The sequence below is a fragment of the Micropterus salmoides genome, unplaced genomic scaffold, assembly GCF_014851395.1.
Source record: "Micropterus salmoides isolate LMB-PRFRI ecotype aquatic unplaced genomic scaffold, ASM1485139v1 Ms_hic_scaffold_6, whole genome shotgun sequence".
Taxonomy (NCBI): domain Eukaryota; kingdom Metazoa; phylum Chordata; class Actinopteri; order Centrarchiformes; family Centrarchidae; genus Micropterus; species Micropterus salmoides.
In genome coordinates, this window is record NW_024044348.1 from 15,424,795 (window position 1) to 15,486,614 (window position 61,820).

Here is a 61,820-nt window from a genome sequence, read left to right on the forward strand (position 1 = left end):
CACTCTGGATTTATTAGAGCATGAACACCAGCAGCCCAGACAATGAATCATTAGTCTAGTGTTACATTACTGTTATCAATTTGTATTCAATATAAGCATCATGTAAACAAGAAATTTACATTTTTTGACAAATACCTGGTGGCAAAAGACAGTTTTGGGTCCATTAAACAATATGATTTCAACTGAATGTATAATGTTTTGATTCTTCAACAGACTTCTCTTGAGTTTTTACTGAACACTGCAGTACTTTATTGGAGAAGAAGCCAGAAGAAGGTGTGGTGTTGTGGTTGTGTATAATGGGGTGGGGGGAGCTGAAACCTGAATGTAACTTTGACTGAAAACCACAACTTTAGGGGTGGTTTAGTCCCATAATAGATAATATACTCACCGTCTCCGGGTCGTTTTCAAACACTTCTCTAGCCTCCTCTTTGGTGCACTTTTCCTCCACACACTCCCTCTCCAAGTGTCCTTGCTTCGTCTCCTCGAACACTTGATATGCTCTCCTGCGTCTGCTCAGAAACTGGTTCGCCTCATGGGGAGACAATGAAACTAAAACAAAAATGAAAAAGACAGACATTCACAAAATACATTTATTAAACTACAAGAACAAGAGAAGGTCAAACAACTCTGGAGTTCAGCTTTTTTTTTGGCTCCCAAAAACGAAAACATGTCAAACAGGTTGCGAAACATCTAACGTTAACTGTGAAAGCACTATTAATGTCGTTAATAACTAAGGCATGTATCATCATCAGCCACAACACAAATGTCAAAGGGGACTTAGCGAGCTAGCTAGCCACCTAGCATGTAATTGTTTACTTACTGCTGTCGGACCAGTGGACAACCAGCAGGATTAGCAGGGCTGCCGATGAAAGGGACTTTGTCGGGGTCAGCCGCATTGTTTCACCGCTGTGTCTGCGCAAGGCTAGAGAAACTTTCTCTTGTCCCGTCTTGTAGTCTCTCTACCCCCTCTCTGTCTACCCGTCTCTCAATGTCAATGCTGTCTGCACCGAGTCGAGGCTAACGTTAATGCGAATCACTGCAGGTATTCAGGTAACGTTTGTCCCGACCGTTGGCCGTTAACGTTTTTGACGTGAAATCACTGCCGCGCGGAGCGTCGCAAGCTAAACTGTCGTGCGTTGCTCCCGCATATCGTTCATAACACAGCAAACTAATTAAGCGATCGTCCTCTTCTCTCTGCGGTTCCAGCTCGCCCCCATTGCGGTCTGTGGAATATTTTTGACCCTCCTCTGTTATGTTGACCCCTCTCTCTGGCCGGACTGAGTCCCCACTCTCTGCGGAGAAAGGCTGCTCGCCTCAGCTGCTTCAGGAAAGTGCAGACAGGAGTTTGCAACGATGCAGCCCTCCAGATCTTTTTCTCCCTCATCCCTCCCTCCCTTTCTTTAATGTGTATGTGTGTGTGTGTGTGTGTGTGCACCCACTACAGTGGTGGGAAGTAACTAAGTAAGTTACATGTACTCACAGTAGTACAATTTCGAGATATTTGTGCCTTACTTGACTATTTTTAAATTATGCTACTTTCACTACAGTTCAGACGCAAATTTGTACTTTTCCACTCCACAACACGTTTTCATTACATTTAGTTACTAGATACTTTGCAGATTAATAAAACAAAATATAATCAACAAAATAAAGTATTATGTATTATTAAGGATAAAGAACTTTATTGATCCTTCGATGAAATTCACAACCTACCCAACAGTATATATAAAAATCCCACTTTTACCATCTGCAAAATTAATGTAGGCTACATATTAATGCATCATTATAATCTAATTCTACATAATGAGTACTTTTTGTTCTTTTAAGTGTATTTTGATGTTAATACCTTTGTACTTGTAACACAGTATTTTTACCCTGTGGTATTGCTTTAACTTAAAGAATCTGAGTACTAGTTGCTTTTCAGATTACACTATTTTGATTAACTGAAAGATTAAGTGTTCCTTAATATACTATTTAAATGGGGTTCTCAAAGGACAGGGACACCACAAACATATGATGATCTTATAGAATATTATGAATTTTCATAATTATATGAAATTTCTGTAGATTAAACTACCCAGCAGTATGTACTGTTGTTCAAATTAGCACAAACTTAAACATCTTCAGCAGTAAAATGCAACATACAAATTAATGTAGCAGTAATATTAATCCCAAAACACCATATATAAAAGTCAAACACACTGTAGTCCTATGCACCACTATATTGTTTTGACAACTGGTTATTTTGCATTCCGACTTTAATAAGGCACCCTTAGTGTTTTTAAGTTAATTCTGCTATTAACTATTTACTTTATTAAAACTTTTTCTTTGCTTACATAAATCTGCATTGTTAAAAATCTGCATTTTGGATAATGTGTATTTCTACTTTTGGTACTTAAACAATATTATGCTAACAATACAATACCTACATACCTTTACTTGAGAAAAGTTTGAATGCAGGACTGTGTTCAATGCAGTTTTTTATTACTAACTTAAGTAAAGGATCTGAGAGCTTCTATCCCCACTAACGTGGTAGAATCAGAGTAGTCATTACTTTCAGTTTATTTTATAACCACACCTTTTCCAAGTATTTTTTTGTTTCTGTTTTGTTTCCCCTGAATCTTGTATGACTAAAAATCCATTTTAAGCACCCGTTCCTTTTTTCATTATTTCTCTACAGTTCAGCCTACATTAGTCCCCTTTGCGTTTGACATGTTTTTCCCACATGTATTCCCATTTCTGTATCTAGGTCATTAGGCCATAGTGTGTCAAATGTTGAACTATTCTGTTTTCATCAAACAGTGGGTTACCATAAAATTGCATTTGATAGTTTTATCCAAGTTCTCTTCATCACACAGTCAAAAACCAAGATATTGTGATGTGCCTGAAAGGTTGCAACATTATAATTCCTTTAAATGTTTTGTTTTAATGTTACTGTAAATGTTAAACAGTACAAAAATAGTTTACAAAAATTCACATTTGCAAGCTATACTGATGTATGATGTCTTTTTAAATATGAAACCAAAGTCTAAAATTGACGGATTTATTGGTTCACAGGTGTGATGATGCTAACAATAAAAGTCTGACCAACAATATTATGTATAGTAAATGCTAAAACCTAGTTTAAATGTATGGATGGCGGCAGAAAGGAGCATGATGGTGCAGTGACTTGCATCCATCATCCATCCATCCGTCACTAGAGATTAGAAAAACACACACGAGTCAAACAGTGTTTTGTAAATAAATGCTTTGCAAGTTTGTTGTGTCACTAAAAGCTTAGGACACAAGAAGTGCCAGAAAGACGTCCACAGGAAAGAATAAGAAATTGTTCTCTGGAAATTACTGTGTTGAAGATATACCTGACGCTAAATGCTTTGTCATGTCATTATGAACAACCTACTGTTTTCAGCTACTACACTGCTGCGGATTGACAAACGGACCTAGTATATTGTTTGTTATGTTATGTCAGAACATGCAGCATAATCATTTCTCAAAACTTCATATTTAAAGATTACCAGGATACCTGTAATGCATTTCCTATAGGTGCTTGTCTCTGGCTATGGCAAGATCGTAGATAAATGCAAAAGCTGCTTTGACCAATTTTATTAAAACAAACAAAACAAACACTAGGCAACTATAATTCAAGTTATACAGTATATTGAAGATGGCTTGTTTTATATACAGGGTGAAACCTGATCACAGGACATCGAGGAGAACCCTGAAGATCAGGAGAGAAATAGAAGAACTTGTGGATAGCCTTGCAAGACCAGCCGTAATGAGAGGTGCATCTCCGATAACCATGCCAAATGATAAGCCATGTTTCTAAACATCACTAAACCATCAGGAAGCCAAAGCTCCAATAAAGAATGGTGATTCATGTAAGAATATGCGACAGAATTGGATTGAAAGCCTGTAAGCTCAGCTTTCTCTTCTGTAGTTTTCACTGCCACAACCAACAACCACAATTTCTTCAGTTGTCTCCAGATGTTGTTGTTGTCTCCAGCCTCCACGAGACCATAATTGAAGAAAATTTAGAGATAGTACCATGATTCAAGAGAGCTCAGCTCAAATGTTTCTTGAAAACCATTTAATTCATTTCAACAAATTGCTACAACTACATCATCCAGTTTCAGACTAGCTTAATAAACAACAAGAACAGCAAAAAAAAAAAAAAAGCTCCCACAACAGGAACAATAAAACTGTACGGATGAAAACCGCAGGACAGCGCTTAAAATAAACCCATCAGAGAAAGTCGACAAAAATGACTATAAACGTCTACCTCCATCTCTTCTTCTTGTCACTCCTTTCTCATCTCCTCCCTCCCTCCCTCCCATATCCTCTTCTCTATCTCTCTTTCCAAAATATCCCAAGAAGTGGCCGCTGTGGGATGCATCCTAAGGTGAGGGCTTTTTAAAGTGATCCGCTAGTTAATTAAGGTCACTTTCTGTGCATCAGGGTGACTGTCAAGGGAAGACACAGGAGGACAGGAATGGGACTTAATGCTGTTGTGTTTGCTGAGAGCCTCATCAAAGTCCAGCTGCTGGCCGTTGATGGTGATGTCCATGCAGCCGTGGTAAAAGGCCGTCACAGGGGTGGCAGGAAACGGGACATCATCTGACAAGAGCGAGAGAGAGTGGTACAGTCAGTGAGAACGACAATGAGTCAGTGATGGTGGTAAAATGGCCCTTTTTGTTGCCACAGTTAATAATACACAATTAAAAAACCTGAAATAATATAAACAACAAAATAGCATAAACACACTAGTGTTACTTTTGTCAGACGAAACTAAACAAAGATGCCGACAATGTACTTAAACACTGACTGTGACTATCTTAACGTGCAATATTGTTGACAAAAAAATTACGAAACTAAAATGTAATTCATAAAAAGTTAATAAAATCTCTCTTTCTTTTTATCTCAGACTTCTGGAAACCAGTGAAGAAAGGTGAGAACTGCATTGTTGTTTACTTTTTTGGCCCGGATGGAAATGAGTCACAACTTTTTGACTGAAGTTAAAAAAGCAATTGCAATCTAATAATGTAAACTCATATAGTCAGTCGATCGACCCACCAAATTGGTCCAGACTGAAATATCTCCTTACAACCATTGAATCAATTGCCATGAAATCTCGTACAGACATTCATGGTTCCCAGAAAATGTTCCCCCGGGCTTTCCTTTAGTTCCACCATGAGGTTGACGTTTGGACTATTGAATGGATTGCCATGAATTGTGGTACAGACATTCATGTTCTCTCAGGATGACTTGGAATCACTTTGGTGGTCTCTTAAGCTTTTATCTAGCGCCATCGTCTGGTCAAAAATGTAAGTAAAATATATGAATCCACCATCATCCTCAGCTGTGCTTTTGTGTTTAGTGCTAATTAGCAAACGCTAACATGCAGTGACAATGGTTAGCATTGTCACTGTGAGTATAACAGCACGATGACATTGGCAAAGCAGTCCACAGTTATGCTGTTACAGCACAATCGAGAGGATATTCCCTTAATGTTTGCTTTGTTATTTATAGAAGGGGAGCAGTTGGTATTCATATTGAAATGATTTCAGCCAGGAAGCCATGTTGGCCCTTTCATGGTGATCATATGGCACATTGTGCTCATAGTTATCTCTTTGAAAGAGTTACATTTATACATTTTCTTACTTTATTTTATTACTTTAACTAACCTGGTATCCCACCAATATATGTACTGACGGGGTTCTGCATGGTGGTGTTGAGGCGCAGCAGTGCCTCCTGCAGTGCATCAGGCTTCATGTAGGTAACAAAGGAGGAGTTGGCTGAGATCTGGATTTCTGTGGGAGTCACATTCAGCTGCACTGTTAGCCGGTCGGGGTAGCACAACATGACTGTGTTCAGTGTCGCCACGGAGGTGCCGTACAAGAACACCTGCAGGTTCTGGAGCATGGAGGGCAATAACATTGCAAAGTTTAATTGGTGTGCGTAATTAAAAAATAATTCCTCCTCTATGACAGTAAATTGAATATCTCTGGTTTGTGGACAAAACAAGACATTTGAGGATGTCATCTCAGGCTTTAGGAGACACCGTAATTTTTTACAATTTTCTGACATTTTATAGACCAAACAACTAATTGATTCATTGAGAATATAATCGAAAGATTAATCAACAATGAAAAGAATTGTTAGTTTGCAGCCCCAGTGTAAAGACATGCAGAGGTATACGCAAGCTTATTTCCAACAAAAGTGTGAATGAACTCACAGCATCGTCTTTTCCCTGTGTTACCACAGCGACCGACAGGGGGACTGTGTTGTCGTAGACAAGAGCAAAGAGAACACCTGTGCTGCTGGATGGACGGATATTCATCTTGATATCCACATTCCAGCTCCCAAAATCACCTAGTTACACACATACCCATACACACAAGGACACACACACATATTTCTTTTGTCAGGCTGGAAATTGTTTTCACCTGAACTGAAATGGTTCTGGTTTACCCAACGCTGACTGTGAAAAGTTCTGTGACGATAAGGAATGCACTAAACATACATAGATGTAACAGCTACAATGGAACCAACTATCTATGTACCTGTGCTGGACTATATTACTACATAAAATAGGTCTTTGTTTGAAAACCCACCAGGCCAACTGGGGGTTTTCTGTGCTCTCCTTGTTCATGTGTTTCCTCTGGGTGCTTCACTTTCGTCCCACAGCAGAACACACGCATGTTTGGAAACACTCCTGTTGTTGCTCTCAAGCCAAAGCACCATTCTCAAAACAAACATACATATTTGGCACTGTGCTGTGATTGCTCACTGCTCCTAAATATTTAGGATGGATACAAATTTCCCCATAGGGATTAATAAAGTATAACTTAACTTACTCACTGTAGTCAATGTTGAATTGTGCCAGTCCTGCCCCAGAAAAGAACGATCCTCGTTCCACATGCACAAAGCAATGTTTACTCTTCTTCTCCTGGATGACCTCCTTTACTCCAGATGCCCCCTGGTTCATCAAGTTCCAGGCCCGGATGCAGCCGTCAAGTCGAGGGTTGATCTAATTGTTGGATAAATACATAATATTTAAATAAATGTGTGTGTGTGTGTGTGTGCATGATTTCAGACGACGTGCTTACAGGTTTGATGAGGTTGTCAGTGCGGTTAGGCAGACCAGCGATGTAGACCTTGGTCTCCAGTTTGCCATTAACTGAAGTAAAGAGACTCTCAGGGCTGTTGATGCTCATCACAGCTTCCTTGCTGATCTTCACACTGATGCTGCTCTCCAGTTCATCCACAGAGATCTGCATGTCACATATATATTATCATCATAAGTATTTCTCACTGTACTATTACTCAAAGCAGTTTAGCGCCAGAGCACATGGTTACCCGAACACAATCCACTTTCCATCAGTTTAGTTTATCGATTAGCACTTCAGCTACCAATATGTTAGCCATAGGGGAACAAGCTCAGTATGTATGGGGAATTACTGAACCACAGCTCTTTCTTACCACATGCCACTGTCCATCATTAATGGCTTTTCCTCCGCTGGTGGCCTTGAATGAGTGCTGGTTTTTGAACTGGACTTCAATGCGACCATCTCTTAGCCCCAACATGAACCACGAGTCCTGGGAGGACTCTGCGTACAGCACAACTCCCTCTGGGTCAAATGTACGAAGGTCAAACTCTGCTGCAAACCTGACAGCCAGAAACAGAAATTCAGAAATATGAGTTTACACAGTAACTTTATCGTAATTAAATACTAATGTAATTGTCTATTCCAATGTTTTTGTCCAATCACGAAAAACCAAAGTAGTTTTCACGCCATTAACATTTACTGACATCCATTTAAACATTGATTTGTGCTTGGGCTTTACCAGGCATTTCCAAGCACTGACAGATTTCATCCATATCACTATAATATGAAAATCAATTTCTAGAGGCCTTGAACTTGTTTCAGATAGCTAGGAGTGAAAATCAGGTCTATTTTTATTATTGTTAAAATTAAAAACATTTTTGTTCAACATTCAAAGACAAATTTCCACATTTGTGGAGAATAAAGATGCGTAATTAATTCACATTTATGCACTCCCATCTAGAAAGCTACAGTTTGATTTTGAGTGAAGATTTTTTTTCGATCAAACTACTGTTTCCAAGGTCAAGGATGAACCTTTATGCTCTGACTTGTGGTATAATGCAGTGCAGATGTTGTATGCACTAAATGGGGTAAAACACACAACCTTTAAAAACATAGAAGTACACTAGATTTGTGTGTGTGTGTTTTTGTGGTAGACCCTCACTTTGTGTTCTCCGGCAGCCGGAAGCGCAGAAAGATGACAGGAAGGCCTGCAAACTGCTCCCCCAGGTAAAGTAACGCAGGGTGTTTGGAGTCTTGCAGGTCCACACAGATAGGGATTCTCTCACAGTATCGCTCATTGTCACTCAAATGAAGACCCTGACGACCATCGCAGTGGCACGTATAGCTGCCCACTGTGTTTATACAAGTCCCGTCGCACAGGTTCAACTCACACTCATCTACATCTGCAACAACAGAGAAGAAAAATGTACAGGCAGTGGTCTTTTGCTTTTTGATTAAAAAGGTGTGTGATTGTAATTTGTTCCATGAGTGGGATTCAAACATACTAAAAATCTGGTAATGTACTCAGTTTTGTCACGAGTCACACTACATGACCTGTGGTGGTAAGACAGGAACAATAAATTGAAGTCTCACCATTGCAGGTCTTAGAAGTGAAGTTATATTTGAAACCCAGGGGGCACTTGCACTCATACAGACCCAGCGTGTTGACACACTTAGCCGGCTCTTCACAGATACTGGGGTACAGTAGGCATTCATTGATATCTGGAAAACAGTAAATTAACATTGACAATGGGCAAATTTGTAATATGAACTGTCCTGATTAAAACAATAAAATTGCAGATAAACAATGTGGTCTTAGTTTCAAGAGTAATTTTGTTACCTGGATGAAATAAATAAATGACAGAAACAACTGCAATCTATTGTACTTCCATAGTTCAAATAATTTCATACTATAGATTTTCATATTGATGACCTTCAGTACCTTTCAGGCAGCTTTTAGGCACCTTAATTTATTTAGTAAAAGTTACTTGTTGTGCTATAATGCAGTCCAGCTGCATGCAGAGGCCGTTTTGAAAACTCTTCCCTGGTGGTTGGTTCACAGAAAGAGGCAGCCGTGGAAAATCATTGCTTTCATTTAAAATTAAACATAGCAGGCAAGCTATGAAAAAACTATGGTTGAGGTTCAGCTGCCAAGACTCAAATCGTACATCAGTGTAGAAACAAGTTTTTGTACACAGAAAACAACCAACAACCAGTTTGATAATTATCTAATTGCTTAAGTCATTTATAAAGCACTGGCTCTAGTTTCTCAACTGTGACTATCTGCTGATGTTCTCTGTCAACGATCATTGTAAATTAAACATCTCTGGATTTTACACAGTTTCTTCAACAAAATCAGCAATTTGAAGATATAACTTTGGACTTGCGAGGGTCATTTTTCAATAGTTTCTGACATTTTATGGACTAAACTTAATTATTATTAGAACTTATATGACATTTAATAACAACAAATATTTTATCAAATGTAGGTATGTGCTGACATGGCTCTTACATCTGAAATGAATGGTTTCATTTGAAAATATTTGACAGATGAATTGATCATTCTAAATTGCAGCTCCAACAAGAAACATTTTTTTAGCTGTTTGGTTTCAATTCATGGTATAATTTGGAAAATGTCAACATCAATCACTCAACAACTTGCTATGTGCAATACCATCTGTATGGTCTCTTAAATCTACGTAGCCCATAAAAAAAAAAAAAAACCAACTGACAAATTTACCAAAGAAATCAAGACTCAGCCCATGTTTGTGGAGACTTTGAACTTAACAAGCATTCAACACACTGAAAGATAAACACTGAGTGAACTGCCAACACAAAATAGGACAGAGCCGGGATCCAAGCATCTAAAAACTATGAGCAGGATCTAACAGCTCAGAGAAATGAAACTGGTGGTCTGTTTACAGTGAAATGGAGGGACCATCTTTCAATCAGCTTTTCACAGTCTGTTACATAAGAGGTCACCTCAGGTCAGCTTTAGAAATAACAAACGGTTCTGGCCCAGGGAACAACAGCTGGACAACAGAGTTTTTGTTCTGAAATGCGTAGGGTTCAATTGTCCATAAGAATAAATAAAAAGGAAGTTATCAAAAAGAATACATCACGTAGAAACGTGTGTGTTTGCTCAGCTGCTTAGCACTATATGTTCCTCTTCAATAAGGACAGTAAAACAGCTGGATGTCTTCATATTGGACATTAGCCATTAATACACACACACAGAAAGTACAGTAAACTGTACCTTTGGTGTAATTTAAGTGAAGTAAAGTTTAGCTGCACAAACTGAAACTGACATCTTACCCATGCAGTTGATTTTGCCATTGATGAAGTAGCCATCTTCGCACATGCATTGGAAACCGCCGGGGAAGTTGTAACATTTTTGGTTACATCCCGCAGGAAATTCCGGATCTGAACACTCATCGATGTCTGTCCAGTCAACACATCACATCATCAGCCAGTTCAATCATTTCAAAAGGTTAAAATTATCACTTTTAAGTTGAATTAAGTCTATGCATGTTAGACTTGAGGCATGCGAGTCTTTATTTAAAAGCTGAAGTAAAACATTTAAAATGTCAAATGATGTATCAGAACTCACCGTCCTCACAGCGCAGCCCCTTCCAGCCGGGTTTACACACACACGTGAAGGAGGCCTGGCCGTCCACACAGCGCTCTGTGCCCTCCTTGTAGCATGGAGGAGGCGTGCACTGGTCACTGATCTCTGCCGTGCAACAAACAGTTGTTGATGAAAGCCTTCATAAAAGCATTTCACAGGAGAGGCTAACCTTTACTAGCCTTACAGACTAACTGACATAAAAATGCTAACTAAAAAAAGCCTCTCACCTCTCACGCACGAGCGAAGATCCGATGGGATGACAGAATCCGAGTTCTGGTTACTGATGCCTACACGGTGTGAACCCAGACACGCTGTAAGAAAGAGTGTTCTGCATCAGAATAGGCGAGTAAAGGCTAAACAAAACTGATGATGCAACATATTAAGAAACAAATTAAATTCAGCAAACTTACCAACATATTTGGGGTAGAAATATTCCTGGAGAAAACACAACAAGAGATTTTGTACAATAAGAATGTGCAGAAAGTGAGATTATAGCCAGCTGTGCTCTGAATAAAAAATGCTCTGTTCGAAACTGAAAAATAAATCTGGATGAACCAAGATTGCACATTTCGTTTTTTCTTAATTACACTGGAAGGACATTAAGTCTGTAAAAGACAGTACAGCTTCTGATCTATTGCTGAAATATTTAGTAAATAAATCGAAAGACAATTATTCAATATTGATATTATGTTTTTGCAAAAGTGTCAAAATATTTTTTCTAAAGTGAATGTTTGTTGTTTTCCATAGTACTCTATGATAGTATATTTGTAATATATTTGGATTATGGATGTTAGTGGGACAAAGTAAGACATTTGAAGATGTCACCCTGAGCTCAAGTTGCAATTTTTGCTATTTTCTCACATTTTATAGATCAAATAGATTTTTGATTAGTCAGGAGATTCATCAGTATTGAAAATAATCATTTATTCCTGGTCTGATCTACTGCTTGCGCTTTCTTTCGCTTTCACTGCTTAATTCATCTCAGAATGTTCTTCATCCCCCTTCCCCTGATAATCAGAATTGCAACTGACAGACAAATCTGACACGTGGTTAAGCGATTCAGAGGTCTGAAAACCAGGCTGTCTAGTAAGATGAGGGGGCCGCTGCTCCACTTACCGTCTCTGGCTGGTTCTCAAAGATCTCCCTGGCCTCCTCCTTGTTGCACAGCTCCTCGATGCACTCCCTCTCCAGGTTGCCCTTCTTGCTCTCCTCAAACAGAGAGTTGGCTCTCCTGTGCCTGCTCAGGAACTGGGAGGCCCTGTTCTGGCTCAGGACTAGGAGATACATAAACACATGAACACACACTTATTGAAAGTATATGGAGTAAAATATTTTTCCATTGTCAGTGTTGTGTTTGCTTGTTTTCTATTACAACAATCAGATGTGGACAAGCCTATTACTGTGCACATTACCACTGGAGTGATACTTGTGATACATGCGTGATTACTACAACCAGGCATATGCAGCAACATTACAATAACACATGACTGATCCCAGCTGGAATTTAAGTCCTCATGACAGATGGCTGATGTGGCTGGTGTCTGTTGCATGGACAAAGTGGACAACCTAATTACTCTTCTGTGAATTGGCCTGGAAAAAAAGGTCATTGCGAAACCGTTATTTTCGAGAAATCACCCCTAGTTGTTGTAACAAGCAGCTCACGTTGACCAAGCATTGTTTCACGGTGTTGAAAGGAGTCATGACCCCTCAAGCTTTCGCTTCTCCGTTTGCTGCTCTCACGTTAAACGTTTTTTTTCACCCTGAAGGCATTCCCAACTGTTCACATCCAGGCTGAAAAGCTTCTTTCAATCTCAGGCACTTGAGACTAACATACCGTAACCATAGGCTATTCCGTGAATTACTTTACTACGTGGAGTTAAAAATGTCAACCCTTACATACTTACATCGATAAGCATCGACGAGCGTCACAAGAAATAGGAGACAAGCCAAGGATTCCCCAAGTGCCCGTTTCTTTCTCCACATAGTCGAGCCGTTCTTCCTGCTAGGCCACGGTTTGGCTCTGAGTTCAGACTGACTGGGCACAGGTCCGTGCGAGGGAAAAAAAAAACTTTATTCTTCCCGAAAATGTTTTCGTAGAGGCAGGGGGAGTGTCGGGGTCCGCCAGCAGATGGGGGTATGAGGGGAGGCAGCTAGGGAGCGCTGCTGACACACTCACGCGCACTGCCATTGTTTACTTACATTGTTAGTGCTGGTGCTATGAGTGTCTCTGTCCCCAAACTCACAAGAACAAGTAAAGGGGACAGAACAAGTAACATGAGAAACTGCAGACACACAGGCCTCACATCATGTCTTCTGCCAAATTTTCATCGTTCACTTTAAGTACAAACCATAGAGTATTAAAAAAAGGACAACTTACTTTTGCAACAAATGTCACCTTAACTTACTTGTAAATGGTTTTGTGTTTCTGGAGAAAAATAACTAACCATGCACGAGTACCTTTTTGAGATACTTGTACTTTTGTTATTGTATATCAACATTTTTATTACTTCCATTTTCTGCTACTTGCAAATATGATACTTCTCACTCCACTACATTTGGCCCATTTGTTAACTTTTCGTTTGGCTTGTTATTGTTCTGATTAAGACTAAAACATAAAATATTTACAACTATAAGAATAATAATAAAAAATTGGATTCTGATTTCAATAAGCTAGGCCTTCACTACTCATAAACCAATTTAATATTTAATAGAATTTAACTTGCATATAGGTCGATTGATAAGAGTACAGAGAGTCAACCATACAGTATATCTATAAAATAAAATAAGCTGCTGTACAGGCTGCATGTGAATTCTCAGTGGGTCCGGCACTATTATTATGTACAATGAATGAACCATATTTGTTATTCATATCAAAATGACTTTTTTGGCACACAATTCTGGCTTCATGTTATGATTTGCCTAAATTACTCCTCAACATTTCTCCATACTTGGTGTTCGATTGAAAGACTGAGACAGGATCTTTTTCCTTCATCATTCATGCATAAAAGCTTAAGCATGAGTACATGCAAGAAAGACTAGGACAAGGATCTGAAGAGACACTTGCAAACCGTTTTTGGCGATTTGATTCAACAAGAACATCCAACATCCACACCAAGTTGTTAGGGCAAAAATCAGAATGATTCACTGTACATGATAAAGTAAACTAATGACAAAAACCAATGGACCAATGGGGGAAATAGCGTGAAATCTTTTCAAAGGCTTTAGTCTGAAATTGATTGTAGACCTTTTTACAACAGATGTTTGGTTTTTCATGAAAGGAAAAACCACAGGTAGAAGCAATAACACAAATTACAACTGTGTTCCATTTGTCCCAATAAGCCATGTCATGTCAAAACGTAATGTACACTAACATACAATGGACACATAATCCATCATCATCAAAACAATTTCCTGAGTCACTTTTAACAATTGTATTTAGCAATTGAAAGAAAAGGAAGCTCTTAATGTGAGTTTGTACACTGTAGTTTAGAGGCAGACTAAACTGTTTGATTAACAAATGACACAGACACCACATTTGCATTAATATCGTTTCATTTAGTTATTCAGAGGGAAAAACACATCACATTTTCACCATTCATTCAACTGTTTTATGTACACATATAACAGGCTTACTTTAATACTTTTTAAAATATTTGTACAAAATACACTGTTCTCCCTTTATAATAAGTGTTTATCTGAAGAGGCATCTTACTGCAAAAGGTCAGCAGATGTATGTTGTTAATTTGTGATAATTTGATGGGCTTATTGAGGGGTTGTTAATATTATTGCATGCTGAAACACTATTATTGCATAAGTCATTCCTTTGTGGGCTTCGGGGTGGAGGAGCTGCCATTACTGTAACTGCCATTACCCCACCAACACCGCCGATGTTTCTGGGAAGGTTTCACTGAAAATGAAAAATAATTATGATTTCCAAGTTAGGGATGAGAGACAGAGCTGTTTGGTGGTTTATCACTCCGAGTCTCCTCACTCTTGGCAAAACAACAATAACAAAATGCTGAGTTTCATAAACCTGAGGAGAGTTAGTAACTGGTGGAAACAAACACTCACCAAAGTTCAGAATTAAAGCAATGGTGCTCCCTTAAAGTTTCATCAACATTATTACTGCGTTGCATACATAACATGTTTGGGGAGAATATATTGGCAAAGGTTCCTTGAAATGGAACAGTGGTTCTATACAAGAGGAAAGTGGAGATACACTTGATCAGGCCAGAGTAGTGTTTCCACAGTCCTACTAGTCTTTAGTATAACTACAGGCAGTGATTTTCTCTTTTTTAACAAGTGGGACTCTGCCTTTCCTGACCTGTAACACTATGTGTATTCAATTGGCAATATAACCCGTCATGTCAGTCACTCATGCACATACTGACAAATGCACACACTCACAAACACGCAAATACACATAAAACACACACACACACACACCTCAGTCATTCAACTCATATACACAGCAAGATTTCTGTATGACAAGACAAAGATAGAAAACAGAGTCAAATTGTTGAGAAACCTTCCTTATAGATCAACATATCAACAAAGAAAAGATGTCATCTGAATAATTGCTTATCTGTTTTTTAAAACAGTTTTCATATGTAAAAAAAAATATCCAAACAATTTTTTTTGTTTTCTTTTTCAAAAAGATAATTTTATAAAAGTGATGACTGGCACTGTTTGGGATCCTGTGATCATGGGAACACCCATGAGGCTACATAACCAGGTACTTCATTTTGGAAAATACAAAAATTTGTTGTGATTTGTGACTACAACCATACTTCACATGCAGTGGTTTGGTGAGGGTGAGTGCTGATGGATATTAATGCTAATGAGAGTGGTTGCCTTTGGGAAGCATAGAACAAATCAACCTGTTAACAACAATAAAACCTGTACCTTCAACAGATTCTGGGTCGCTGACCGGTAAGATTCACAGCAGGCATTTTATCAAAGGAATGCATATAAATAGGTTTTAAAATACAGGAGGGGGGGTGGAGGGTAGCTTTTCCAAAGTAAGACTCACAAAACAGAAGAATTACATCATTAACAGGGTAACACAACCAGTAACAAACTATCCATTTCACAATCATAACTTGAGACAAGACTGGTTAAAATGTTAGTATATCGATTAATTAGAAGTTAAGCTAAAAACCATCCTTGTTAATTTCTGCTTTGGCTTTAACTATTTTTCTACTCACACAGAGAGAAACAAACATGCTTTTAAAAATGCTTGCATGCAGTTTGACGGTATGTTGAATGTTGATCTTAGCCTAGACATCAGGAACAAGTACCAACACCTCTTAAAAGACACTGTTTTCCATGCAAATGCACCTGGAACAGTTAGTTAATGTTACTTATCTGGAACTACTAATGTTTATTCACCTTGGATGTGTGTGCATGTCAACTAAGATTGGATTACCAACTGGGCAAAACGGGAAACTACCCAAGGTTCTATGTTCAGCATGTGGTATAACAATTAGTTATTGTAATTTAATTAATTAATTACAAATCTGTTTATTAATTCTGCACACTATATACTATATACACTCAGTGGCCACTTTATTAGGTGCACCTGTACAATATAATTAAATCCAATACAACTGTTCTACCATAAAGTCAACCTTTAGGATTCCTATGATGTTCATTTTTTTGATGTTCATTTTTTTCATATATTGTACAGGTGTCCCCAATTAAGTGGCCACTGAGTGTATATTGTAAAGACATTACAATTTCAGTTTATAGCACAAATTATTTTATTTTTTTTGACATAATCTAATTTCTTTATTAATAGATTGAGATCATGATGGAGTTCAGCTAATCAGGCATCCAGTGTAATTTGTATTACTTAAAAGAGAAGCTAGAACTTGACATCCATAAACTCACCCATGCTGTGCAGTTCAACATACTTTCAAACAGCATACACAGATACAATAAAAGCATCTGTGGGTTTGTCTGACTCAGTGTGAGCATAAAAAAGAAAAGAAAAACTATCCTGTAACTTAGGTACTGGTTACACAGGTGCATGATATCCAGCCACAACAGAACAAGGTTTTAAATGAAATGTGAAAAACTTCAACCTATACATCAACACATTGATGATAAGGATTAAAAACGTGGGATAAAATTGTCCGTGGAGTTTTTTTTGATAGCTAACATCAAGTTGCTCTTGGCGGTGCTTGGTCCCGACAATGCCTTCCTCTGTGCCCTCGTCCTTCACAGACCTTCCTGAGGAGGTTGGGGACAAAACAAAAACAACACTAAAACACTAATTTTTTTAAAAGCAGGTTCACGGGGACACCACCACCCAAGGGGCAAAAAAATCACAGTCCTTCCTTCCTTCCAGAGAAAAATACAATGCAACATTTCAACAACCATTAAAATAACTAAATACAAATCAAACAGATAAAATAAGCTTTTTGAAAGTGTGCTGCGAGGCTTGTTCATCCATAGATTTTGAGGCCACTAAAGTGCGTGTTGGTCACTGTCAAAACTGTCCAGTGAAAACGTTTGTTCTCTTATCACATCACAGAAAGGAGACCCAAATAGATGTATGGTATGATTATCTCTTCGTTCGTATCCCTCCTTTCCTCTGCTCCTTTTTTTCTTGCCGATCTGAGGTCTGTTCTCCAAATTTGGAGTGATGCACCTTGAGACACTGCAAAAACAGTCCATCTGCACAGCTCATTCAGTCTGGTATTGACTCTTAAAACTCATATTTTCCTTAGAACAAAACAAATAAGCCAGTCAGGTGAAACTTGTTTCTAAACCAGCATCACCTGCTTCCAGAAATATCTTTTTTTAGTGAAAGTGAAATTTTCACAGACACGTTGCATTGGAAATGTATTTCTTTGCAATTAAGAAAAATATGCTGGTTCTGGGCATCATAGAAACAGTACACAGGGTCGTGGTTAGATGGAGTAGGTAGAGCTCTCAGACTGCTGGCGGATGTAGCACTGAAAACTCTTGTCTCCAATCGGATGCTCTCTGAGGAAACAAAGACAAAGCAGGTGTTTATGTGTTGCCAGGAGAAAAAAAAAACAGAACATAAATAACAAAGTTTCTATCAAGATCATTAGGCGATGAGCAAAGCTGGAGGCCAAAATATCTCCAAAAGTCTGAACCAAATGTGAATTGGTGAAAGGGAAAATCCAGGAAACACACCACCTTTTAAAGTTACGACATTGGAGTAATTTAAAACGTTAAAAGTACCATATTTTATCTCCAACATACTTTGTACATGTTAAATTAATAACAGGCAACTGTGGACTGTACGACTGCACCACCTGCTGGCCCAAAAAAGGAAATAGCTCAGTATTGAATTAAATTTTTCTCCACAGTTCTCAGCCTCCATTGCATTATACATACAATTACTATAGTTTTATAGCAAAACATAATCTGAGCTACAAGCATAAATGAACAACAAACCACATACTGGCTGCCTATCTTTGTCTTCTTGAACTTGTCACGTTTGTACTTGGTGTGCTGCTGCTCCAAGGTCTGCACCGCTGAAACAATCAGTTTCAGGGTTTTGTAGGTCTCTTGGGGGTCATCGATAACAAAGCTGGAGTACTCCTCCTGTTCGGGCCCGTCATACACAGACTTACTGCCACAGGCCTCTGCGGGGGAAGACATGCAGCAGAGTGAGAGACGGAATAAAAGGGACAATATGTAATTATACACATGCGTTCTCACAAAAACATTCATATCTGACCTTGCATCTTGATCAGTTTGGTCATGTATGTGCTGAACAGGGAATAAATCCTCTCGGTCTCTCTGTCGCCATCTACGTCCAGCTGGATGTTTGCTGGGAGACCGCTGAAAACAGATGCACACAGGAAAATGAGGGAGTGGAAACAAAGAGAAAGGGACCTGATGCTCTACAGTTTTGGACAACTTTACATACCCAGTGCAGGGTGTACACCCAGAGGCCGTGTCTGCTGAGAGCTTGCAGCAGAGCCAGTGGCCATTGAGGTAGGCTGAAGGATGGTAGGTGCTCAGGCGTTTGCGGTTGCACTGGCTGACTTTGGTCAGGATGTCGATCCAGTCGCGCGCCTCAACACAGTTGTTGGCCTGGATGTAGAGTGCCCGCTCCGGCTGAATAACCTGGAACATCTGGAGCAGGGGAAAAGAGAAGAATCTAAATACCTGCTGGAGGGATTTTGGTCAAATGGTCAAAGCTCCAGAGATTTTATAGGTGTTGCTGCATGTGGTTCTTACATTTTTCATCTTGAAAGACTCTTCCTCTAGCCTCTCTACAGCCAGAATGTTCTCTATGGGAATGCTGCACAGAGCGCCCTCACCTGGAGGTAAAAGGAAACACATCAGACATGAGAAATGACAAAAAAGAATGGAGGAATATGTAAAATATTTATCAGCATGAGTTACACACACACACACACACACACACACACACACACACATCTCTTCATCCCGTATTGATTGAAAATTTTGAGTTTTAGTATTAAGAAATATATACATGGTACAACATTAAAAATATTAATTGGTTATATCACTCCTTTTATTATACTTCTATTTGGGGGGAAATCATGTTGAGGAAATACAGTTCTTGTCATTCATTTTGGGCCTTTGGGGATGTAAACAGGAAGCATACTGTTGCCATGGATTCAGTAAGTTACATTTTGCTAACCTGGCACCATTGAAAGCATGTTAGAAGCAGTTCCTGTTTCCAGCGTACCCATGGATGTACAGAAAACGATCACTGGGTTACTTTGATACTGAAGACTTTAAAAACATGATAATTGTCAGGCAAGTTCTGAAGTTATAGGGAGTGACTTTATTGTATGATTTTTATGCAGATTTATGGATGTCTATTCACGATGATTATCATCATTAAAATGTGTATAATGTCTGTGTGTTCCGATTTGACTGAGTTACAACTCCAGTCTGAGTACGAATTTTGAGGCTCTGTCCATGTTGGTTAGTGGGACATATTATAATAATGAATTTCCAGTATTTTTAGAACACCGGCATGCACCTGTCCCTTTCATCTCATGCAGTATCTTTGTCTCACATTTGAGAACTTAAGAATGACAATAAAATTTCAAAAAAGCTAATTATTTTCCTAAGATTTACAACCTAATTAAACATCTCCCTGAAATGTTTTCAATCTTTTATGCAGTTTACTTTAAGTTTTAGTAGCAGTGAGCAGCTCCTCTCTTTCCTTTGTGCTATAAAATTAAAATGTATTTTGGTCTGCATACAGACTAATTTGAGTGTATTTGATTTAGTCCAGTATGTAGTGTGGAATTTAGAAACAGCTCATGTGTATGTTTTGGCCTGAGCTTGTTTTGATGTAGCAAAAAATGTGTTGCCTGCTCAGTAACTTAATCTCCACCATATGTGTTGAACATGTGTTCAGGCTAAATGTACATTCTGCAGATTCTCTCCCTCCTGCGGATTCTTACATAAGCACACATGATGCCCTAAAACAGATGAGGAAACAATGCAACCGTAAGAAGATCCTGAGAAACCCTTGACCTCACCTTTCGTTTTGTGGTAGGTAAACTCGTGGTTGGTGAGGCGAAACCATCTCTTCTTAAAGTTCTTCATTCCAAACCGGTTTCTCCCTTGTGCTCTCTTGATCATAAATCTGAGGACAAATGGGTGAGAGATATTCCACTGAAAACCTTGACAAATGAGCTCATGTTTCACAGAAATGTTTATTTCTCTGGCACTATGCATCCCTTACACACGTATAAAGTGTTAAAATAGTGCAGCACCTAAATGTAAAAGGGTATTAATGAGTTTCTTTACATAAAACTACCGGTAATCGCCATTTCATTCATGTAAAAAAAACTTCAGTACAGCACTCATAGATCTAACATCTGAGTCAAAAAGGAGATGGGTCAGCTGATCAAAGGTGCCCGTATTATTGCATGTTTTGCCCCATGACGTAAAAATTGTGTATAAATCACTAGTTACTTTTTGCCAAATCATAACACAAGATTTTAGATTAATTTCTTTCAGCACATTATGAAAAATCAACTTGCAGACACTCAAGTCTTGAGATAGCTCATCCATGACTATGAATAATTCATGTCATGTTTATTTTTACATCAAGGTTGTATCATCATGTCATGTGGTAACACCATGGACAGGGAGTATTTTGCAATACTGTTGTTGGTGTGTTCAAGCATGTTCTGACCCCTCTGAGTGTTGGCTGCTGAACAACGACACTTTTTTAATGCAAGAAATTAGAGCCGAAACATATCGATAAATCAGTGAGTTGTTCAACAGAAAAATAACTGCTATTTGTTTAGGTCATTTTTTTACACTGTCTCCTTTGGGCTTCTCCAATGTGAGGATTTGCTGCTTGTCTGAGTTTTATATCACTGAAAAGTGAATTTCTTAGATTTTTGGACTTTTGGTCATTCACAACAACACATTTGAAGACGTCACACTGGACTCCGGGAAACTTGGATGGACGTGTGACACTACTGGAATTTTAAGATCATTGATTGATTAAGAAAATAATCAACAGATTAGTCGACAATGAAAATAATTGTCAGTTGCAGCCCTACAAGAAATTTACATTAAATGTTTAGCAATGATGTTCATATTTGCTTACTTTTCAAATTCAGATTTTCTGCTCAAGAGCTTCTAACTTATTAACCAATAAATAAATAAATGCTAGTCCACTATGATGGATTAGCAATCTCAAGGAAGTTTCCAATCTTTGTAAATCCATTTTCACACTGTAATAAAATAAATATGACCAGCCCGTAACTTGAAAATCAATCAAAAAAAAACTTATGCATGCTTTGGGAAATGTTTCACTGATGTGTTGGTAATGGGCTAAAACATGTGAAACCACTGGTATGGTCCTTTAAGGGAGAATAAACATCACAATGTATTTGTTTTACAGTGTGAGGGCCATAGGATACATGGAATATGAAGCACCAGGGTTATAAACACCAAAGTTGCTACGTTCCCACAGGAAGACTTGTCATACTACTGAGCCAAGAATGTGCTGGTTTCACATCTGCCATAACGCGTGGAGCTACGCTGGAAAGTCTAATGTGTATAGTGGTGATATGGTCACAGTCTGGACAAAGGGTGTAAAGGTTCAGGGTGCGGGCAGATATGAGATCCCAGAAATGTTTGTACAGTAACCAACCCCTGCTGCCACTGTCACACCAAGCATGTCTGGCATGGCGAGGAACGAGAAGGGCTATCAGCACTAGTGAAGCCTCCTACATGTAGGTAAGCAGACTCAAAAGTTAACACTTTAATTTATACCATTAAAGGCACTGTACGCATCAGTCTACTGCCACGTAAATGCAGAAGGACTCAAAACCATCATACAGTGTAACAGTCGCTTGATAGGTTGCTTATATATATGTAGGATAGATATAAAGTAAAGTACAGCAGCATCTATAGTAGCGCATGATGTTGGCGGGAGAGAAAATGGCTGGCTTGGTTTGGGGGGGTGGGTTAAAGTGCACACACAGGGGGTTACAAGGGCAAAGCCTTTATATAGAGAAGCTCTTACCTGCCCTTCGTGCCTTTTGAACCCTTCCCATCAACCCTCTTTATAGTGAGTTTTACACTCCTATGCCCGGTAGCAGAAACAAAAGAGGGTGGGGATGTTGATAAGCGAGGCGATGACACAACTACCGTCAACTGGAAACTCTCCTCCACTTTAAAGCCTCACTAGAAATATCAACGGCCACTGTGTTGTCAGAAAGCCTCAGTTTACAGCCTCAGGTGTATCTTTGCTGTTCACTTTGGAAATGAATCAGACCATGAGGGGTCAACCATGTCAAGGCTAAGCTCCACTTTTTAAATTTAAAGGACTACATTTTTGGAAATACACTTTCTGTCAGAGAGAGAGAGTTGGAAATAGAAGACTGATAATACTTGTGTCTGTATAATAAATATGAAGCAACCGCTCTGTCCAGCAGTAACAAAATCTGTCTGTCAGCACCTCTCAAGGTCACAAATTAACATGTTATATCTCATTTGTTTAAATCCCACAGAAACAGAAGTGAGCTGGACTATTTGCCTCTGAACCAGCCAAGAAATAGTCCGGCATAGAGCCCCTTGCAAAACGCTACCTTTATACTTCAGTTTAACAAAGTATCCAATACATTACATGTTAATTAGTGAGTGATTCTGGTTGGCGGATTGTGTTACCCTTGTACAGAGGCAGGATAGCTGTTTCCCTTTGTTTCTAGTTATGCTAACCAGCTGCTCACTGTAGCATCATATTTACTTTTGAGTGAGTGGGATCAGTCTTCTCATCTACTCAACTCCCCGCCAGAAATTATTCCGTTAAGTTATTTCTCTCAGTCTGGATGGATCAGCCTTGGTAGTCAACCCAACTGTCTTGTCTAAAGATAGGAACAACTGCAGAGACAACCCTAATAAGGTAAAAAGACAAACATTGAAGCTGCTTCATTAGGAGGGAAAACGTGACTGACACAGTACACAAGATGATTATAAAAATCTCAAATTACCAGTCCATAAATTCTCTAAATTAATCTCATATCACATATTTTGGTTTCTATCCATGAATATCAGTTTAACCCATTAGTTGGCTCCTCACCCCTCTTTGAGCATGATTGGTGTTTCAATACTCTTCTGATCCCATTTGCCAGAAGTGGAGATCAGGTCCAGGAACTGTTGAGGGAAGCAAAGGATGTCACATATCAACATAATTACTTTTGTTAACTAAAACCACGCTTTGACGTCCCTCTACCCACTCTACTTTTTCAGTTCTCATCAAATGTCTCCACTCTTAAAAACACATTTCAATGCCAATTTATTTAGTTTATCTTTATCTGACATACAAGACAAAAACGATACTTGATCACGGATCTACAAAATGGCAGAGATTTATTGCACAAACAAAGCAAGAAGTTGAACACTCACATTCTTCACAGCATCCGCATATTTCTGCTCATTGAAGTAGTCATAAAATGCAGCCATGTAAGACTCTTTGAAATTGGCCTGGAAATGAATAAAAGTTTTGAAAGAAAATGTGACAGTGAGAAAGCGAATTGTGTTTTGAATTAAACTTTTTACACTGAAATAGAAATGAAATCTAGTTTAGTAAAAGGAATGAAAATAGAAAAATACACTTTAATCAGAGAAACTCACAGATTTCGACTTGGCAAGACTTCCCAGGGTCTGTATCGTCTTTGAGATGAGGGTGAGGGTTCGAGAGGTGGCGGGATCCTAGGGAGACAAAGAGACATGAAATCAAATCAGCAATCCCACTTGACCACATCTTATAAGCACTGTTAAAGTAATGTTAAACACACGGTTGGGCCATATAAACAAATTATTATACATTTACGAACAACTAAACAAACTCTGCTGAGGAAAATCATGTGATTATAATGGAAAGCTACTGTGTCTGAGGTCTGAGGTGTGTAAATATATATATATAGATTGCATGTGTGTGTTTGTTCTAAAAATTAGACTCACTGGATGGTGTGGCCGTAGATGGAACAAGTTGGGGGAGAGAATGGCTGGAGCAAAGAAACGCAGGAAAATGAAACTGCTTACTGCGGTGTATCGGACATCTTGGTCAACTAGAGAGCAGAAAAAAACAGGGATTCATCACACACAATTGCTTTCAATTTATTTGCTTAAATTACATGCAAGACATTGGATATAGTGTCAGTGTGTTTAATATGCTTTCTGAATAATATAGAAAATGTGTTTTGTTCTGTTTTATATTGCCCTTTTAAATAGGAACTGCTTAAGGCTTTGTATTTGTATTTAGATAAACTGTAGGCTTGCTTTGTAGCAGGTTTTTTGCTGTACAGTTGGATTTTTTGTTATTTTGTTGTTATATATATTTAAAATAAATATATTACTACATTATTAGATGTTTTGTAAATCCATGTGGGATGATCCAGATATTTGGCATGACACAGATTTAAAACTAACCCACTATCCATTTTTAATCATGTATAACAGCTTGTTCTCCTGTTAGTGCAGTGCCAGTGATGGCCATCAGGGTGTAGTGCAGTATATGACCATGGGTGTGCAAAATCCACACATACCCTTAATGAGTGTGTGTGAGGCTTAAGTGTTTTCAGGTTTGACAAACATAGCAGAACACAAAAAGAAGAAAGTGTCCTTTTTTGCGCATGATGTTCTTTACTGTCTATTTCCTCTTCCCTATTAGCTGCTTGCTTTCTTTCTTCCATCTCTTGTAAGTAATTCAGGAGGTGAGTTACCTTGGAACCGGGTGGCAGCAGACTCTCTCAAAGAGAAGAAAATATCACACATGACGGTGGGACAGCGAACGCCAGAAGTGGTGATGACAGTGAAAATACGGTCTACATACTGACGAAGGTTTTCCTGAGGGGGGAGGGCACATATGTCAGATGACACAGTGACCACACACAAATACAAATACACAAACAAACACACTCATCTCTGTACCCTGTTCGTGTCCAGGTTCTCAGACTCTTTGAGCTTGACCGGGTCGATTTCACAGGGTTTGTGTTCTGTGCAGATCTGTGACAATATTTTAAAAAGTATACAAATAGCCATTATTAACGGATTTAGCAACAGAGACATGTGACATGAATCAAGTCTGATATCTGGTAAAACAAAGTGACAGATACTCTGAATAAAGGAAAACAAGCATGGAAGTATCATATGCCATACCTCATCTATGATGGGTTTGAGTGTGACTTGCAGATAGTGCATCCCGGCCAACTTCATGGTCTCATCAATGCACTTGGAAGTCAGTGAGTTTCCCCGGAAAATGGTGTTAGGATCCCTACACAGAGAGGAGGATGAGGTTTTTTTTGTACAAACTAAAAAAAACCAAAATACAACATTCAAATGTACTCATATTATTGCTAACAAAGCTAATAATGCTACAGTATATATCTAACAAATACAAAACAATAACAAAATTATTTTCTAAATAAGGAAATCCTCCAACATCTGATGCGCTGTGATAAATACACTTTATAGAATGCCCACAAAATGGGCAGTGAATTATTAGTTGTCGAACTGTGGTTTCAGGTGTTATTCCAAGGGTAAAGATGCGACAAGACACTCACTGCGTGCGGTTGACTTCAGCATGAGCGATGGCACTGATGAAAGGCACAATCTTGCCGTAGTGGAGAAACAGGCGCACGAGGGGAATGGCGGCTTCTTGTTTCTCGCGACATACCTCCCCCAGGATGTGAGCCGTGGACGCCGACACAGGCTGAAGAGTAGAGAAGAGTAAACATGTAGCAATCAAACAGCAGTTAACCGTGTGAGATGCTGGTCAAGATCAGAGACACATTCATATACACATACCCCTACGTTAGCAGAGTGCAACAGTAGATCTCTGAGGGGAGTGTAGTGTTCGGAGGGGAAGACGTGGTCTTCGGTGTAAACGATGTTCAGACGCAGAGAGCCGAGCTCTTCTACTTTCACTGACTTCCCTCCATTCTCTCTAGGCTGGAGAAAGTACCTGAACAAGAAAAAAGTATATAAGATCTTAAATCAGATCTTCTCACTGACTGAATTTTAATGAAACCTGAAGGGATGATGCGTGACAACTGTCTAAATGTAAACCTCATTTCAGGCAGCTATTTTCAATGTGAAAGCTCTAAAAACCCACCATTCACTACCTGCTCAGCAACAAACAGCAGGCAGGCACAGTTAGAGACTAGCTGGAGAACATAGTGGAGCATTTAGCAGCTAAAGAGCCAGATATTTCAGGAGTTGGTGGACACCAAAAACAGAGGTAAAAACAGATGAATATTGGACTTACATACCTGGGGTGGCCACAAACATGACTCCAAATGAATGCTAACATTGCTCTGTGTACTAATTCAGTGGAAAAACCCTAAAACAGACCCAAGATGATGTGATGTGTGAGTGATGTTCCTCTAACCATGCGTCGTGGACCCCAGCCTGACCCAAGACCCGAAGAGGAACACGCACACCTCCCAGGAACTCGTCCCCGAACTTCAGGTTGCTGGCGTTCCACAGATCCACCCTGAACACAAACCAAAATGCCAGAGTTCAAAAATGTGAGAAGCTTTTAAACGTTAGAGGTTGAGCACTGATACTAAGACAACCACTGGCTCACCTCAGGGCCAGCTTGTCAACATCCTCCTCTTCAACATCAAAGTGCCGCTTTGTGTAACTTAATGGCCGTGTCACCTGGAAGTGGAGACAGAGTAAACATTTAGCAAACACAATGTGGACGTTGTTTTTTCCTCCTGGTAAGTTGCATCATCATCTACACCCTGAAAAACAGCAAACACAGACTGTTGCTCCAATAAAACAAGCAATTTATCGAGAAAATAATCAGCAGATTAATAAATAATGAAAATAATTGTAAGTAGCACCTCTAATTGAGACTTCACTCAGAGGCTTCACTATTACATTGCAAAGCATATAGTGTGGAAAAACTAATTTTGTTCCATTGCACATTAAGAAACTCTAAGCTCACTATTTGGCAGCTTTGGATCCAGATGGGCGCTAACAGAGACCAGAATATAGCAGGGTCCAAGTAAGTTCGAAGCAATAAGAAAATAAAATTCCAAACAATATAAAAGGACAACCATCTGACAGAAACATGACAGATAGCCTGTGTTTGCATGTTTGCATGTGGATCTGTTCGTGACTCAGAGGGGGGCTGCAGACCGAAAGCACCACAGGGTCCTGCTCATGTGGTGGTGGGGAATAAATGAGATGGTCTTGTCGGATAGAAATCAATGGGCCAGATTGTTTGGTAGTTTGTGCGAATCAATCATACTCTTGTCCTGCTGTCATCTAGTGCTGCAGCGGCGAAGGCCAGTGGGAGGAGCGACACAAAAATGTTAGAGCAGTGCTGCTGGTGAGCGAGGGTTAATGGGGGCAGTGTGAAAGGGAGTTTGTGTGTGTATGTGTGTGAAAGTATCTATAAATATAAACTCATGACTATAAATAAATTAAATAAACAGTAATTTTTCTGAACTTTCAACACATGAATCTCAACAGTTACAAAAGTAATGGTATGAAAGTGAGTTTGTGAGCGTGTGTGTACAAAAAAATTTCTAGTCAGACAAACATAATATACAGCAAACAATTACACAGTGTTTCCAGTTGGTTCTGTTAATTTCTGCATAACAGTTACACAAAAAACTAGTGATAACTGGACTGACTGTAACAATAAGCTAGCGCTATTAGTGCTAGACAGCTAGCTCCAACAGAGAAACATCTTTAATTTTGTTTATGGTTTTATGTTAAACTAAATTATATTGTCAATGTTTGTCAATGAAAATCTTTAATATGACCAAATAATATGGTCCCCAAATTTTAAATATGTCCAAATATCTTACTAAACTCCATGTGGTAATGAATACATTATATGAGTGCATTAAAACAAAGTAAGAATAAACTGACTACTTTTTTAAAACGAGAAAGCTCTCAGTATAAGAAGGTAAACATCTGTTCTTAAAAATATCTTGAACCTACCTGGAACCAGTTTTGGTATATAACTTTGAGCCTTAATTTCTCAAAACCACTCAGATTACATATATAACTTTATAATCCCAAACTCACAACATGGGAAAAAATAGAAGCAGTAGATATAATTACATTCAGAAGAAATCAGAGTTATATTAGTCACTTTGGTTCTACGTCTGTTATTAAAGGCCCTGTACATCCACAGAGGCGTTTCCACATATTCTGTTTAATTAGACCTCTGCTAAGGTTAAAGTTGGGTGGAGCTGTGCTGGAATTACATTGTTCCAAAATCTCAGAAACCAATAAGAAAGATAAAGGTGTAACTTCACCCTCCCAAACAGGTGCATCAAAAACAATATTATAGTCAGAGAGTTGACAATCAAGCCCAGTCTGACCACACTCTCACCTGTGTGTAAGATACTTACACAAAAAAAATATACACAAATTATTTATTTAACAATTTTAAAATGTACAAACAAAAAACTCTGTGATCAGAAACATAGCCAAATGTATGTGGACACTACTGTCCAATTAAGGAAAATGCTAATGCTATAAAGTACAATGACAAGGATTTTAAACAGTGTGCCTACAACTTTGTGGCAACAGTTTAGGGAAAGGCGACATGACAATGTCCCTTTCAACAAAGCCATGATGTCCTTAAAAGTACAATTTGTAATTTCTGGTCACATGCTCTAAACAAACTGGGGGCAGAATTGTGCAAGAACTGCATGATTTACTTAATGCAGCAACAACACTGTTCAAGACTGTATACAGTTGGTTATGTGTAATAAACCTTGTAATGTCCTCAAAAATGTATTGCAACTTTTGAAACTGCCTATCTTGCCTCATCTCATACAAGTAATGCTAAGCGGTTACAATATGACAAAGTGATCTACATTTTTTGAGTTGGTCTATTACTAGGTCCATAGAATCTTAATTTAAAGTAACAAAAAACTACTAATAATTAGCAGCAGGGCAAAAATCCCCATCTTTGACCATACTGCTGAATATCTGAGAGCTGGTCAAAACAACACTGCTATCTTAAAACCTAGATTTGGGGAATCGGTCTATAGTTTATGTTATAGCTTAGCTTAGTTTTGGCAAGAACATAGTAGCAAGAAAACGGCCACATCCAAATCATTTATTGACGCCATTTGGAGTGTTTAGTTGCACCAAAAATCTACTTCTCTAAATACCTCAAGTTAGATGTTACTTATCAGTCTAAAAGAAACCACATCTCTTACTCGCCAAGAGCTGTCTCCAGCAGTGGAAAGCCACGGCAATATTTTACTGATACGTTTTGCTTCTTTTTATGTTGCTTCTTTTCTTTACCATCTTTGTTTCTGTGACACTAACCAGGGCCTGTACGTTACCTTCAAATTCAAGTCTCACATAGCCAGACCTATTATGACAACCCCTCGGGGCAGACTAGATGCTACGGTGACTAATTTTTGTCTCTTGAGGCACAATTGGTATTACTCAGGATGAGCCGGAGCTAGCAGGTTAGCATGCTAATTTCAGTAGATATCTCTGCAACAAATTACATAGACGTCTTTGACATGACGTCAGAATGGTTACGTCTTCACATTCTGTTGATAAGGTTAGTTAATTATATGGATGTTTTAAAATAACTTATGGTCAAATCTTACACATTGTACCTTTAGAGAAATGTTTTTTCTCACTGAGGAGGAACTTGATTGTCCTGCATAGACATCCTTCCCACCAAACACCTTAATGTACTACAATGCAGATTTGCGAGCCAGGCCTCATAGCCCAAACATCTGTGGTCAACCTAACTAATGCTCTTGTGGCTGATGGGAGCAAATCCCTCCATCCAGGTGCCAAAAGTGTATAGGTTGTTATACCAGGATAATAATGGGCTAGTTTTGGAATAAATCAACAACTAGGTATGATTATACTGTTCAGGTGTCCGCATACTTTTGGTCATGTACTGTATTTATGAACCCCCACTATCTCTCTGGCGTTGACTGATACCCAACATGAAAACACATCTTTACAATGACAGACAAGTTAATGTAAAACAAATCACACACAGAAATATTTACCTCAAAATAGAAAACCTCATCAAACTGTGGATTGTTGGTTTTCCTCTTCACCTTGGTCTTCTTGGCCTCTGACCTATTAGAAGCAGACATGCAGAAGGAGATTAAAAAACACATCTATTCAAAGTTAAACATGTGATAAACAGAGTTGTGTATGGTGATTAGTAAAATCATGTCTAATCGTGAGAGATCTGACCTTGAAGGACCTAGTAAGGAGACAGCAGCGTAAGGATCACATTGGCCGTTGACGATTGGAAGACCTTGGCACTCCAGCACTCTGTAGAAACATACACAAACCATTAATGAATATGCACACTGCTGCACTAGCATAGACTTACACACGCACACACCTGTAACACATTAACGTAGTGCTAATTTTAATGCACCATTAGCCCTGTGTGATCTTATCCAATGCCTTACTCTGACTGCCTCCCCTTATCGCCCAAATGTCAGGGATCATAGTATTAAAAGTTGAAGGATAAAAAAACAATTTCAAAACCTAATATACGAAAAAAAGGTCTCCGAATGCTAAATGGCAGCACAAAACAATTTTCTCTCAGAGGACTACTGAAGCTCTTTTAAGCTCTATATTATCACATAATCAAATGACTAATGGGTCACCACCACTGCTAAGACCACTGAGAATAGACACCCAATCCCACACTCCCACACACAGAGACGGTATGAGTCTCACGGCTCTCCTCCTAAACAGTCTAAAACAATATAACGCTATTTCCAGTATACAAGAGGATAAGCTGAGTCTATGCTACCTGCCCAGCATGAGACAGGAAATAAGAAATGTGAGCATCTAGCAACTTAAGAAAGATATTCTCCACCGAAGTTGGTGGAGACCAAAGTAAAGATTAACAGGTGATCAGAAATACAACTTCACCGTGATGATAATTCTGCAGTTGTGATTCTGTTAGTTTTGGAGGATTTCTGCTCCCTAATGGTAAAAAATGCCTTAATGCAACTTTAACATCACTTCAACATTTCTTGTTTGAAGTAAGTCTCAGCTCTGAAGTGACTAAATAAAGAAAGAAATAACATAAAACATCCATGCTAGTGAAGAGGTGCGGATGAGATGCTTTTGTGTGGATACAAGAAACATGTCGCTGCTATCCATTAGTTCCTTTTCACAGCAGCAGTTCTGACTGCTGGAAAAGCACAGGTGTAATTAATAACATTAATGATGACGCTGCACCATTAAGTGTCCCAGTAAGCAAAGCACACGTAATACCAATGCTCTGAAACTTGCACACCTAAATGGAATGCATCCATGATTAATGTTGTTTATTACAAATGTGCTTTTCCTGCTATGCTTTACCAGATACAAAACGAATCCAAAAACAATTAGCATCTACAAATTTCCAAGCTGCCTGTTTTTCAGATATGAAAAAAAAAATCTCTTGTTCATCAGAACTGTAAAAGCATTTATTAAAAATAAACTTTTATTTTAAGTAATGCACATGAACCCCCAAATTTACTTTGGTGACGTGGTGCACAACAATAAACCTATACAAATATAAAAATATGAAATATACAAGATATACCAATTTAAAAGAATAATAAAAACTATGTGCAATATGGTAGTTACTAATGATCTATATAAGTGTTTGGGTGAAAGATGTTAGACAATATCTAAAGAGAGCATCATATCAAGCAATCCAGTCCACTGCCCCCTTTACACTAACATAAAACATCTGGTCCATTTCTACTGTAGCTCACTCCTACGCTGGGAGTCCTTGCCAATGAAATTTGGACCAAGTTAAGAGCTCTCTGAGAGTTTTCTCAGCATGTGAAAATGGCCCGTGGTGTCAATGTTAGGTGTGTCTGTATGTAAGAAGGGCAGACACAGAGAACGGGGCAGATGAAAAGAGATGGGGGGAAGTAATTCCATTTGAGCTGTTGGCAAAGAGTTGTGCCAATTGTAAATACTTGTGTGATCTAGCAACAACATACACGCCATAGGCCACTTGAGAGAAGCTAGGGGGAAATAAAATAAGATGCTGAAGAGAGCACATCTTGAGGAAAATGGACAGACCAGAGTATATGAGAGAAATAGGAATAGAAAACAAAGCATAGACAGGATTTATAATCAAATGTGGGTCCAGAGTAGGACAAGAAAACAGCAGAATGAAATAAAAATTTTCTTTCAAGTTCTGCAGAAATTCCATTTTCCAAATCACATCGCATACATTCATGTATGTAAAGATTTATACACAGCCATATAGAGGAAAAACTATAACTATTTAAAAAATTTAACTATTAAACTAATATGTACTAAAACATACAATTTGTATAATTTATATTCAATTTAATTTAACGTTATTATTATTATTATTATTATGGCATACAATGAAACAGTCTTGTCATGCCAAGACAGTGCAACCAGTCTGGAAACCAGTCTGAAAAAATGATGTACACAATTATGTGAGGTAATTTTAAGTGTTTGCTCTTTTATACACAAACATGAGTACAAGCAGACATTTTGTTTCAACAATTTATGTCACCACACTATATTGTACTTATGCTTTTAACTGTATGTGCAGTACAAAGTATACATACAATATCTGTATGTGAATAGAACTTTTGAATATATATTTTCATTGATTATAGATTTATTATCTATTTAGAGTTATTATTTTGAGTTATTTCCTTAAATATGGTAGTAAAGGTATAAAGGGGTAGGAGTACATAAGTTTTACTTCTTCCTACTCCTTTTTGCACATGTAAATAGAGGTTTTTAGAATAAGAATAGAGTTTTTCTTTGTTGTTCATTTGTTTTTTACCACTATTTTTTGTTTAATTGATTTTTTTTTTATTTTCATGTTCAAAATAAAGATATCAATTCAAATCAAAAAGAAAACATAAGGTTCTAGTATACTCAGTACTCAATCAACATTATGTCACAGATAATGGCAATAACATACATATGAAAATATCTTGTCAATGTTCTATCTGCATGAAAGTGAGTTCAGGTCCATATTGACGGGTGACAGGTTCATATTGACCTTCTGATATAAAAACCATCATCTTTAAAGAAAGTATGTCGGTGTTGTTTGGGGAGCAGAAGCTTAGAATTGGTTTCACCACTGTATTTATCTATCTCTCTATCTATCTCTCCCTCTCTCTCTCTCTCTCTCTCTGTTCCTGTGTCACGGCTGTCTGATGACATCATGCTGTGAAGGGATTAACACCCAAACAGGACAAGACACCCAGTAGGACGTATCACTTCCTGTGTGTCACGGTGATGCACCACTACTCACACTGCATGATAGATTACACAGCAAATCACAGCACTGCCCACAACTGATGTGACACACGCATGCAACAGCTTGCACCATCCTGCTGACACACATACACACAGGTTCTTGAAAGGGAATAAGGAGTGGGCTGGGTTAAGCATCACTAATGCCAGAGCACTTCCTATCCAATAAGCTTGTTTATATAACCCCTGCTTGGCCTACAATCCAGCCGCCTCTCTCTCTCTCTCTCATCACCGCTGTGAGCTCTGACGTGCCAGACAGTGGTGGTGAAGCAGACTTGTTTGTTTTAGTCGACGTTACTCATATTAGGTTAATGTGCCTCTTTTCTGCGCCCACGTTTTCCTGTCAAAAACTATTTCACTCATTCACAATTAAGAGGGAAAAGAATTACATCATAGTGCCACAACTGTGCATACAAAAAAGCGGATGTGATTATCAGTCCGTGTCATTGATGGGTGCACCATGCCAAGTAAGTGAGATGAAATCTTAAATTAAATGAGAACAGGGACTTGAGTATCTTCCAACAATGTGTTTGGCTATGACATGCTTCCTGTCCTCAGATGTCACTTATGGTCATGGCAAAGCCAACTACATTTCTGTCTGTGAGCATTTTCCAGTGAAGAAGTATTACCGCTGTTGCGGAGTACAGCATACGTTAAAAAAAATCCGTTTGTGGCTCCAGGGGAAGCTGTGTGATATCTGATAAATTGCCTCAAGTGATGTCAGCATCAGTTGGGACTGAAGACTACAAGATTAAACATTTTCAAAAAGCTGGTGGTGTGAAGTTAGAAAGAAGAGCGCTTACCAGACCTGTGTCCTTATCTCTGCTTGAGGCTAGCTGCTAGAGGCTACATTAGTTGAACTGTTGGCAGTGGAGTTGCATTATTGATAATGTAGGTGCTGGGTTTTGACAAGGAACAAGAATGTGTGGAATAAAAAAGACAATTTCTGTAGTTTTGATTTTGATACTTTTTATTTTAAACTGTCCATTGAGAGTCTGACAATATTATAGGAGTGAAATGCTAAATCAGCGGAGTCCTCTTGTAAGTAAAAATGATTCTTTAAGTAAAAGTATTGGTAGAAATATGCACTTACAGTATTAAAAGTGTAATTATTATTCAAAAACTGACCACAGAGAGTGTTATATTATTACACACTATGTTATTGGGTTACTATTAATGATGCATTAATGTGTAAGCTGTATTTTACAATTGTAGTTGTTGGAAGTAGTGCTGATTTGAACTTTATATACAGATGGGTGGTTTAATCTACAACACCGCATCATATTTTATGAGATGATCAATTTATTTACTGGTAAAATCTTCATCTTCAAAGTAAAAGGTACAGTATTTCCCTCTAAAATGTTGTGGAGTATTGGTAAAAAGTAGCAATATGTGTTTTCATTTTTGTACTTTTTTGTTGCTGTCACACTTCATGTCAGTTTATTTAAGAACATTTCTCACAAAATCCCTTTAAGTGAAATAATGTGCTTTCTTTCAATTAGTTTGATGCGTAGAGCTGAATGAATGCAGCTCTCTCTCCGTCTCCCTCATGCACGTGTCTTTCTAGAGAAATCTGACTAGATGACCTCCTGCTCTAAGCTCCTTACCCACAGTGTGCTCTGGGAATGGAGCCATGCTGGCTCATCATCAGACTTTACTGCTGCATGTTACAGAAGAAGAGCTGGAGAGCAAACAAGCACACACACATTCAAGCACAGAATAATCCATCTATAAGCATATCAGTTGATCCCCACTGCAAACACTGAAGTTCACACATCACACGCACATACAATCACATTTTACACACACACCAACACACAGAAACAAAGTATTGAGAGCAGATTTATGAGTTCATGGCTTCCACATCCACAACGTATCCATTCACACAGCTGTTTCCATGCAACAAGCCATGCACCTTGGAACTAGGGAGAAGCAATTTGCATGGGGTAAATGTATCCATTCTATTGTGGTGCCCTTCAAAATTCCAGTTGCGTGACTCAACAGCCGCAAGTATCCGAAATCTAAATTTACAGCTCACTAGGAAGTGGTGAATGAGTTAACTAAAAAGGGATTTCTGACACAGCCCAAAGTTTTCTCCCACGCATTATGTAAAACAACTGCAAACTGTATTAAAAACAGGTCGAAAGGTGTAGACTACTTGTGACCACATGTAGCGTCAAGCCAACCACGGTGTTGATTTACATCTATGAGGCTGCACAGCACTGATTCAAGCAGAATGCTAATGTCAGAATGCTAACATGCTCACAATGACAATGCAGACATGCTGATGTTGAGCTCTTTTTTTTTTTACCATGTTAACCATCTTAAATTTGTGGTCATAAACAAGGTGAAATTTTGACCTGATGGTGGCTAAAGTCAGGGGACCACCAAAGGCATCAGGAGGAATCCTCTGGGGACATGAATTTCTGTACTAAATGTTAAGGCTCTCATGGATTTTGAATGCATTACAAAGCTGTGTTTTCAGAAAATTTCTTTACAGTAAAGAATCAATTTTTGTGACTACAGGATGTTGTCAGGAAGATCTTTCTAAATTTCTCTTAAAATATATGGAAATGATTTTTATAAAACTGCAAGTCAAATAAAACTGCAAGGTGTAGAATTGGTTATTATGAACAACACAATCCATGTGAAATAAATCTAGAAAGGACTGTGCATGTGTGTGTGTGTGTGTGTGTGTGTGTGTGTGTGTGTGTGTGTACAGTCTCACCGTGTGGCTAGTTTATGGTTGATGACTCCACTGTCTGTGATGACTTCACTCAGACGCAGCTCCAGGTGCACTTTTCCCTACAGAACACAAACACACAAATAAATACTTTTTTTTTTCAATGACAGTAAAGAATTTAAATGTTCAAAATTCTGCAAAAGTACCTATGAACACCTGAGCGTCTAGTAACACCGGTGTGTCCACGACACAGCCAGGTGCCCGATGGCAAACCCTGCATTTCCAGTTTGATTGTGTGTATGTGAAATTGAGTTGACTTGTGACGCAAGACACATTTCTGCTGAATCTGACAACAATATGCAACTTAATCCACTCTAAAAAATTGTCAGATTTTAAAACCTGTTTTAGGCTTGGTGAAAATCCCCCTTTCACACTGAATAATCCAACGGGTCTCAACTTATAAAAGCACATAATCCTTCATATCTGAAAACACATTACTTACCAAACATGGAGATCCGTGTTATATTGGACAGTGTAGAGTCTACCTGCCTCGCTTTTAGATCTAATTGCCAGTTTATCAACTCTCCCAGTACTCAAAAATCTAAATCCCCAATTTAAAGTAACATACAGTATATCATGTCCTACATCTTATGCACAGTCTATATAGTATTAAAGACAGAAATGGTTGAAACATAAAACACCTGATCCATAGAAGCTATGAGCCAATAATACACTGATTAAAACAAATAAGCCTTCTTTGATAATTTCCCCGCACAAAAGAAAAACACACACAAAAGTGGCATTCCTCATCCAACAGAGACACTGAGTGAAAATAGCTGCGAGCCTGAACATCATGCTGAAGTTATTTTCCCTCTGAAGTGATTGGATTAATGACATAATGACAGTGTAGTGCTGCAGCTGTCTAGAAAAGCTCCACTAATTAACAGAATCAGTATGCAAACTCACAGGCGTTGCTCTTTCTGGCTGATTCAAGCGGAGGGAACAAACACACGCACTTACACATGTGCGCACAGGCCAAACAATGTGTCCTCTATTGAAAAGAGAAGAGAGACACTCTATCTTCCTACTTCATTTGATCCATCTCCCTCGCTTTGTCTCTTCTCGCTCATTCTCTCACACATCCTTCCTCTCCCCGGCTCCTCAAATGAATGTGTCTCTGTTTCAGATCCCTGCTCCAGGGCTACACGTACCATCTGTCTGCAGATGTTACTGTTCACTGTGTATCTGACTGTCAGTGTGTGTGTGTGTGTGTGTGTGTGTGTGTGTGTGTGTGTGTGTGTGTGTGTGTGTGTGTGTGTGGTACTATGTGCTGTCTGTGCATGCATGTGTGTAACCATGCGTGTGGGTGAGCTGCACTGCTGAATACTGAATAGTAGAAAATGTTGCACATGTAATAAATAAGCATGTGGGTAGGCAAGTGAGCGAAGATGCAACAGCTGATTCCTACAAACTACAGATGGCAGTAAAACTGTAAAAAATAAAATAAAGCTAGTTGTCTCTGTCTTACCCCAAGAGAGGTCAAGGTCAAATGTCTTAGGTCAAATATTCACATGTGTGCATGTTTTTTTTAAAACTTGCCGAGAATATCTCATCAAAAGGGTGCTAATATAGATAAACAGCTATCAAACAGAAAAGGCTACTAAATTCACTTTTACCCATTAATTGTGCTTAATTTTCTCCACTGTCACAAACAGTGGCAGACTGAAAACTTCACACTCCAGCATTTGAGTAGTTCCTAATGTTTGGATTAGTGTTTGACTGTGCATTTGATTTACATAACATGACAGAGAGTGCCATCTTGCTATCTTGATCTCTGTATTTCAGTAACACGTGAACATGTGTAACAATGTTAATTAATTGACCTCAGGCAGACACATTCGTATTGCCTTAATAAAAAGTTCATGACAAAATGAACATTTGAGATCAATGTGAACATTTCAGTCAGGACTGTCTCTCAGTATTCCCCAAAACAACAGGAATGATCTGCTTTTACCTCCATCATACAAGAAGTATGAACATACAGTATTTCTTCACATTCAGTAATATCCTGTTATTATTCTCAACAGCAAATCAAAACCACAACCTGCAACACAAGCACATATTTTACCATCTATCACGGCCAGCAGTCATTCATTCATGACATGCGAGAATAAGGAAAATATAGTGATTTTGATAAAAACGGCGTGTTGGCTCTTTGACCTGTGATGGAGGTGAACCAATGGGATATACAGTATACATGGAAAGCAAGATGACTTTGACCCTGCAGGCTCAGATGTTTCAGGTGGAAACATGCTGCGTTTGTTTGACTTCCGCCATGCTTTAAACATTAACATGCAGACACACTATCACAAATCTACGCACATACTGTATGCAGGGTAAGTGTCTAAGGCTGAGTGTTTAGTACATTTACAATACATCAATTTCCATCAAAAATTCTTTATATCTTTTAACAGAAGACAAACTTCTCAAATGTTCAAGCAAGTTTAGGAAACGTTTGCTAAACAGCACCTCCTGTGGCCACACATGACAATTACAAGATAATTGCAAATACTAAAATGTCACATAACTGTTGAATAAATAGTCATAAAGTAACTGAACTGACTGAGTAACAATTCTATATATTAAACAATATCTATCTAACATTCTAACTAACTGACATCCAACATTCGTCACCGGGAGCTATTGGTCATACCAGACCAAGTAAGGTTGGTGCAGCTGAAGGCCATGAGTTGATGAATTCAGTAACGGTGTGAACAGAACTCCCCATGCACAGCCAGTATTTGTGACCAGGTGCTGATCAGTCGCAGGAACATCTTAGATGAAGATCACCTGTAGCTTCTTCAGTTTTGCTCAACAAATTTACTCACATGTGTGTTCAATACAAATGGGTCACATGACTAATTTTCACAGTCTTCACGTGTTTCAACATATTTTCAAAGGTCACCATGTATTATAAAACGTGACAATAATATTACACAAAATTACATCTTTCAAAAACCATGCTATGTTTTTTTAAAATGTTGTACACGTGTTGTTCACTTGTGATAGTCACAGTAAAGTAATTTCAGTAAGGCTGTGTTCGACTGCTTATGACTGCACATTTCAGTTTCAGTTTCAGTGTGTTGTTTTTCTTTTAAAATCATACTGTAAATTCTCATATAAAGCCAGTATTCAAATAATGTGAAGGATGAACAAATAAAGGCAAAAAACATCATGGGGGTTGCTCACATGGTAAATTCAGTATGATGTACATTTCCACAGCACTAACTCCATCAGTACAAGAACAGTCATGCTATACTCACCACTCTGCTGCTCTGGGTTTCTTTTTAAACAGAAATTATGTTTTAATTCATTCCAGTTGTTTTTTCGTTCTCCAATCAATGTTATGTTTACGTCAACAAAAGTCATATAAAGCAAGGCTATAAGACTTTTAACATGGAAATTCAAGCTTCAAGCTGGAGCACAGGACTTTTGCATATAAATGAAGGTCTGTTACATTCAAACCCTTGCCAAACGAATTTACACAATGCTGATTAAGCCTATTACCGCCAGGTAAATGGCACCAAATTCTGCATACAGCCTCGGTGGGGCATGGGATCATACTAGCCCAAATTTCGTGTCAATCTGACAGACCTATGCAGAGATATGACCTTGCTTCCTGTTTTAACATCAATCACAGGAAGCTGCATTTTTTTGTATTTTTTAAAAATAACTTAATATAGGTTATTTATATAGGATAGGTTGATATTTGTAAAATATCTGGAGTAGGCTATGTAGCTATCACATTTACTCTAGCTTAATAATGGATATTTGCCTTGGAACTGTGGACATTTATCTGTATTTTGTAACTATTTCTGAAAACAAGCCTGGTGTGAGCTCACCTGTAGGCATACGTCATGCGCACACATCAACAGAGTTTGTGTAATTACTCTCACTGCCAGAAGTGGCAGTGAGAGTGTTCTGCACTGCAGGATTAACGTCGTTTGTGGGAACACCTAACATGATCTGTGTCTGTTGTTGTACTGATGGAATTAGTACAGTGGAAGTGCTATGTGGTCTCTGTGGAGAAGCTGAGAAACAAAACAAGTGTATATTCTACAAGAAAAGAAGAAGAAGAGATCAAGATAGAGTGCTTTGTTGTGAAAATGTGTGAACGTGTGTGTGTTTGCTCTCTGTACTGACCTGCACCTCTGAGTCAGCGCTGACGGGTTGTAGCTGAAACCAGGTGTCTTTGCCGTGATATTTCTGCAGGTCCTCTTTCTTTACTGCAACCTTGCCTACACACACATTAACACACAAAGACAAATGAGCACAACACATAACTCACTTTACCCTTCCTAAAAAGCCTACGTGTTCAGATGCGAGCTACAAAGAAAACACACGCTCACATACTTGCTGTACTGTAAAATCCACATGCCAATCAATTTTTTTAATGCACGTAGGCACCAGGTGCAGAAATACTCACAAAGTCCACTGTCAGTGGCCTGGAAATGACCCTGTCATTTCAACACTGAAACTAACAAGTTACATTTTCTGTTTACAACACCCACAATCACCCACACATAAACAGGAGCTGTGATAGTGTTGCAGATACAAATCACGCCCTGAGAAAGGTTTTTCAGTTTGTGGTTGGTGGTCATAGACACACATATACAAACCCTGCAACATGCACATTGACACACCCAATAACACAGATAAAAACATCCGGCCCACACACAAAGAGATACAACACTTTGTACTGCTAAAAATCATCGGATAGTACTAGATCTCATTAAATATTTTGCCAATTTTAGACTAGGTTTCATTTTAGGGACAGTTACTCTCCCTTAAAAGGTACATTGTGTAAGAATTGAGACTACTCTTCACCTGTTGAATTCATAATCATACAAAAAAGGGGCAGCATATCACATATCAGGTGATAACTGGTGCTAACTGCTGTTAGCTAGTTAACTAGCTCAGTTAGTTAGGGGACCTATTATCTGCCGAGTCCAGAATGGCCACCAGAAACAGAGTATGGCGAGGGAGCAACGGAACCTGGCTCAGCAGCCTCCCAGTGATCACGGCAGGATCGGGTCGAACATAGCCTCTGACACTGATGGAGGCCAGTTTGATGACAAGGAATACAGAACTGAGGTGATTTATAGCCGCTCCAACCAGGACTGTGACACCGGGGATGACAAAGACATAGCGGGTTCAGGAGAGGCCCCAAGCGGGAGAAGAGTGAGAGGGTGATCAGAGAGGCAGCCAGAATATTTTCACATATAACTCTGTGTATTAAAGATATATTTCAACCAAAACAGAGTTGGTGATTGTTGAAACAGCAGAAAGACTAACCAAGACAGTTTTGGTGAATTTTATTGTGTTTCTGTCGTTTGATAGTGTGTTTTGCAATGAGTTAACAAGACAATCAGGTTTGAATGGAGAAAGTGTACGGTTGTATTTTTCTGTTTAATAAGGAAAATGAGAATATTTTCTTTCTTGACATTTTGTGAGGGTTTTTTTGTTTATTTATGAGATAAAAAAAGCTTAGAGAGCATGGGTAACATAGTGAACTCGCCGCACACAGGACAGGCCGGGGCTAGCTGGTTAGCATGCTAACTTCAGTGTACATCTCTACAACACAATACACAGACTTTGACTTAATGTCAGAACTGTTGAAAATATTAGTTCATTTTTTAAACTAAAATTCTGGCAATATCTGACCCATTGCACCTTTAAAGGAATAACCTGAAATATGCTTATTAGCTTTCAGCAGCAGTTTACTCACCGATACTGGAGTCCCTCCTGAAGACGTCCCTGTCGAAGATGTAGAAGGAGAGGTGTCTGAAGCTACGTGGGATCTCGCAGTAGAAGTCCTCCCCATAGAATGGACTGGAGGTAACACGAGACACAAAGCAAACAGTGATTCGAGACTCCGCTCATCTGATGTGTGTTTTACCACAAACGCAAGTGTGGTTTGTGTTTTGTTATCAAAAGATGAGAAGAAAGCATGTTGTGATTTGGCAGAATTATCAAACATAAAATACAAAATGCTTTAAAGTCACGTCTCTGTACCATGTTCTGTGTTAACTCTTACTTCTTTCCGTAGGTATTTACCGCAGTTATGTTGTACGCGCTATATAGCTCTTACTAGTATTTATTGCTGCTCTTACCAGTATGTATTGTCACTTCTCATCTCATACTTTATTGATGCTTGTATGTTGTTCCTCAAATGTAAGTCTACAGATCTGAAATGTCAAACCACTTTAATTATATGACCAAAAATCACACATTTACAGTGAACCAAACTTATCTCATAATTGTGAGAAAAGGTCTGTAATTTCTTTGGTCAATGCAATGTGCTTCCATACAAATTTTTAATATAATATTTTACAAACATGCTGTAGTTGATTGCTTACCTTGCAATACTTAATGAGCACTGGGCCTCACTGTATTTAAAAGTAGGCAGTCATGGAACCAATAGGCTATTACAGTAATTTGCTGAAAAACATATTTTAATCAATACTTGTCTTTTTCTTCCTTAGTTGGTTAGTTAATATAAAGTAATTTAATGTGGTATGTCATAAAAAGAGCGGCCTTCTGAAAGAATCCTATGAATTAGAGAAAAGTTATAACTATTTTACCCCATATATCAGATCACCTGCTGCCTTGTGCCGTCTTTTAATGACTAGATTATGCACAGAATCTATTTCGTGTAAAAACAATCAGTTGTGTGAGCGCCCTCTTGTTCTTGTGCTCTCACGCATTCTTTAAAATATCCATTAACTGACTAATTGAATGACTGGTTAATCTGTAAACGATTCCTGCTTCTGTAATATTTTTCAGTGTTGTCTGACTAGGTGTCTTTCATCATTCTTGCGAAAAGATGATTGATTTTGTCGATTAATTACATTAGACATAAATTAAAGAGCACATGTATTTGCACGTTGTCATGAGTCGTGTGGAAACCACAGCTTGTTTGCATGACAGCAACATATATAATGTGAACACACTCTACAGTCACAGAAATCAGGGCAATGGGAATCTCGTGAGGTGAGCCCTCAGGGTCACGGCTAACAATTACTGACTTAACGATAGGTGGATGGATAGGCAGGCAGAGGCATGACTGCATTTATAAACAATCCTACAAATACAGGATCCTTAAGTAAATGCAAGTCATATCTGTCAGTTGCAACTCTGTGTGTGCACAGGAAGGATCGCCCTTGTTTCCTCACCAGCCCAGCCAAAATCTCTAGGTTGGGTGTAATCAAAGTGGAAGGGAATCACAATCTATTCAGCCATTTATAATCTTAAGGTAACACTCTTAATCCTACATTCCTAAAAAAAACATGTGATACATTTACATTTATGTCCTTCATCTAATCCTAATATTTTCTCTTAAGTTTGGCTTGATATATGTGATATTTCCACTATTTATAGAGAAGTTGGCTGTGTAACAACACACTTTGATACAGAGCTCTTACATGGCCAACTAAATGTAAGAAATGTGCATATATCAAAAATATTTTCATGAGCCTAGCCCAAGCTATTAAAGGGGCAATTCTGTATTTCCAAAGTGTATTTGTAAAGTGTGAGCCTATGTGAACTGCTCAGTGCTCGTTGAAACTGATTTTAATGTACTAACCGATGAAAAGGTTAATCCATCAACAAATGTGACACGTATAATGAAATTACTACTACTACGACAGTGAAAACCCGACAGGAAATGAAAGGAGAAAGACAGATGGTGGATGACATGTAATAAAGGTCACTGGCCCGACTTGAACTGGCAACATTGAGATGATATGATCAGCATCTTGAATAAGACTGTGACCTTGTAACACCAGCTTAAAAAGGCAGGGAGTTACATGCTGACCTGTGAGAAAGCAAAGAGGATGAGAAACAAAAAGCTGCGTAGAGGACGTAGAAAAAGGGTCAAGGGGGGGCCCTCAACGTACCAGAGTGACTTCTCGATGATCTTGGTCCTGAAGACCTCTTCTTGGTCCAGGTTGACAGTGCAGTAGCAGTCCCTCATCCTGTTTGGCCCCGGGTACGGAGGGATGTTTTTTGCTTCCCCTGCACAAAGAAAAAGGGAGGAGAAAAAGCAGGAAGGAGAGAGTGAGCAGTTATTATTCAGGAACGCTGTTGTAGGCAATAACAATGTGTTCACTCAGGCACACTGCTATAAGTGATTACTTATTTAAGAACACTGAAAGCACGCAAAGTTTAAAAGAAAATAGCGTTATGTAAGTCCACACCTGTTTTAGCTTCAAATAACCTGACAGCACATATAATGAGCTTAGCTATGTCAAGGTGACTACTTTTACACTGGATAAGCAAATATTAAGCCATGCTGACTGAAACAGACATACAAAAAAACTATTTTTTCTTTCCAAACAACATGTGAAAACTGGGAGTGTGAGTATTGTCAGATCTGTGAATGAAAGAATCTGTGTGGAACATTTTCTGAATCCTGCTGAGGTTCAATCTGTTCATCAAACACGTGTGACAGATAGCACTCCCTTTCACAAGAATGTGGTCCAACCACCCACCAAGACACACGCATACACACACAAATGCACACACAAATACACAGGTGGTGCTTCAGTCCCTCAGGATCAATACATTCTCTTTTATGGATCCATAATAGTCAGTATTTGTTTCCTTATTGTGTTTCTCTTGGCCATGGGGACCCACAGGACTCTGTAGTCTATAGTTACATGTGTGTTAGTCCAACATTGTCATTGTTTGCTCCAATAACTTTCCAGCATCTCCATGGAAATCTGATGCTGCCATTCAGCCAACAAGCTGAGCTGCAGCATCACCTCTCACACTTTTTCTTGCTTTGAAAAAGTAACTTCTTCACAATGACAGCATGCGTCTGTGGCTGTCTACAAATGTACACCTTTAAAAGGTGATCCTCTAGAAGCCAACAGTTTTGGCTTGAGAAATTTAAAAATATGATTATTTTTTACTTCTTATATTGTTTAATTTGAAGGCTTTTTACCGGCCTGTAGAGGTAAAGTGTCCAGTATTTCACAAAAAATTGAGCAAGAATCGCAGGGGGAAAAACACTGTAACAAGCAAATGAATAACAATAGCCTGTAACATATAACTATACTAATATACTATTGGTAGCTTTTAGTCAACTTTTAGTCAACTATACCAATCATCATTTCTACAGTCTGTTCAAAGACAAACATTTCTGTTGCTACATAATGGCAGAACAACACTGTAGGGGAGAAAGAGGAGAAAGTTGACATTTGACACTGGATAACTGACTGTAAATCTGTAAAACAGATAGCTACCTTAATATTAATGAAGTCATTTTTAATGTCAATACATCTGCACATAAATGCAGCAGTCCCATTGGACTTTTCAATCAATTTACGCTCTCAACTCCTATAAATAGTAAAATGTCCACCTCAACTAAACTATGTATGGGAAACACTACACTGCACCCATTCACTTCTGACAGGATTTCCCAAAGAACTGCATCTAATCACAGAACCAGTTTAATACTATAAAAGGAAGAGGTGGTGCTGCGACAATGAAAACGTATCATGTGCCATCACACGGAGGAATGAAGCACCCACTAACTTGCGATCACACCGTTTGGATACACACTGGTAGGCTTATTCTGCAGCCATGAGACCAACCAGTTAAGAAAATGTCCTGCAAAAAATGGCACTATTTTAAAGGATATGTGTGGTGGTATTCTGGCCAGTTATGAAAGAGAACCTAACTGGTACATCTCTACCTTTGGTCCATAATTCTACACAGAGGATAAATATAAAACCATGCTGAGACAAGGCGAGGTGATTAAGTGCCCTCTGTGGGGTTTGTAATACAACAAGGTGTTATGGCTGATTCACACAGTGTGAGTGGATCATTACACAACAATTCACACTTATAGCATTCATTCACAAATTAAGACACCTGAGCTGTAAAAGGTGACACACACCCCACTACATCAATTTGTTGTTAAAGGCTGCAACTCTGTCTGTGTTTACATGTTGGAGCAAAGAGATGACGCAAGTCTCTCTTATCTCTGTCTTTATCTCTTTACTTCCCACTGTTATTAGATCTCCCTCCTGTCTCCTCTCTCTCTCATTTGTTCACCCACATTTATTTTATCTCCGTCCTGTAATCCTCCTCAGTCACCCTGCACTCCTGAATTCCCTCTAGTCTCTGTTTTCCAACTGCTCTCATTCATTATCTGTGCGTTCCCTTGATTGGACTGCACCATCCGGGTCATCCTAGTAACCAAAACATCATGGGATTACCACAGCTTTCTCAGCTCTGTGTGGGTGCATGTGTATGTGTTTAATGATGCAACATGCAATGTTAAAACAAATCCGAGCTACTGGAGAGCAGAAAACTTCTAAATAAGAATTTGTATAAAGTTTATCTTCATATTTTAAGGAAACTATGTACATCACATACGCATCTTTTACTCCAAATATTGTATTTTTTTAACATTCCTGCTGACCTTTCTCCAAAATTTCTGATGTGCATTTTTCCAGCAGGCAGATGTTTCAGCCCATGCAGGTGCAGGTGAAACATTTTCTGCATAGGTGGCTTTAAGTGCAGATGTGAAGCCTCAACATTAACATTTTTATTATTGGCCTCATCACAGATATATCACAGACTTACTACTTACGTACTTTTTATTTTCTTTTACTATGTTTACTGTACCAACACCAAGATAAATTTCTTGTTTGTAAAACCCAACTTGGCAATAGTTTAAAAAAAACATATGTTGGTCGAGTTAGTTTATCGATAAAAGTAAAATGCAACAAAATCCAATGGAAACAGACTTAGCGACTCAATCATGATGGTTATACAGCTGCTCTTTTAATCACGTCATCTTGTTGCACCCTCAATGGACCTAGGTTTGCATGCACCTGGAGAATTAGCGCCAGGAGCTGTTTATCTCCATGTGTTCAACTTCAAATTTTTGTATTTATAACAGTAGTAGTGGAAAAACACTTTATTTTGCATTTTCTCTTGCCGATTGTCTGTAAATTTGGTTAACATTTACGCTATGTTTGGAAGGAAACTTGGCTAATGCTTGAGGATGCTTACAAAAAAGTCATCAGTAATATAAATTTGCAATTTGTAGTTATTAAGCTAAAAGATGCAACAACAAAAAACACCAAGGAGGTCCCTTAAGCAGCATCAGCCCAGTCATTAGCACAGTTACAGTTACAGACATTGGTGGCATCTTTAAGCCTCCTGTTTAGGGAGAAGGAAGCCCTGGACAGATGAGTTGATAAGCAGCAGCCTTGGGAAGTTTACTACGACAGTGAGGGTGTGAACTATACAAGTTTCGGTTTAGTATAATTTTATGTTTGTGTTTGATGGAGAGTGAGTCTGTTACAAAAGAAAGGATAAGCCTCTCTAGTAGCCTACCACTCAACACGTTAGATTAAAGTCTTTATTATAAAACCAGAGTCTGTAATCCGCTGTCTCAGGCTGCCTATCATTCTCTCTAACTTTCTTTTTATCACGGTCCATTTGATAAAGTTTCTTCTTTTCCTTTTTGTATGAACCCCCTTTCGGTTTTGTCATAGTCGCCTCCATTTTCCTTTTCAACATTAGCTTTAACCTGATTTCACTTTCCTCTATTTCTGGTCGCTTCCCCTTTTTCATCTCTCTCTCTCTCTCTTTTACTTTCTCCAGAGGAGTGCGTTTGCTCTCCTCAAGATTCAAATAAGCAAAAAAAAAAAACAACAACAACAACAACAACAAGAGCAGCAGCTTTCTCTTTCATCAAGCATCACTGCTGCTGCCCTTGGAGAATATCTTGCCTTGGTATCTGAGCAAAACACACTAAATGTGTGTGTGTGTGTGTGTGTGTGTGTGTGTGTGTGTGTGTGCGCGCATACTCTGTGTTGTTCACGCAAAAACACGGGGGCGCTGAACAGAAGTGCACAGAAATAATGATGACAGGAACACCCCCAAGAGGGCGAGAGTGAAAAGGAGCGGATTGACACATCAAAAAAATGTTGACTCCCCACGTCATTCCTGTGGAGGAAAGTGACGAAAAGGAGGCAAAAGACGGAAGAAATGAGAAAGCACAAGTGATTGAGCCAATGCAATGGACGCAGTGAATGTGCAGCTTTGTTCCTCTTCCTCCTCTGTTGACTAGTCGGCCACACTCACGCATACAGTTACAGAGACGCCGCTCCACTCGTTATTCTAATCTTCTCTGACATGAACACATTCGAGGATACACAGGCGTGAATGCTTTCGGAGGCTGTGCGCTCGACTAGCAGGCCTGGGAAACACAGGCTTTAAGGAAAGGAATAAGGGGGCGGGGGAGGGGTGTTACTGAGAAAAATACAAGCAGTGTACTCAATCAAGGGTGAGAGAGGAGGAAGACTGAGAGAGAGAGACAGAGAGAGAGAGAAGTCAGATAGAAAACTGGAGAGCAGTTAGCTTTGGAGAAAGCTACAACAGGAAATGAGATGAGGAGAAAGGAATTTCAACTGAATCCAAGATGTAGTTTAAAAACAGTGAACAACCCATTTACCCCTGAGTGTGTGTGTGTGTGTGTGTGTGTGTGTGTGTGTGTGTGTGTGTGTGTGTGTGTGTGTGTGTGTGTGTAATGTGAAAGACTGAGAGACACCGTGAGAATGGAAAGAAGGACTGAAACTTGCACAAGCACAATTTATTATCCCACTTAGTTCCTTTGATGCTCCTAAGCAGAGAATCAAAACAAGAACCGAAACAAAACTGTTTTGTCATTAGTGTCTGTCTGAAAATGACAAGGCATTACACCCACAGACGCCTACTCTGTGGATATTCACTGTAGTCACTTTCACAGTAAAATATTCTTCTATCATTGAAACTAGGGGCTGTAACTTGCATTTATTTTCATTATCAATTTACATTTTGATTACTTTCTCTATTAACTGATTTACTCCATAAAATATCACAACAACACTGATTAACACTGGTGTTCAGATCTCAAAGTCATGTCTTACAGGGTTTGTCCTGCAATTTAGTTTTGCACTTTTATAACGTTGGTGCACTTGTGAGAGACTGATTAATACAAGAATGAGACATCCTGACTTTAAGTCCCTACTATGGGACACTCTCCCAAACATCGGACTCCGACACTTCCCATAATGCAACTTGACAGTGCGTATTGTTCGGTCTCCACTGCCCGGTAAATACCCATGTCTTTCGAACTCAGACCCAAATTAGCGTTGGGCTGTGAGGTAATTCTGACATAGGTTCACAGACTGAACTGCAGATGATGTGACACCCAGTGGCCCAAAAAGACCTTTTCTTAAGGACACTTAAAGACACGGCTGTAAACACTGAATACACAGAAAACATGTTGACAGAAGTCAAATCTGAGCTATGTCCAATAAAAATGTGCACAGGGTTGCCGGCGCACGGGGCTCCGGCGTCTGATAAACCTTTAAATGCATTAATTTGTTACTCAAACTGGACTTCCTGGATCACATTTCATGTCTCACCGGTACCAAACAATACGCCCCCACCACCACAGCCCCCTCTGTCTTTATGTGTAAAAATGTTGGAAAGCCCCTTTAAGGTAGCTTAAAACTGCTAAATAATGAGTTCTAAAACAGTGTGAAAATGTGCAGGTGGAAGCAAATGTTTGTGCATTAAATGCAATAATCCAGAGAGCACTCGTCAAGACGCCCAACTCAAAGAATAAATGGGACACCAGTGAAATGACTGATACCAACAGGTAGCCACATTTACCACTTTGAACTTGCTTTAGCTCATCTTGAAACCCACTGTCACCCAAAGCCTGTTTCACCCTTAAATTTCCACTCCACCTGTGTCTTTTCAGTATGAAATCCTCTCCCACTTGAAGCCCTTAAAGGTGATAGTTTCGGTCCTTTGTAAGAAAAGCTGTGGTCCCGTTGCACGTCAGTTACAGAGACGTCCCACAGTGACAGTGTTTCAAAATTACAGCAGCCAAATCCACTTCTCCACTGTCCAAATATGTTTCTAACAATCCCAGTTTGACCAAAAGCAGCTGAAGACGCAGCACCTGGCAGTGCTTCGGAGCTTTGAGGAGGGCAACAGGACGATATGGCTAAAACAACAAACTTTTTATAGCCACCTTTCAAGCCTACATGGGCTAAATGTTTGATGCAGTGTTTGGGTGGAGTATCACTATAAATAGCCTAAAAGTCAGATTAAAAAAATGTGACACATATAGTACACACTGAATCTATTTGTTTCATACTGAACTGAGGCTACATACATAGGTCTCTGATGAAACACATGTATTTTATATGGCTACACCATAAAAATTAAATGGTACTAATTATCTGTGCATCATTAAGACTCTATTCTTCGAAATTGATCCTGATGTATTTAGTATCCTTAGAACATTGACTGCAATTCAGAATAGTTTTCTGCTTCTGACTGTACCAACCTAACACCTTTAAATGCAAACCACAACAGTTGCTAGAGCACCATGAAGAGAGTCAGTGTAGGGAAATGTGGGGAGTTTACAGTTAAATACTGACTGTGCTGCACACCACAATCTCTGTGATAAACCACTGTTCAGTTACTGATCAAACTCACTCTGTATCTAGCGCAGCCTGGAGCTAATGTTCAAACTGATTTGTTAGTCTCAATGGAAAACTTGAGTAAAACCAAAATAGACGACCACAAAAGGCACACCAACAGACACACACACACACACACACACACGCACACACACGCAGTGAAGTTACACTGTGCTGGGAGAAGTCTGCTCGCATCATTCAAGATGCGAGTCTAATCTTTTAAACCAGTGTGGTGTCATGGTGGAGCGTAGTTAGAAGTACATGGAGAGGACACAGTTTAGCCTCAACACTCTCTCCAGATCGCTTACCCTTACACAATTCTCAGAATACTCTGTGTTTGTTTGTTTTTATACTTCTAGAAAAAGATGTAAAAGGAGACCTACCTCTCCCCTACATACATAAACACTCACAAACCTAGCATACACAATGGTGAGAAGATATATCTTTTGCAAGCACAGGAAAGGGAGAGTGAGTTGGGTGTAAGTCCCTGTATGTGGCAAGCTGACATTGCTTGTGTTGCCAGAGGAGAGGAACGCTGTTGCAAAACCTGATTTTATCAGTGTGTGAAGCCATTTGCCACAGACGTTTTTTTAACAGCTTGAAGCTTTTTCACAACAGAGAACCGACATGGTTACTGCTCCTGACACTTCTGGAAACTCGGATTTCTCTCTCTACTGTACAGCATGGTGACTGTTTTCATGCTTATGTCATTGTCAGAAGGTAGAGGTCATCCTCGGGAGGGATTGAGACTTTTCCCATGGGGCAACTGAAGGACATCCTGAAGGAGCGCTACTCTGGGTGAGCTCTCCAGCCCTTTATTTACCCCCTCTGACCCTGCATGCTGGGCCTACGGCGATACTTCCCCACTATTCCTAGTACTGTGTTCTTGTGGAGGAGTGCGGGGGAGAGTTGCTGTACCCAACCCGGATTATTCCACCAGCCTAAACCTGGACCGAAACGCAGTCTCCATCTAAACAGTCAACACATATGTTTACCTCAAAGGACTTCCCAGAGAGCTAGTCTTCTAGGACAAAATACAGACATACATATATGCATGCATATAAACTCCTGAATGTATATATACATTCGGGGTGATATGCAAGCTATTTCCCCCTTACACACACAACTTCTTATGAACATAACGTCATCATAGCCTCACGTGAAACTTGTTATTTTGCTTAACAAAATACATGAGCCCTTCATCTAAACAAGAGCGGGAGTCCTCCATGCAGATAGAGCATTTCTAAAACATTCACCCCTCCCCGTCACTCCATGTCTCCTATTCAGTCTGGACAGGAAGAAGTTTGGGAACCTCTGCTGGCCATCTGTCAAGGGAAGGAGGGGGGCTCTGTCACTACAGACCAGCGTTTCGCTCCCAGGCTCACCCAGCCTGAATCATCCAGCCTGAGGTGCCTGAATTCAGCAGCCCGCTCCTGTTTCTTAGACCTCTGACTATTTGTGCCCTCTACACAGTATGTGATCTAGTGTTCCTTCCTATTAAATAGTAACACAGTTTTGCAGTAACACTACAAAGCCTCAGCAGTGCAGGTCAAGTATGAGGAGAACTATCGACAACAAGGTCCACTCTCAGGCCTATCCAATAACTTATCCATGGCCACCTCACCTGGTAACTTTATCTAGCAAACTATGAATATAAAGAGACCATGCAGCAAATGCACCAACGATAACAAATTTTTGTGTTTGATTATTGCACAGAGGTATCTGGTGTGTCATCTTGAATACAAAATACACTTCCTTTAACCCCTGAATGTCCAGTTACCCCTTTTAATTTAGCTCTTGATGTAGCATTAGAGCTGCTGTAATCAATATTATTATATTAACAATAGATCAAAATGACTGTGTAATGTGAAAAAGGGGTCAGGGTTTAAACTGATTGTTGCTCAATAAGCCACTGTATGGAACCAACCCAGCACCAAAAACACAGTGGAGCATTTAGCAGCTAACGAGCTCGATATTTTTCTTAGATGTTGAAAATAAGCAACTGTTTGCTAACAAGTTCACCACATCAATTTAAAAGGTGCCAAAGTTGCCTTTAAAGCTTACACAAAATCTATTATTGCAGGTTTAAGGTTGCAAAAATAATTTTATTCCATATTGTATGACAGAATCATACTGTCTATACTGTATTTTCAGCTTCTTCCACTATTTAATCTATATGTTCAAAGCAAAGTTTGGCTGCACAGAATGAGATTGTAATCATTCCCCTACTGGCAGGTGGGTTTAAGATGTAATTTATTTTTACACATTTCAGTGCAGGTTTATACAGTCATTTGCACCATGATACAGTTTAAAGTCTTTTCCAGTGTTCTGAATCTGTCGGAGTTTGTCAAACTATGTTTCTAGCAGTGACAGAGAAGTCGAATAAACATATGTTGTTGTTAATTAGAGCAAAGTCCCGACTCCAGCTGTGCCACTGAGAATTCTCGTCTCTCTGAGCGCTGACAGAGACACAATCGCAGACAGATGAAGCACAGGCTGCTCCTGTATGTGAGACACCACCTCTGTCCCTCGCTCAGTGTCTCGCTACATCTGCTTTGCATTAGCTTGTTGCCATGCAGGAAAAAACACAATTCTTTTGTAGTCTATTCCAGCCAATCAGGAAGTGAATTGGGGGTAGTTTCCTGTTTCCTGTGTTCCCCCAGACAGTATGGACTCGGGCCCAGTAGCCCTGTTCGGTTTCCAAAAATCATGTGTTCCTCCAGGAAACGGAAAACAGTCATCCCCATAATGTCATTGCTCCCTCTCTCTCTCTCCTACACATATGTGGCAGATTTTCAGCTCTGAGTCATCATCCAACTGCAGTCTCATGCCAAAGGACAAGACTTTGATGAAAACAATGTGACGCAAGGGTTACATAGACATTACCGGGAGAGGAGCTCAGTGGGGATCTGACTGACAGCGAGTATGACTGCTGCTAGGTAACTACAAAGTGTAAACTCTACTGTCTCCACTGTGGGACATAACAGTCGAACAAGGACTGATGAAACTCAATAGTCCAAGCTCCACAACATAAATATTCTTCAGGAACATCAGTAAACTGTAAAGACATACTAATAATGCTTGTTTCCAAATAACGAGACGTCATTTTGCTGGTGGAGGAATGTAACAAAGTACATACACTCAAGTACTGTACTTAAGTACTTGTACTTTTGTTAAGTATTTCCATTTGATGCGACTTTACACTGCTAGTCCACTACATTGACTGAAAATAGTGTACATAGAGTCCACGTCTTCTAATGTCTTGTTTTGTCCAGGCAACAATCCAAAAACCACAGATATTCAATTTACGATAATATGAAACAAAGAAATGCTTAAAATCTTTACAACAGCAGAAAACAGCATTTTTTTAGCATATTTGCTTGAAAAACGACTTTAGCTATGATGCATTAGTAATAATTAAGTAATATTATAATATAATAGCATATAACACATGGCATTTTTCTGCATTAAGTAGTTTTGATAGTATATTCAGTACATTTTGGTCATGTACTTTCAATTGTAACAGAGTACTTTACAGTGTGGTATTGCTACTTTTAGTAAAGGATCTGAATGCTTCCGTGTTTAGTAAGCAGGCTTGTGTATAGGAAAGGCGTTAGTGATGTGGCAAGAGGTCATCCACTCATTCAGTTTTCATTCACAGGAAGTCAACGCTGCTGGCTGACTGAACATTCATTCAGAAAGTGCAGCAATCTAACAAGACCTTTGTGATTTAACATTACAACTCTCACTCTCAGGTCTGAGCATATTATCTCAATGGGGCTGGATTAGATGATAAACTCAAGGCAAGGTGGTTCTCCCTCCAGCTGATTCGCAAGGGCGCAGCAGCCAACTTCAACAGCAGGTAGCTTAAAAATACATTATACACACAATAAAAATACAGCCTAACTTTGTACATGAGCTCCAGTGAAAAAAGGGGCCACAGGAGTGTTTTTGTCTACTGCTAACTGGTATCATCACACAGCCCCACAGCTTGTATGTTTGTTGTCATTCTTTTCCTCTGCTCATCCCTTCTGTCGCATGTTTGGAGTCAAAACAAACTGGACAGCGCAGCCAGGATGAACCGGGTGCCAGATGTCCATGAAAACCGAGAGCAGACGGTCCCAAATGTCATGTATGTCCCGTATTGACCCGAGATAACACAGAGGAAGTGATTGTTTATTTTGTATGTTTTGATATTAAAAAGAAAAAAAAACGAGTCATAGAACTGGTCCAATTGCAGCATTTTAAATGTCTACCCCAAACAAAATAAACACTAAAATGTTTATTATAATTACAGCTGAAACAATTAGTCTAATAATTGATTTATACTTTCCCAAGCAACGTTACAACAAATGATCTGATTCCAGCTTCTAAAGATTTGCAGCTTTTGTTGGTTTTGTATCACAATACATTTAAAATTGTTGGCTTTATGACTGTTGGATGGACAAAACAAACTATTTGAAGACATTACCTTGTACCCTGGGAACTTATGATTAGTACTTGTTTACTTTTTCTTACATTTTGTAGACCAAAACTAACCAAGAAAATAATCTTCAGATTAATCGATTATGTACATGGCAAAAGTGTCTGTGTAATGTAAAGTAAGCTTAGACATTGTTTTTCTCTACTGTTTTAATATTATTTCTTTCCCCATATTCTCATTATAGTTATTATCTATCGTAATTCAGGATTTACATGTGTATAGGAAAACGTTCCATTATGTAATTACTAGTTTTACTCACAATCAGGGAAATCAACTTCTTGTTGTCTGCAATTTCTGAATTGCATAAAAACACTAAAGCCTCCATTGCAAGCTCAACTCAGCCTCCCCATGGCTCCATTCACAAGATATGCATGCACCACATGCCTCCTACAAACCAAGGGTACCCACTGGAAGCCAGTTAGATATCTAAATATAGAAATCTGGCCTACCAATCAATAGCTAGACAGTTAAGCATGAAGCTCTGGGGGGGAGGCGGGGGGTGCAATAACATAAATGTGTGGCTGCAGTTAAGCTGTGATAAAGGTTTATTTGATCTGAAATGTCCATAAAAAGCATCTGGATCTGTGCAGTTGTTAAGCCTTATTTTCGCATTGCCTGCTAAATATCACCCAGCGTGTTCAGATCAGTTCCAAGTCTCCATATGTACACATCTAACACTGGTTTCTTATGGCAGCTGCCAAATTTCCAGAAGGCATTAATTCTCTCATTTTTTTTCCCTTTTACATGTTCAGTTTTACAATTTGCGGTTCACAGACCGTGCGCTGAGGGTAAAGGGTGTGATTTGAATCGCAATAACAGAAGGAACAAGACAAATCTGTCCCACTCCAGTCTCCAGCCCGCACTGCCTGCCCGCTTGGCCCGTTAATATGGAGCCATCCATTGAGGCGCTCAGACTGGGGGTAGGGATTTTTCTTCTTACCTATTTTTATTTTAACGCTCTGGAAAACCCGGAGACCTTCCTCTTCTACCGCCATGCTTCAACCGTGGCTCTTTTCCTTTTGACGACTACAAAAAGACAGTCCTCCACGGTGGTCGGTTCTGGCCTCTCCAGCGCACGGATATTCCAGGGGTTTTGCACATCTATGCTCTCCGAACAGCGATCATACTCAAGCCCGACCGCTGCTGGTGCTGCTGGCTGGTTGAGAACAAGCGAGCAGATTCAGCAGCAGCAGCAGCAGCAGCGGCGCCAGTGGAGGTGTGGCTCCGCACAACACCGCCCACACATAGGTATGGAAGGGGATCCGTGCCACAAAGAGAATTGAACCTTCGCTAAGCTATGCTCATTTTCAGGTTCATATTCATATTTTTGATTTATTTATTTTATTTAACCTTTATTTAACCAGATGATCTCATTGAGATTTAAAACCTCTTTTCCAAGAGAGACCTGGCCAAAATAGCAGCATATTGACAAAGCACAGTAAAAATTATTGTTTGTATTTAGGAGTTGTACCAGAATAGATTTAGTTTACATGGTTTCATTTTCAAAAAACACCATATTTTGGTAAAAGCACGTCTCTTTTCACCCTGTGTGTTGTATGCTTAATTTTAGCGTGAAGCAGGTAGTTGATCCAAAACAAAGCCATTTAGCAGGTAACTGTGGCTTCAGTTCAGCTGTAAATGATCCCGAAATACAGGCAGAACAACCCAAACCAGCTGTAAATGTAAATGCTCTGTATTTGTATAGCGCCTTTCTAGTCTTTGTGACCACTCAAAGTGCTTTAACACTACATCACATTTACCATTCACACAGGCAACCTGCTCTACCTCTTCAGCCACCGCCGCTCCATTTAACTGTGCACTGGTAACATTGGGTAAGGAGGGTGGGGTTGAGTGGAGGCAGCGGGCAGACGTCTTGATACTGTGTGTGCTGCAACTTAGTGTGTTTCTCCACCAGTGTAAGGGGGTGCCACACTAGCTGCTAGGCAAGCATTATGACGCGTGTTACATAATGACACAGACAGGCCTAGGTTACTGGACTACAATCAAGCTATTTTCAGGCAGTTCAGAAACAGTGAAGGCTACGAGAGATGGTAACTCCTTTTGGGGTGGACTTGGGGTTTTTTCATTTTACAAATCTTTACTATCACATGAACAAAAAATATATATAACTCAATAGAGGAAGAGGGAACGTCCAAAAGCATAACATGACCTCTTTAAAGGGAAAATAAAGTTTCTATATTTGTTCATGTCTTCCACTATTTAATCAATCATTTGTGACAAAATGTTTTTTTCTCTCTTTTTGTTTTTCATATGACCATCATTACTGTGTAACTGAGAATTACATCCAGTATCTTGTTTCTCAGCACAAGTGCCAAATGGCCACAGTATGTGTAGTTATGAATGTATGTACTCGTGTAATATTTAATTTGTAATTAAAAGTGAATATCCTAACTAAATAGCAAGAGCAATATGCTAACAAGCAAACTTTGGCAGCAGCTACCAACACATCAACACACCCTGTGCCAAGTACCATCCACTACCAAAACCAGTGGCCAACAGACATCTCTATATGACCTACTTGATCCCCTTAAAACATAGCAGCATTAGTGTTGTGGATGACACTGCTTCCACTTATCCTGCTCTTCCTTGGCGCTAATAACCCCTCATATATCTGCTTCGATGTTCCTACTCCTCTCTGGCGTTAATCACCCCTCATAATGGCTACAGCGTCATATCGATGGCTAGACTCTGAATTGACAAAAACTAGCTCATAATGTTGAATGGTTTAGAAAATATAATTGTAGCCGCTGGCAAAGCTAGCTCACCATGCTCCAATACATCAGATCTTGTATTTGTTTCTATCTGAGAATTGGCAGTGCATCATCGGTGGCTGTTCAGAGAGTGTGACTTTTTTTACTCCCCCTTTACGGGCCCCACATGCAGCAGCATGGGCCTGACTCTGCTGGATCTCCCCAGATTGTTTCCTACATCAAATAGACTGCAAAAAGCAACATAACAGTTTTATTTCTGTGGAGCAAATAATCTGTTGCTATCCTCATGATCTGATCTTTGTAGGCTGAACTTAAACTGAATTGACACAAAATGTAAATTTATGTTGAGTCTTACAGTATGGCCTCAAAGTGACTGAAAAATTAGACAAAATGTACAAAGGAAATAACAATGCCCCTCATCGCTTAAACTTAAACATCGACCTGATGATTGTTGGTGATTTTGTCTGGTGTTGTTTTATGTTTCAACCTAAATTTACTCACTTTACTTTACAAATTTTGCATTCACTATCTTTGTTATCTATTCAAATTATTCTGTTCAAGAGGATACTTCAGGTGTGCAAATCTCCACTAACTGAAGGGAGGAATCATCATAAATCTCTTGAGAGCGAGATTATCTAATTGTTATGGTCAATACATATTTCTTGAATGGTGAGGATTAGGAATCAAGTCTGTGTCTCTCAGAGATCCACAGTTGTAATTAAAAATGCTATTAGCCTAATGTATTTGACTCACCACCAAACTATTGTCGAACTATCTTGGTGACAGACAAACAGAAAAAAAGGAGGTAATGGAAACACAATCTCTATGGCTGAAGTGGCTATACAGCTAAAAGAGAAGTGTTCTTAATAAAACACGACAGCAATAACCCGGAAAGAATAAGTGGTCCCTGTTTGTCCTGTTGACACTGATCTTGGGCCAAATTTAACAGATGGAAGAATGGACAAGGTGCTGTCCTGCCCGATAGAAGGTGTGTCTGGACAGGATTTAAGATCCATTCAAGTGAAAGGCGCAGGGTCATCATCAGCCCACATTTGAGCCTTCTGGGCCACGCCTCTGAGATCACTATGACCACATTCCTCAAAATAGCCGGAGTCTTGTCTGGAACGCTCTACAAACCCAGCTGGCTGAGCCCAACCCAGTAGAGATGTGGGGCTAAAGAACAGTCATACAGTATGTCTACAAGGAACGACAGTTAGCTGCAGGGCGTCTGCTGCCGGCCAAGGTGTTGGGATTAGCTGTGACTCCTTTAGAACAGCTCTAAATCTAATTAGGCTATATGTCTCATCGCTACTGTTAGCCTGTTAGAGTCTCCACTAGAAGAGAAAATACAGCCTCCACACAGCAACAATCCTGCCATGCATTACAGCTAACTTTATGCAGTAGAGGGGAGTTATTAAGTACATTTAAATGCAATTTAGAGGTACCTGTACATTACTTGAGTATTTCTACTTTATGCTACTTCTAATCAAGTACATTTTCAGAGGGAAATGTCGTACTTTTTACTCCACTACATTATTTGACAGGTTTAGTTTCTAATTACTTTACCAGTCAATCCATATTTTGTCAATCATTTTGGCTTTTGACCCCTTACAAAAAGCAGGAGGCTATCCAGTTGGGACTTTTGTGTGCCTTTGACTATCTCTTCTCAAATGTAAATGCTGCATATATAACCTCTCACAACAAGTTTATTTTGAAGAAAGTCTTTGTGATAGCATGATGGAACAGTAATAATGTAGGTCCTTTATGTTGGCCACATCCTGTCAGCTGCATGTTTGTGCAGCTAGTCGCAAGATGGGAGAGCGATTTGGGCTCTAACTTCATTCAAAGTTGATTTAGCCCAGCAGCTATATTGAAAAGTCTCATCTTGACTATACCTTTGCATGCACAGGTGTAACACCAGTCAAATCACCATAATATAAGAATACAATGCAAGAGTCAAGGATTGCCACTATCATGACACACCAACCAAAGTAGCATCATATCTGCAAGCAAAAATGGGAGGAGAAGAATACAGTTTTTCTTAGCTATTTGCACAGCGTCACATAGGGAAATAATGCTTTAAAGACAGGCATTTATTTCAGTTTAGCTAAAGTGGCTACGCCCTGTGGTAAACCACAAGCCTGTGTGCATGTGTGTGAGAGTGTTAATGGTGTAAAGCAGAGAAGCCCCTCATACTGTGGAGGTCTAAATTATCTTGAGCGAAAAAGTGAATAAGGATATCAAAATATGTGTAAGTGTTAGCGAGGCATCAACCACTATCAGTGCAAGTGTGTGTATATGTTTGTATGTGTATGTGTGTCAATGCAAAGCCAGTGACAGAAAGAGGAAGAGAAGGCAGATGCTGGTTCTAAGCAGATTAGTGAAAGGATGCTCATTGTTATTTTATTATGCACAAGCCAGCCACCAGAGCAGTGTTTGAGGGCGTTGCCACACTTAAAATAACTGTACACTTACAACTAACCCTCTGTACTATAGCTTGTGTTGGGTTTTTTTGTAATACAAGCATACACTGTAACGTACATTGTACACATGTGTATGGATATAATATATGTGAGAGAGACAGAAAGTGCTGAGTTGAACAGATGGTGACTGACGTGTGCAAAGTTAATCCTGGTATTATGAAAAAATGATATATACGTATGGATCACATCTTAGAAGAATGCATGTGATCTGATTTGTGGAAAAAACACAGAAATAAGTTTAATTTAATGTCTCTGGGTGCATAGTTTTCTATAATATATCCAACTCACATAAGCAGAATCTCCATGTTGATCAGATTTGTTGTTTTTGATTTTATTGTTCCCACCCTCATCCATTCTCAACATTGCATCTGTAGGAAATAAAAGGACAAAACGCAGAAATCATGCTGCAGGCTAGAAGTGTGGTTACAGAAAAACTAATGAGCAATATGTGCAGATAAGCCGATAGTCCTTTCTTCCATCCTCAGTTAACCCAGCGATCCAAACATTTATCCAAACACAACCTTTTGTTTGACATCAATGTCCATTATGATGTCCTTAACTATGGGAAAAAAAACAATTTATTTTGAATAGTAGCAACAGTACTGCCAAACATTATTATGAATAACTTCAGTGTTATCAACCCTAAAGAGCAAAGAGCACCAAGTGTTACTGCAGCAATCATACAACTATCAATGTTACAGCACCACCTAGTGTCCGATTCAATCCAATTGCAAGATTTACATAATGGAAGCAGTAGTTCCAAGGCCAGTTTCATTAAGAAATTTTAGACTAGTCTTTTATGCCAGTCCTAATTTTTTTCCTTAGATTGGTTTAATGCAAGTTTGACAGTTTCGTATAAATAAAGACTGACGTCAGACCCCCAGGCTAACTCTGAACTAAGAGCCATGTTTCCATGACAACAACCACTGATAGCTGCTGTTCAGTAGCATCAAATGTGGAAAACATTCATCATAATTTGTGGTTTTCTAACAATGTTGCAGGGTGAGCAATAAGAAGGAAGTTTTTTAAAAAGCGCAGTAACTGGTTGGAAATACACAGCAGTGTCAGTTGTGTTTGTTTGCCTGAGGAAACTTTTCTGTAGCAGAGTCAGCAGAAGTACTGAGCTCTGCCACATGAAGAAGCCACAGCATCTGAGCTCGGCCACAGGTCTGCTCTGAGTTGACATTTTATGCCGTTGAAAGTGTTTTCTATTTTCGCGCTATTGGCAAAAACTTAACAGTAAAATTTCCTTGTCACTGTTGCATTTTTCCAGAAAGCTGCAGGAGTAAAATAAGCTGAGTGTGTGTCCTATTTAAATTATTCAAGAACTACACAGTTTTGCACAAAAGATTAATT

At 39.1% G+C, this 61,820-nt stretch overlaps 3 protein-coding genes across 3 annotated transcripts in view; all 3 read right to left on the bottom strand.

Annotated features, from left to right (window-relative positions):
• The window catches only part of gas6 (growth arrest-specific 6), a 15,092-nt gene extending 13,738 nt beyond the window's left edge, over positions 1-1,354 (bottom strand). The window contains exons 1-2 of the mRNA XM_038700529.1: positions 821-1,354; positions 389-549 (exon numbers count right to left, since the gene is read on the bottom strand). Coding sequence (XP_038556457.1) covers positions 389-549; positions 821-896 — 237 coding nt within the window. The 5' untranslated portion in view covers positions 897-1,354. The remainder of the gene's footprint in view (positions 1-388; positions 550-820) is intronic.
• A 2,233-nt stretch (positions 1,355-3,587) lies between these two features.
• Positions 3,588-12,805, bottom strand: pros1 (protein S). The gene is made up of 14 exons (XM_038700528.1): positions 12,639-12,805; positions 11,851-12,008; positions 11,145-11,169; positions 10,962-11,045; positions 10,717-10,839; positions 10,422-10,547; positions 8,700-8,828; positions 8,269-8,509; positions 7,480-7,666; positions 7,107-7,271; positions 6,859-7,027; positions 6,233-6,369; positions 5,682-5,910; positions 3,588-4,614 (listed from the first exon to the last, which is right to left on the bottom strand). The coding sequence occupies exons 1-14, from the start codon at positions 12,715-12,717 to the stop codon at positions 4,424-4,426; spliced, it is 2,043 nt and encodes a 680-aa protein (XP_038556456.1). The 5' UTR covers positions 12,718-12,805; the 3' UTR covers positions 3,588-4,423.
• A 1,463-nt stretch (positions 12,806-14,268) lies between these two features.
• Positions 14,269-56,435, bottom strand: rasa3 (RAS p21 protein activator 3). The gene is made up of 24 exons (XM_038701425.1): positions 56,190-56,435; positions 44,161-44,278; positions 41,991-42,094; positions 40,406-40,500; positions 36,248-36,324; positions 30,445-30,525; positions 30,252-30,324; positions 26,822-26,895; positions 26,624-26,728; positions 26,041-26,197; positions 25,797-25,945; positions 25,393-25,507; positions 25,165-25,239; positions 24,957-25,080; positions 24,196-24,302; positions 23,866-23,943; positions 23,638-23,715; positions 23,312-23,385; positions 20,247-20,353; positions 18,961-19,043; positions 18,647-18,855; positions 18,455-18,558; positions 18,176-18,359; positions 14,269-17,727 (listed from the first exon to the last, which is right to left on the bottom strand). The coding sequence occupies exons 1-24, from the start codon at positions 56,242-56,244 to the stop codon at positions 17,652-17,654; spliced, it is 2,502 nt and encodes an 833-aa protein (XP_038557353.1). The 5' UTR covers positions 56,245-56,435; the 3' UTR covers positions 14,269-17,651.
• Between the last annotated feature and the right edge of the window lie 5,385 nt (positions 56,436-61,820).

Bases quoted from the DNA above. Each gene is read 5' to 3' on its own strand.
- pros1 (XM_038700528.1), bottom strand. From the start codon at position 12,717: ATGTGGAGAAAGAAACGGGCACTTGGGGAATCCTTGGCTTGTCTCCTA. The intron at 12,009-12,638 runs GTAAGTATGTAA...TGTATCTCCTAG, and splicing joins GCTCGTCGATGCTTATCGAT to TCCTGAGCCAGAACAGGGCC. The intron at 7,028-7,106 runs GTAAGCACGTCG...TCCAACAATTAG, and splicing joins CTGACAACCTCATCAAACCT to ATCAACCCTCGACTTGACGG.
- rasa3 (XM_038701425.1), bottom strand. From the start codon at position 56,244: ATGGCGGTAGAAGAGGAAGGTCTCCGGGTTTTCCAGAGCGTTAAAATA. The intron at 30,325-30,444 runs GTCAGATCTCTC...TGCTTCTAATAG, and splicing joins TCCTTACTAGGTCCTTCAAG to GTCAGAGGCCAAGAAGACCA. The intron at 19,044-20,246 runs GTGAGGTCAAGG...TTTTACCTCCAG, and splicing joins TACCTACCACAAAACGAAAG to GTGAGGGCGCTCTGTGCAGC.